This window comes from Rhincodon typus, chromosome 39 (assembly GCF_021869965.1).
Source record: "Rhincodon typus isolate 14 chromosome 39, sRhiTyp1.1, whole genome shotgun sequence".
Taxonomy (NCBI): Eukaryota; Metazoa; Chordata; class Chondrichthyes; order Orectolobiformes; family Rhincodontidae; genus Rhincodon; species Rhincodon typus.
This window is the reverse complement of record NC_063370.1, coordinates 14791861-14863949: the sequence shown is the minus strand read 5'-3', so window position 1 is coordinate 14863949 and position 72089 is coordinate 14791861. Positions and strand designations below refer to the sequence as shown.

The 72089-nt window shown below is 41.4% G+C and overlaps 1 protein-coding gene across 2 annotated transcripts; it reads left to right on the top strand.

The window, feature by feature from the left end:
* The first annotated feature begins 26217 nt into the window (after positions 1-26217).
* Positions 26218-43288, top strand: zgc:154093 (uncharacterized protein LOC777623 homolog). Of its 2 annotated transcripts, none has more exons than XM_020514337.2 (2): positions 26218-26527; positions 40724-43288. In XM_020514337.2, exon 2 carries the CDS (start codon positions 40983-40985, stop codon positions 41721-41723), a length of 741 nt encoding a protein of 246 aa, XP_020369926.1. In that variant the 5' UTR covers positions 26218-26527; positions 40724-40982; the 3' UTR covers positions 41724-43288. The 2 variants fall into 2 exon arrangements, with proteins under 2 accessions (XP_020369926.1, XP_048474262.1); XM_048618305.1 differs by lacking the exon at positions 26218-26527 and adding an exon at positions 38020-38180.
* The last annotated feature ends 28801 nt before the right edge of the window (positions 43289-72089 follow it).

Sequence of the window (72089 nt, the reverse complement as noted above, 5' to 3'; positions counted from 1 at the left end):
CTTCCTATGTGTCAGGTATGACTCCAACCACCAGAGAGTTTGCCCCCATTGATTCCAGTTTTGCTACACTTGGTCGAATGCAGCCTTGATGTCATGGGCTGTCACTCTCACCTCACCTCTGGAATTCAGCTCTTTTGACCATGTTTGAACCAAGACTGTAATGAGGTCAGGAGCTGAGCGGCCCTGGTGGAACCCAAACTGGGCGTCGCTGAGCAGGTTATTTCAGAGCAGGTGCTGCTTGTTAGCACTGTTGATGACACCTTCCATCACTTTACTGATGATCGAGACTAGACTGATGGGGCGGTAATTGGCCAGGTTGGATTTGTCCTACTTTTTGTGTACAGGATGTACCTGGGCAATTTTTCACATTGTCGGATAGGTACCAGTGTTAGAATAGAATAGAATAGAATCCCTACAGTGTGGAAACAGGCCCCTTGGCCCAGCAAGTCCACACCGACCCTCAGATGTAACTGTACTGGAACAGCTTGGCTGGGGGAGCAACAAGTTCTGGAGCACAAGTCTTCAGTACTATTGCCAGAATATTGTCGGGGCCCATAACCTTTGCAGTATCCAGTGTCTCCAATCATTTCTTGATATCACGTGGAGTGAATTGAATTGGCTGAAAACTGGCATCTGTAATGCTGGGGACCACTGGAGGAGGCCGAGATGGATCATCCACTCGGCACTTCTGGCTGAAGATTGCTGTGAATGCTTCAGCCTTATCTTTTGCACTGATGGGCTGGGCTCTTCCATCATTGAAGATGGGAATATTTGTGGAGCCTCTTCCTCCAGTGAGTTGTTTAATTGTCCACCACCATTCACAACTGGATGTGGCAGGACTGCAGAGCTTAGATCTGATCCGTTGGTTGTGGGATCGTTTAACTCTGTCTATCACTTGCTGCTTTCGCTGTTTGGCATGCAAGTAGTCCTGTTTGATGGCTTCACCAGGTTGATGGCTCATTTTCAGGCATGCCCTCTGCACTCTCCATTGAACCAGGGTTTATCCCTGGCTTGATGGTAATGGTTGAGTGGGGCATATGCCGGGCCATGAGGTTACAGATTGTGCTGGAGTACAATTCTGCTGCTGTTGATGGCCCACAGAGCCTCGTGGATGCCCTGTCTTGAGTTGCTAGACCTGTGTGAAGTCTGTCTCATTTAGCACTGTGATAGTACCACACCACATGATGGAAGTTAGTCTTAATGTGAAGGCAGGACTTCGTCTCCACAAGGACTGTGTGATGGTCACTCTTACCGATGCTGTCATGGACAGATGCAACTGCAGCTGGCAGATTAGTAAAGATGGTGTCAAGTATGTTTTTCCCTCTTGTTGGTTCCCTCACCACCTGCCGCAGACCCAGTCTAGCAGCCATGTCCTTTTGGACCCAACCAGCTTGATCAGTAGTACAGCTGCCAAGCCACTCTTGGTGGTGGACACTGAAATCCCCCTCCCACCACCGAGTATATTTTGTGCCCTTGCCATCCTCAGTGCTTCCTCTAAGTGTTGTTCAACATTGAGGAGTACTGATTCATCATCTGAGGGAGAACAGTATGTGGTAATCAGTAGGAGGTTTCCTTGTCCATGTTTAACCTGAAGCCATGAGACATCATGGGGTCCGGAGTCAATGTTGAGGACTCCTAGAGCAACTCCCTCCCAACTGTACACCACTGAGCCACCACCTCTGCTGGGTCTGTCCTGCTGGTGGGACAGGACATATCCAGGGACGGTGATGGTGGTGTCTGGGACATTCCTGCTAATTCTCATGCTAATGTCATGCTAATTCCTGACATGAAAATCAGAGCAATAACCTGGTGGGTGCAGTTTGCCAGCATCTTCTCTGGGACTGTCTATTGGTCAGCACTCCACAGTATCTGAAGGCACCCTCCATCCATGGTGGTTAGCACTGACAAACCACCAGCCTCACCACTTTATAACGACACATCTCAGAGTTACTTATAATACAAGTTAACACTTCCAAACTGCAGTTTGGAGGTTACCAACACCTTTCATTGGAATACTGCTTTTAGACTGCCTTGTGTTCAGGGACAATCACCATCTCATGGATCAGATCAGGGCTCTTAGCTTGCTTCTTGACATTCACTCACTTTGTACTTATTTGAATGCTCACAGCATCCCTGTGTTGCCTTACCCTTTCATGCTTGCCACTTCATTCAGAACTTACAGGCTCGCAATAATTCTGTCTTGTCTTTTAGGGCAGGCAAAAAGCTAGGCAGCTTGTCATGTTTGCCAGCAGTGAACAGACGAAGGAATGGATATGTTGCTGTGCGGCACCATACTACATCAGTGCCACATCAACAGCATGTGACAGCAGCGTATGTGGCAAGCACACTGTTTGTTCTTCAACCAATGTGCCATGTCTCAAGATCTGAGAGAATAGTCATTAGTCCAGTCAAGTGGGTCTATGGTCAGGCAGGTTCTGGGATCTGTGTTGTTAGAGTTTGGGGAATGGATTACATTTAGCCCTCCAGGTCAAGTCCAATCAGTCTGAGGTGACTGGTAAGTTGGTCAAGGAGTTCAATAGAGATCGGTCACGGGTCTGGTCCATCTAACCCTAACCCTATTGCAGGACTTCAAAGTCAGGGGAGTGGGCCATAATCAATCTTGGGAATCTATGCACTGAAACTCATGGGGGTGTTATCAGGAGCCACTGCTGTAATGGTGATATTGGTTCAGTCAAATGTGGGGATAGGATACAGCATGTAGGCATGCAGAGGAAACAGTTACTGTGAAGAGTAGCAACTCGATATGTAATCATAGGAGCTGATATAACACGGGAGGGAACCAGGTACTGTCAGGGGATCATTTATCCTGTGTTTGATGTGGGGTGTCAGTGCATCACTATATTAGGTATTACTGTGCTGTGGGCCTGGGGCTTAGGGGATAAAATGGAGAAGTGAAGCGTTAAATAAAAGGGTTGGTTGGGAATGTGGAGAGGCTTAAACTGGGATGACAGGTAGTGCAAGGTAGAAAGGAAAGTTTCAGGGGGCGCCTCGAATAGCGTGCAGAACCTGCAACTCATTTTCTGGAGCACTAGCTGCATTGCCTTCACCTTCATTCAAATCACAAATGCACAATGAAACAGAAAAAAATGTTGCTCGAACATCCTGAGTAGAGTAAATGATTTTATTTGTCTGAGGGATCAAAGTTCACTTGTGTGTGATGTGAAGTCCTTCAAGGGACAATTGTACTTTACAGGTAAAAGATATCTGTAATAACAATATTTGCATGTGTACCTCATGCAGTGATTAATTATATTGAATGCAAATCCTGAGCACAAGCAATCCAGACCATGATGCTTATCATTACAAATTAATCCTAGTCCTGTCCGTGAAGCAAAGTAATCACAGTTGAGCTATAAATTGTCTCCTGCGGACAGCAATTTACAAACATTCCAAGATGTCATAGTCTGTTCAGGGGTCCATAGCTTCTTTCTCCTCCCATTGAGTAGTAAATATTTTATAATTAGATGCAATACTGCCTTTCTTGGGCCATTTGGGGATGACTGTGGGGAGGGAAGGTGTCATTGATCCTACACATTGAAAATCTCCAACTGTGCTCAACATAGCTTGTGCAGTATACATTTGTATAAGGTGTACTGTGTGAAAGGTCCATGTAGAGACAATCCATTGCCCTCCTAGTCAGAGTCCTCCATGTCCCACTGTATTGAGTACTACAGTAAACTGTCTGTGTGGAGTTTGCACATTCTCCCCGTGTCTGCGTGGGTTTCCTCCGGGTGCTTCGGTTTCCTCCCACAATCCAAAGATGTGCAGGCTAGGTGGATTGGCCAAGCTAAATTGCCCCTAGTGTTCAGGGATGCGCAGGTTGGATGGGTTGAAGGGGGATGGGGATGGCTCTGGGTGGGATGCTCTGAGGGTCGGTGTGGAGTTGTTGGGCCAAAGGGCCTGTTTCCACACTGTAAGGATTCTATGGAAAACTACTGATCAATCATGTTACTAAGGAATTACTTTGAATCTGAAATTTCCCACACAGGATCACTGTAATTGTCACCAATCGATCCAGGCATTGCAGCCTTTTCATTGTTGATGCCAATGCGCTACAAGTCGCCACATAAATTGAGGAATTTAAGTGTCCACAAGATTAGGATCAGCAGCAACCTACAGCGGCTGCTGAACATTCTCAAAATGAAAAACTGGTATAAGAAGGACCCTTCATAATGCAGAGAAATTGTAAGATGCCCACAGGCTTTTGTCTTTGATTGCATGTCCTCCACTTGAAGCACTGTGCAGCCACTAAATGAGGACGCCCACGATACCAAAACAGAACTGTTTCACTTGTTGGATTATTCCAGATTCAGGTTACTATAGACTGTACAAATGCAGCATTGAGAGCTCCATATTGCAATACAACTAACTTCATTGAAAGGAAAGGGTTCCAATTCGGCAATGTCCAGCTCATTCGCGATGCTTGCAACTGCATCTTAGACGTCTGCACCATGTATCCTGGAAGCTGCCATGAAACCTCTATCTTTGATAACTCTCAGATTCCTCCTTCATTGCAAGGGCTGGATGCTTTACTAGGATGGCTGCTGGGAGACAATGGCTACCCTGTTCAATCATGGTTAGTGACTCTATTATGCAATATCCTGACCAAGCATAAATACAAAGCCATTTCTGAAGAAGGGTCCAGACCCGAAATGTCAGCTTTCCTGCTCCTCTGATGCTGCTTGGCCTGCTGTGTTCATACAGCTCTACACCTTGTTATCTCAGATTCTCCAGCATCAGCAGTTCCCACTATCTCTGAATCAATTTTAACCCCACTGCGAAGCCAATTTCTGAAGAAGGGTCCAGACCCGAAACATCAGCTTTCTTTCTCCTCTGATGCTGCGTGGCCTGCTGTGTTCATCCAGCTCTACACCTTGTTATCTCAGATTCTCCAGCATCGACAGTTTCCACTATCTCCATCAATACAAAGTAGCTATTTCTCTACCAGGGACATCAAGGGCCAGTTGATAGGCCTCCTCAATATGAACCTGAGGTTCCCATGCTAAGACAGGTCTGGAGGCTCCTTCCAGTACACTACAGACACAGTGTAATACATAATCCTTGCATGCTATGCTCTGGACAACTGCAGCAGTTGAAAAGGGGATACAATGAATGATGAACTGTGAGAACAACAACATTTTTTTGAGGAGGAATATGGATGTTAATCATGAGGAACATCACGTTAACTGTGACAGAGCACAGCAGCAATGGACGTAATCAGCTAGACAGGAATTCACTTGACAGCCTTTTCTAATGGAACTGAGTTGAGTGAAGTCATCATTCATTGACTGTTGACGTCTTGATGCTGAAGAAGCAAGCAGCTTCTGTTTATTTGCAAATGCTTTTTGGTTTGTTCTTTCTTCAGTTTTCCTCTTGTGCAATAAAAGTACATCACAATGATTCTTACTTTGCCAGGACATGAGTTTTGGCATCACCGCATAAGCAATCTTGATCCTCTCCCACTCTGTCATGGATTCTCTCCTTGTCGTGGATGAGCAGACAAATATCAGCCATCCCACCACCCAATATAGCCCTTTCTGACCTGTTGTGAGCCTGCAATGAAACAAAGAGAGAGTCTGAGTGAGATTAAAGTGGCTGGCCCTACAGTGAGTGTTAGTATAAGAAAGTCAGTGAGGTGGGCCATCATCGAATTTCTCCACTGTCAAATTTCAGAGGTTATCATCGATCAGAAACTAAACTGGACTAGCCATTAACTACTATCATTATAAGACCACAACAGAGCTGGAAACTCTGGAATACTCTCCACTTTTCTGATATGTGCAGCTCCAACAACACTCAAGAATCTTGTCACAATCCAGGAAAAAAACCGCCCTATTCAATATCTTAATTTTCATTCCTTCACTTCTGACACTGAGTGGCAGTTGTGTGTACCATCTACAAGATGCATTGCAGCAACTTGCCAAGCCTCCTTCAACAGCATCTTAAAAACCTGTAACCTCCACCACCCAGAAACACAAGTGTAATAGGCACAAGGGAACAGCACCATCTGCAAGTTCCCCTCCAAACCACACACTATTGTGTTTGGAAATGTATTACCATTTCTTCAGTGTCACTGGGTAAAAATCCTGGAGCTCTTTCCTAACAGAACTATAGATATACTGCTGCAGTTCAAGAAGCCAGGCTCAGCCATTTTCTCAAGGGCATTTAGGGCTGGGCAACAAATTATGGCCTTGCCTGCAACACCTACATCCCATAAAAATAATTTTTAAAATGTCACCCATTGTTCCCTCCCACTTCAGTGAAGCTGTTGCCTTAAAAGGAATTGGCATTATGGATCTTACACAAAGGCATTGTAAGGCAAAAGAAAGGAATAGGATTTAGTATTAATCATGCTCCTACACTTAAGTCTAAAATATTAACATGTACCACAAAACGTGATATAGTACAGGACTCCACTGGAAATGTTGTCTCAGTCACAAAAATACTCATTGACCATTACCTTTTGCCTCCTGCTACTGATCAAGTTTGGATCAAATTTGTATCTTGCCCTTGGATCCAAAGGGCATATGGGAAAATATCAAAAGCATTGCTAAAATCCATGTCACTGTACAGGCAAGTCCAAAAAGTATTCTAACAGGAACCTAGTTTTAGGAGAGCCTATCAGCACTTTTAAATGTCACATGGTAGGAAAACCTGCACATAGTTCTTGCTGTGGACAGGTTTTACGATAAAAGGTTTTACTGGATGAGCAAGTCCTAATACTGGGCTATAAATAGATGATATATTTGCTAATCGTCTTACAGATTAAACACTAAATACATTAAACTGGGATTAGTACATGTATGTTCAGTCACAGTGGGCATTTTCCAGAATGTAGCCAAAAGAAATCTCAGGTGTACCCATTTCTAGATTGTTCCAGAGGAATGAAAGACTTGCCATTGTATAGCATCCTTCAGGACCTCACAAAGTATTTTACAGCCATTTACTTAATTTTTGAAGTGTAGTCGCTGTTGTAGGAGTCTTGTGCCACACTGGTATTCTCTGAGCCAAAAGCTCTGGGTTCAAGTTTGACTGCAGGACTTAGTAGGAATCATTCACAACACAGCTAAATAGGTTGAGAATCAACCTATAAATCATTAAACTATGCCAATGGCCGGCAGTAAGAGTGGGAGAGATTCCTGGTCAGCCTTTGATGAAAAGACTTTGGAGCCTCTGCCATTATTATCCATTACTCCAGAATGCAACCTCATGTATGTAAAAATATATGCTCCCATAGCAATTCTAATTCCTTGACTTGTAGCCAGGGGAGGGCTGACGTGTTGTTGGTTACATTGTTGACTGAATGGTTGGTGTGGATCAGATTGGTGCCAGCTGCATAAGAATTGATCTTGTTCAGGCTGACATGGATTTGGGATGCTGGTTTGAGATCCACGTTGCTCTCCCTCAAACTAAATGTGAAATTCTACCTTATTGTTGCTGCTAACCCTTAGAATCACAGAATTATCATGGTGTGGAAGGACACCATTTGGCCCATCGTGCCTGCACCAGCTCTATTATCTAATCCGGCTCTATTATTTAGTGTCATTCTCCCGCCTTTTCCCCATGTCCTGCACACCATTACTATCCAAAAGAACTTCCAATGCCCTTGTGATTGCCTCAAATGAACCTGCCTCTACCACATTTCCAATAAACACATTCAATACCTGAACAACTTGCTGTGTGAAAAAAAAATTCTTCTCAAAACACCTTGCTGTGTTTGCACATCACTTTAAATCTATGCCCTCTTGTCCTTGTTTCTTTTACAAGCTGAAACAGCTTCACTGGCAGCTACACTGGCACTATCCACCACCTCTTCTTTCGTTACAAATATGACTGAATTGGCGCCACCTCGTACTCCCACGAGGAGCTCAAACAGTTCATCCACTTTATTAACACCTTCCACCCCAACCTTAAGTTCACCTGGACCATCTCTGATACATCTCTCTCCTTCCTCACCTCTCTGTCTCTATCTCTGGTAACCACCTGGAAACCGATATGTATTTCAAGCCCACTGTCTCCCACAGCTACCTAGACTACACCTCCTCTCACCCACCTTCCTGCAAGAATGCTATCCTATTCCCAATTTCTTCACCTCCACCGCATCTGCTCCCAAGATGAGGCGTTCCACTCCCGGACATCCCAGATGTCCTTGTTTTTCAAGGACCGCAATTTACTCCCACAGTGGTCGAAAACGCCCTCGACCGCATCTCTTGCGTTTCCCACACCTCAGCCCTCCAACCCCTCCCCGCAATAACAACAAAGACAGAATTCCCCTTGTGCTCACGTATCACCCCATCAACCTCTGGATTCAATGGATCATTCTCCGCCACTTCCGCCACCTGCAATCTGACCCCACTACCAAGGATATATTTCCCTTCCCACCCTTATCTGCCTTCTGGAGGGAAAGCTCTCTCCGCGACTCCCTCGTCTGCTCCACACTCCCCACTAGCCCCACCACCCCGGCACCTTTCCCTTCAACTGCAGAGGTGCTACACCTGCCCCTACACCTCCCCCCCTTACCCCCATCCCAGGCCCCAAGAAAACCTTCCACATCAAACAGATGTTCACCTGCACATCCGCTAATATGGTATACTGTATCCGCTGTTCCCGATGTCGCCTCCTCTACATCAGGTAAACCACGTGGAGGCTTGGAGACCGCTTTGTGGAGCACCTACGCTCGGTTCGTGACAAACAACAACACCTCTCAGTCGCGAACCACTTCAACTTCCCCTCCCACTTCTTGGACAACATGTCCATCCTGGGCCTCCTCCAGTGCCACAACGATACCACCTGAAGGCTGGAGGAACAGCACCTCATATTCCACCTGGGAATCCTGATGGAGCCCAATGGCCTCAATGTGGACTTTACAATCTTCAAAATCTCCCCATCCCTGACCTCATCCCAAGACCAGCCCCCCCTCTCGTCCCCGCCTCCTTGACCTGTCTGTCTTTTCTCCCACCTATCCGCTCCTCCCACCTCACTGACCAACCCCCACCGCCACTTCCTACCTACACTTACCTCATCTCTACTAGCCTCATCCCCACCTCCTTGACCTGTCCGTCTTCCTTCCCACCTACCTGCCCCTCCCTACTCACTGACCAACCCCCATCCCAACTCCCTACCTACACTCACCTTTACTGGCTTCATCCCCACTTCCTTGACCTGTCCTTCTTCTCTCCACCTATCTGCTCCACTATCCACCTTCTATCATCGCCTCCCCCTCTCTCTATTTACTTCAGAGCCCCCTTCCCCTCCCCCATTGCTGAAGAAGGGTCCAGACCCGAAATGTCAGCTTTCCTGCTCCTCTGATGCTGTCTGGCCTACTGTGTTCATCCAGCTCCACACCTTGTTATCTCAGACTCCAGCATCAGCAGTTCCTACTATCTCTTACCCCATCTACTCTGCCTAGTTCACCCATGATTTTGAAAACCTCAATCAGATTTAGAGAATCCTTAATTACGAGATTGCATATGAATCCTACCTCATCAAATATTACTGGATTAAAATAGCCTGTTTCCAGGTAGGTTTTGCAATGTACTGCTCTAAGAAACATTCTCTGATGCACTCTACAAATTTGTTTTCTATGTCCTCTTGTCTATCTGATTTTTCCAGTAAATATGAAGATTAAAATCACCCAGAACAATTGCAGTGACCTTTTTACAGACCTCCATTATTTTCTGATTTGTACTTTGTCTTACATGAGGCAACTCTTCAGAAGCCTTTAAACAAGTCTCACCTGTGACTTCTTTCCCTTGCTATTCTTTATTTCCATCCAAATTGATTCCACATAATGACCTATTGTACATATATCACACTCTCTGATGCCATCCTTTAATTTCAAAGCTACCCCACCTCCCTTCCTTTTTGCTTATTTTTCCAGGATAACGAATACGCCTGAAAGTTGAGTTCCCCGTCCTGGTTACGCCACAAACACATCTCTCTAATGGCCATCAAATATTTATTTATTTATTTTTGTGCTGTCAATTCATCTATCTTGTTACTCAGATAAAGAACTTTGACTTTTTAATCATTATTACTTATACTGGTTTTAATTTTTGGTACATTCTTCTGCTCCTTCCTGTCACAGAATGAGTTTTGTTCATTATTCTCTGCCCTGCCCTTTGCCCTCTCGTTTCTTTTTGATTTTTTTTTAAACTTCCCTTCAATTGAATCCCTCACAATCTTCTTACTCTCAGGTGAAGGTGTTAGCAACTAAAGCACAGGTCATACAGGTGCAACAAACCACCATCACGCTTTGAAATAAATTATGCTTTGGAGTTATATTTAAAATATATTTATTCAGAATGCTCAGATTACCTTTTCAGTTTTATCCTACTTTTTAAGATGCTGGTTCATGCATTCTTTTTAAATTGTTAATTTGTAATTCTTTAATGCAGTTGTTCAGCTGTTTAAAGTAGAACATTGGATTAGTTGTTAGAATGAGTGAACTGCCATAGTTCAACATTTTCCAATGATCCCTGGAACCCACTATATTTATCCCAACTCAAGCAATTTGCAGCCAAATCTTGCAATTTTGCATGAGTACAGGAGGAGATTTTTGAGCAATTTCAATCATACATTGTAATAATTATCTGAACTGGTTATAATGAATATAATTTTGTCTCCTGTACTTGATTTTCCATTTGGAAGATTTTTCTTCTGATCACCAATCCTAATATAATGAGAGGAATTACTCTGAAGGAATCGTTAATCCCAATAATGCAGGACAGTGGAGCTAAATCACACAATGCACTCTCTGATAGATACGTATACATACTGTGTACACAGTCACACACACACTTGTATACACACACTCTCATATAGACATGTACACAGACACGCACATACTCATGCAGACAATCACAGCAGAAAAACACACTTTTACACAGGCACAAATACATACGGACCTGCAGATACACTCTCCCTCTCACAGACACATACACACACACACACATTCTCTTATGCACAGACACATGCAGATACACACATATGAATACAGGCAGATATAAATAATATGCATCTTGTGACGCCATGTTAAGGACCACCTATCAGTATAAGTCCGTTGGTTAGTTGCACAGTTCCGGGCTCTCCGATTCAGCCTTTTCTCTTAAACACAGCAAGGTCAGTAATGAGTGCCAAATATTCAGAGATTCTTCACTTTACTATCAAAAAATAGAAATGATTGTTTAAAATATCCTAAGTAAAATGTAAAGGCTTGATTCTGGCAGTTTCTAAATATTGTTCTCCTTAAAGTTAAGTTTTTAAACATATTTTGTTGACCTGTACTGTACTTTTGTTTTGAGCATCTTGTGTTCTTTCATTCATTTTGAATTGGGTGCAATATCCAAAATCTGGATCTCTCCAGAGTGTTCTCTCCCTCCTCATTTGCTGGCCTAGCCTCCAATGGGGATAAAACTGCCAAGATGTTCCTGAATCCTAGCCTTGAAATCAAAATGACCTCTACCTGCCTTGCTCCTCTGGCTGCTTTCGGCCTCCCCTCCATCTTCTTTGTAAATGTTGAGGCCTACCTATATCTCTCAAGAAATGCATTTGCATATTATAGCCAAATATAACCACATTCTGAATGGTAAGGGGCTTTGATAAAAGTAAATAGGTAAAAGGGAATGCCAATGAGCAGAAGGCACAAATTGTGATAAAGAATTGGGGAAGGGTAAAAATGAGAATAAAGTTTTATAAAGTCAGTTTCTATGGTATAGATTTCATGACCTGAAACATTAGTGGACACAGATGGGCGTATTTATGCTTTGCACTAGCAAAATCCTGGATGCATAAGCTATTGGGTGTTCTTCTCCATTGGCCACCAATGAGCTAATACCATCCTGATGCTGTACAGGGAGGCATCGCATGTCAATACCAGATCTTTCTTGGGATCATAGTGTTCCAATACATTAGAGGATGATAGTCTTTATTTCATTGAAAGCTAGGCTGACCATTTCCAAGGAGTTGATGCAAAGGTGCCAGGATCAATGTCAGGTTACATATGGACTTTCCATAATAATTTCCCAGCCCAAAAATGACCTAAGCTCCTGGACAGACATGGGAGCTGGGCCACCTTTGATTGCCCTCACTTTATCTACCAATGGGTGTAACCCAGTCTTGTCAATTGTATGTCACTTGGGATCATAGAACCCGCATTTTACCTTTCTTAGGTGTACACTTGCTTTGGAAAAATGCCTAAGGACTATATCCAATTTCTCTTAATGTTCCTTACTAGTTTTCCTTGTTATCAAGACATCTTCTTGGTAAATGGCGAGCTGCAAAATGTTCTTCATCGTCCACTGAAAAATTGAACAAGTTGACAAATGGCAGTCTCATATATTGGTAAAAGCCCTTATGGGTAATAATTGTAGCTGCAAAAAACGGTTTAACATTTGTTTAAAATGCTACTCTCGTCACCACTGAAATAACTCCACAGAAACTGGTATCCTGTCACCAAGTCACCCTTTATTTACATGTGAACAGTCCTTGGCTATAGTACTGCCTTGTACAGAATAAGGCACCAGAGTGTTATTCTGTATGAGGCAGTACTGTAGTATCTCTGACACTCACCCTTTTTGTGTCAGCAAGGGTTCCCTGATTGGACCAGATTAACAGCGCCAATCACGGACCTCATATACTGTGATATGCAGCTGGCTGACCTCGTTACAATCACTGCAAGGAATGAATCTAGTTTGCTCACATTTGAGCAGAGGGCACAAACACAATGGGCCGAAAGATCTCCTTCTGTGTTATTAAATGCTACAAAATAATGACCAGGGGAAGCCTTTCCCCAGTTGTTAATTTGAATCAACTATAAATCCAAAGTTAATATTTTTCCAGCCACCATAATTTCACAAATGTAAAATCTCGCCTGGTCACCAGGTTTGAGAGAAACAGAGTTTACAAGCAATTTGTGGTCTCTTGTGAAAACCCAGTTGCACTAATTTGACAGAACAGAATGCAGGAAGGGTTAATTTTTAATGGTATGTTGATGCAAAATTATGCACAATAGATCAAAACAAACAAACAACTATGAACATGTGAGTAATTTTTAACTTTTTTGTAAATAAGAAAGGGGCCTGGATAAGGTTCATTAAACTTAGATTTTATAGCCTAAAGTCAAACTACAGTTTTCCCACCAACTAAAACACAGAGCAGATGGTTCCAGTAAAGTTTTGATTTCCTCAGATAGGCCTCTCAGGCTGCTATCTGAAATCCTAATCCCACATGAGTAAAGAATTTGTCATTCTCAAGTCATTTGGCAATAGAACAAGTTCAGCATTCTGGCCAAATATGGAGCAGAACAGAACGCCTATATCAAAGCAAATCCATAGGTCACAGGAATGCCTCTATGAAAACAGGTTTAACTCTATCACAGCCACATTTAGAATTATAGAATCCCTACAGTGTGGAAAGAGGCCATTCAGCCCATCAAGACTGCACTTACCCTCCAAAAAACATCCCACCCAGACCCACCACCCCCCAACCTTATCCCTGTAATCCCGCATGTACGATGGCTAATCCACTTAGCCTGCATATCCCTGTACACTTAGGGGCAATTTTAGCATGGCCAATCCACCTAACCTGCACATGGACTGTGGAGGAAATCTCGGCACCCAGAGGAAACCCATGCAGACATGGGGAGAACGTGCAAACTCCACACAGACAGTCACCAAAGCTGGAATTGAATCTGAGTCACTGGCGCTGTGAAGCAGCAGTGCTAACCACTGATCCACGTTTTACCACGTTGGGGTAAAGTGATTCTGGCTTTCATTTTGCCTAACAATTAGTCCATGACTAAATGCACCAAACATCCTGATCAAACTTACTGCAGCATTAAGAAACAATAAGTTGTGTGGCTGTGTGGAAATCAATCTTGTATTGAATCAGACGGTTTGTGTTCAAGTCTCATGGCAAGACTTGAGTATGCAATTCAGGCTGAAGCTCCCAGTGAAGTACAGATGGAGTGCAACGCTGTTGTCAATGCTGTCTCTCAGATGAAATGTTAACATGACACCTCCTTGGGTGATTGCAAGGTTGCATGGTGCTATTTTAAAGAAAAGTAGTATATCCTAATCAACCGCAATCACTAAAATGGGTTAGCTAGTTATGAGTCAGCTGTGGTTTAGAAGCCAGCCATTCCAAGGCATGGCACAAAAATTGAAACCCTGTCTGCCAGCTGTGATAAGGTGGTAAGAGATTCCTGGAGTTAACAAAAAGTGCTGAAAATATTCAGCAAGTCAGGCAGCATCTGTGGAGAGTAACAGAATTAACAGGCAGAATCTTCCCTCAAAAAAGTGGCAGAAGGGGAAAAGAAGGGGGCAGGTTGACATCAGGGAGAACCCACAGGAGTTAGGTTGTGGTTATGAAAGCCATCTCACCTTACCACCAATTGAGACTTATCAGCAACCAATTAATGAGCACTTAATGGTCTCTTCCTGCTGCTGCTGCAATTTACTCAGTTCCTAGCAGGCGAGGGCACTGGCAAACTTCCCAACCAGTAAAACAGAGAGGCCTGCATTTGGGGATGGGGAAGACTCCATCTTCCCCAATCTAGGGTTGATCTACAGCATGGGGTTGGGGCGCAGGTATAAAGGTGGCTGCTGAAAGCCAACAACTACCCTTTCTGCTGAACACACTTGCCTCACTGCAATCTCTGCCCTCCTTGGAAGTGTACCTCCTGTACACAGAGCTCCTGGTTTCTGGATTACTGTGCCACCAGCAGTCGCAGACTAAGATGAGATACTGCAGATCACACTTACTGCCCACCCCTGGATGTCAGCTTCAGGCAGGGCAGGGCATTGCTGTCCAAGGAAGTGATCTCAGTGAGAAAGCTCACTGGGTGACCACTTATGTGTCTGATAGGCACATGATCTGGTGGCAGGGGCATTTTTGCCAGTTATTTACACTTCAAGCAAAAAGTGAAAGATTTCAAATTGGTGACTGACTAGATGAGTATTTCCTGCACTTTTTTGCTTATATTTCAGATTTTAAGCATCAGTGCTGTATTTTGCTTTTGTTTTGAGTTAACCTCAGGGTCTTTGCCAATATTTATCTCTCAATCAACACCATGTAAAACCAATCATCTGGTCATTGTCACTGTGCTGTTTGTGGGCGTTTGCTGTGTGCAAATTGGCTGCTCTATTACAACAGTGTATACACTTGAGAAGTCTTGAATTGGATGTAAAGTACACTAGCTTTGATGGATAAAATTGACTGTGGTCATTATTACGACAGTGCTGTGGCTTTAAGAGGTGTATTTTGTCCTGATTTCTTTTAAGAGAGAGGTTGAACAAGAAGCACTGAGCAGTATGTGGTAACCTAAACAGCTCGTGAGGCCTTGGGTTTTTTTTAACATTGGAACAATAGAAGCAACCTGGGTGGGTGTGGCCAGCTCTCACAGACCAGGATTTCTAGGTATTTTTTAGCTTTCAGATTTTGCAGAAGCTGCTGGATTTCTAGAGAAGTAGAAGGTTTTTCTTCCCCTCTCTTGGTTACAGCTAGAAGCTGGGGTTTGTCTTCCTACTGTGGGTGTTGCATGTGAGAAAATCTGACTTCTGAATTTGCCTTTTTACCAAGAGGTGTGTTTATGAGATGTTACTATATTGGAACAGTTAATTAGTAATAGATACTGTATGTATTATTCTGTTAAGTTTTCCAATAGTTAGTTATTCTTTTTTTTTTGTTGTTGTATTTTAACTATAGTGTTTGTATAAATTGTGTTTTGCTTGACGCTGAGTAGTTTGACGAGTCAAATTGCATGTAGAACACAGCACTTTACATTTGTTTTTAAAATAAGAAAAAGTTAGGATCTGGGCTGCCTTCTTAAAGTATTTTGAGTGGGTCTAGTCTGTTCCATAACAAATTGGGGGCTCTTGTTGGGATCAAAATTTCTAAATCCCGGTTGAGTTTAGGATTATTGGACTGAAAGACAGCGATTGCTAAATGTTAGTGTCTTTTGTTTTGGGTGTTGAATTTGTTTAGTGTAAACAGGGTGTGCCTTGTGTAGGATTGGCTCTTTCAGTTACTCAGAGTTTCCTGGGAGTGGAAGAAATCATGTTAGGAGTTTTACAGAAAGTGAACAAAGCAAAACTTTTGGAATTGGCAGACCGGCTGGAGTTGGGGTTGCCTTTGTCTGTCGAAAAGGAGGGAGTATTTGCAGTAATAGCTCGACATTTGCGATTGCCAGAAATGCCATCGGAATCTTTGGAATTTGATAAAGTTCAGTTGCAAATGAAGCAGCTTGAATTAGAAGCAAAAGAAATGGGATGAATAGCCCTAGCAGAAGAAAAAGAAAAGGAAAGAATAGCCCGAGCAGAAGAAAAGCAGAAAGAGAGAGAGTCTGAACTTCAGAAGCTGGCAATTAGAGAGGAAAGTCAGCTTGAAAGGGCAGAGGTAGAGGTAGAAGGTAGGCATAGTGAGGCGGATAATGATGACAAGCAAACCCATTGTGGCTAAAGGCCTAGTGGGGATCTGTTTAAATATGTTCAAGCGTTGCCTAAGTTCAACGAGAAGGATGTAGAAGCCTTTTTCATTTCATTTGAGAAAGTGGCTAAACAAATGAAATTGCCAGTGCCCATGTGGGTATTTTTGATCTAAACAAAGCTGGTGGGTAGAGGAGGAGGTACTGGGGAGTATGACGAGGTGAAGAAAGATAGCTTAAGTGTGTGTGAACTAGTGCTGGAAGCATTGAGAGAATGTTTCAGGAAACTAAGGAGGGATCCTTGGTCAAATGTACTTGAGTTTGAAATGATCAAACAAAGTAATTTTGATAGGTGGATAACAGCATTGAAAATAGATCAAACGTCTGATGCTCTTAGATGATTATTTTGGAGGAATTCAAAAAATCGTTTCCTGAAGTATTGAGAACTCAGAAGAGCAGTGAGTTACAACCTCAAGATTAGCGCAAATGGCAGATGATTATGAGTTGGTTCATAAATCAAAATTTAGCTTCCGATATCAATTTCAATCTGTGAGGGATAGAAATTGGGGAATAGAGAAATCCTCAAGTAGTAAGGGAAAAGGAGATCACACTAAAGACAATAAAGATAGTTTACTGCAGGGTAAAAAGGAAACCTACGAGGGGGAAAGAGGAGTAAGAAAGCTCAGATGTTTTTACTGCAATAAAGTAGACCTCATGAAGTTGCATTGTTGGTGATTTAGAAAAAGCACTGGGAAGACGGATATGGGAAAACAGGATAAGCCATGAGTTTTGTTGAAGTGGTAAAGGAAAACACAATGGAATTTAAAAAGCTGTACCAGAATGTACAACCTGATCAGGGGTTTGTTGAGAAGTGCTGTATCACTTTAAAGAATTTACTTGTGAGGGTAGGGTTTACTTGTATATGCCAGGAGAAGCAGGTAAAGAAATTAAAAATTTACAAGATACGAGAGCATGTCTATCTTTAATGGTGAGAGATGAAGGGATGTGTATTCAGAAGGAATATTGCCAGAAAAAGTGGTAATATGTGGAATTCATAGTGAGACGTTCCATTATATAAAGTGAGGTTGGAGAGTCCAGTAAAAAGTTGAGAGTGGTGGTAGGAGTACTAAAGAAACTCTTTGTTCCAGGAATACAGTTTGATCTTGGTAATGAGATAGCTGGATCACAGATGGGAGTGAAAAGCCTGTGGAAAATCAGGCAACTGAGGTATTACAGGAGGTATATCCTGGGATTTTTCCTGACTGTGTGGTAACAAAGTCAAGCCACAAGTTAAAGCAGGAGGAGAAATCAAATAATAAAGATAAGGAAGTAGAAGTACAATTATCAGAGACCATGTTTGATCAAATGGTTGAGAAAAATCAAGAACAGGTGGAGAACAAAGGGGATATTTTTACTTCAGAGAAATTAACTGAATTACAACAGAAAGATGAAAAACTGAAGCAGGTATATCAAAAAGCGTACACTGAAGAAGAATCTAAGTGTAAAATGACGTCTTGATGAGGAAATGGAGACCATCACATATTAAGGCAGATGAAAAATGGGCAGAAGTTCATCAAGTTGTATTACCAGTGGGTTACAGAAAGGAGGTGTTGCAGGTAGCCAATGAATTACCGGTGGAAGTCATTTGGGAGTAAGGAAAGCTCAAAACAAGATCCAAAAAAATTTTTTTGGCCTGGCCTGCATAAGGATGTGGTTGAATTTTGCTGGACATGTCATATATGTCAGGTAATTGGAAAACCTCAGGAAGTGATAAAAACAGCACCCTTAATACCCATTCCCGGATTTGAGGAACCTTCTACAAGGGTCTTATTTGATTGCGTAGGACCCCTATCTAAAACAAAAGGTGGGGATCAGTATTTGTTGACCATAATGGATGTGTCCACCAGATTTCCAGAGGCCATTCCATGATGCAGAATCATGGCTAAAATGATTGTAGAAAAGTTTTTCAATTTTTTTTTTACTAGATACAGACAACCCACAGAGATACAATCAGATCAGGGGTCAAATTTTACATCAAAATTATTCAAGGAAGTTTGGATAGGTTAGGAATAAAACAATTCAAATTTGCTGCGTACCATCCAGAAAGCAAGGAGCATTAGAATGGTGGCATCAAATTTTAAAGACCATGTTGAGGGCTTATAGTCAAGACTATCCAGAGGACTGGAATAAAGGAATTCCATTTATAATTTTTGCAATTAGGGATGCACCTAATGAATTAACTAAATTCAGTCCATTTGAATTAGTTTTTGGGCATGAGGTGAGAGGACCACTGAATTGAATTAAGGAGAAGTTGGTGAGTCAGACTTCAGAGGCCACACATTTGGACTACGTGTCAAATTTTAGGGAAAGATTAAATAAAGTGGGTGAGTTGGCTAGACTGCATTTACAAGTAGCACAGCATGTGATGAAACAGGAAGCTGACAAGAAATCAAAAATTCACAATTTTGCTAGCAGAGATGAAGTGTTAGTGTTACTTCAAGTAGTAGGTAAACCTTTAAAAGCAAAGTTTAGTGGGCCTTATCAAATCTAAAGGAAATTGAGTGAGCTGAATGATTTGATAAGAATGCCAGATAGGAAGAAATCCCACAGAGTGTGTCACGTGAATATGCTGTAAAGGTATTTTGATAGAGAAGGAAAGCAAAAGGACAATGAGGACGTTCCCAAAAATTGGGATAAATTACTGAATTACCTTCCAGAGGAAAATCAAAGTTATTACATTCAAATGGGGAGATATGTGGAAATAATTAAGAATGATGTAGACCTACGAAATGCTGTTCCAATTAGGCAATATCATTTTAGACTGAACCCTCTCAAGTTGGGACAGGTTCAAAAAGAGATTGAACGTATGCTCAAAGACAATATAATTGAAGTGAGTTGCAATGACTGGAGCCCACCCTTGGTAATGGTGCCAAAACCAGATGGTACCCAATGATTATGCGTAGACTATCACAAAGTCAATGCAGTTACAAAGTCTGGTTCATATCCTATTCCACATTTGAAAAACTGTATTGAGAAGGTGAGACAAGCAACTTATATTTCTAAGTTGGACTTACTCAGAGGATACTGGCAGGTACCTTTACCCAAAAGAGTAAAGACAATTTTGGTTTTTGTGACACTGAATGGAATTTACCAATTTAAAGTTATGCCATTTGGTATGAAAAATGCGCCAGCCACATTTCAAATACTAAGCAAGAAAGTAATTTCTGAATTACCCAGTTGTGTGGAGTACATCAATAACCTGGTGATTTTTGTCACACATGGAAGGAACATTTGCAGCATCTATTGGAATTGTTTGATTGACTTCAGGAGCCAGGCTTGGTGATAAACCTGGTTAAGAGTGAGCTCACAAAAGCCCAAGTCATGTTCCTGGAACATAGACAGATGGCCCCACGGGATCTGAAAACCAACATTATTGGGGAGTTTCCCATACCATTGACGAAGTGGACAGTAGTACAGTTCCTGGGACTAAGTGGTTTTTATCGGAAGTTCGTACTGAATTTTAGCAATGGGTTGCTCCACTGACTGAAGAAGTGCAGAAAACTTCAGTGGACGGAGGACTGTCAGAAGACATTTGACAGCCTGAAAGCTGTTTTAACCACTGCTCCAGTGTTAGCCATTCAAGGTGACTTTTGATTTGAGTGATGTGGGTGTTGGTGCTGTACTCCTACAAGAAGACAACGAGAAGATAGAAAGACCTACTGGGTACTTTTCCAGAAAATTGAATGATCATCAACTGAAATATTCCATGACTGAGAAGGAAACCTTGAGCTTGGTAATGGCGTTACAACATTTCAACATTCATATTGCCAGTCATGTGTCAGAGACAATTATATATACTGATCATAATCCCTTAAAATTTTTAGAGAAATTTAAGGACAAAAATTCCAAACCATTTAGATGGAGCTTATTATTGCAGCCATTCAATTTGAAAATTATACACTTGGCAGCACGAGAGACTGTAATTGCCGACACATTGTCGCGACTGTGATGAAGGAAGATGGAGGCATTCGGTGGAGGGAAAGAATGGACTGAAGTGGACTGTAGTAGTGAAGTCAATGTAATGTGTAGGTGTTGTGGTGTAGTATTAGTGTAAGACTAAGGGTTTTTAGAAATGAAGTCATCTTTGTACATTGATGGTTCATTCTTTTTCAAAGGGCAGAGATTTTATGATGGCTTTAAGAAGTGTATTTTGTCCTAGTTTCTTTTAAGAGAGAGATTAAACGAGAAGTACCGAGCAGTTTGTGGTAATGTAAACAGCTTGTGAGGCCATGGGTGATTTTTTTTAAAAAGTTGGAACAAAAGAATGAGTGTGGATAGCTCTGACAGGCCAGGATGTCTAGGTTTTTTCTTAGCTTTTAGATTTGGCAGAAGCTGCTGGAGTTTTGAAGAAGTAGAAGCTACTTTTTCCCTTCTTTTTGTTACAGATAGAAGCTGGGGTTTATTTTCCTACTTGTGGGTGCTGCATGTGAGATAATCTGACTTCTGAATTGGCCTTTTTGCCAATGGTGTGTTTATGGGATGTTACGATATAGGAACAGTTAATTAGTAATAGTTACTGTATCTACTATTCTGTTAAGTTTTCCAACAGTTATTCTAAGTTCTTCTTTCTATTGTTGTACTATAACTATAGTGTTTGAATAAATTGTGTTTTGCTTAACGCTGAGTAGTTTGACCAGTTGAATTGCATCTGGAAAAAAAGCACTTTATATTTGCCTTCAAAATAATAAAAAGTTAGAGTCTAGGCTACCTTCTTAAAATATTTTGAGGGAGTCTAGTCTAGTCCATAACACTGTTAGATGAAATCAAAGTGGAAGCCAAGCTAAAAGAAAAATGACGTGGAAAGTAGGAAGGAGACCATCCTGCCTCCCTATCTGTGCATCAAACCATCCCCCAGCTGAAATTTGCTACACCAGCTCTCCAATTGCTGAAACTATCAATAGTGAACGAACATATTTAATGACAGTCCACAATAAGAGAAAGTCTAACTATCGTCCCTTGACATTTAATGGTATTACCATTACTGAGTCCTCTACCATTAATATTATGGGATTACCGTTGATCAGAAACTGAGCTGCAATATCCGTGTAAACACTATTGTTTTTGAATATTAGTTATACAAATATTGCAGTTATATATGGGGGTGGGAAAACATTGTTTGAAGTATCATCCAATCCATCCAAGTCTGTATGATTGCCAGTTAGGGAAGGTAGGCAGGTTGCTGCAATACTGGATTCATGAGACAATCTTTGGTGGGAGTGTAGATAGGTGCTGAATCCAAGTTCTACAAGTACCACCAGGTTCTTAGTGAACCAATGAAGAATACTTCCAAGCCAATTAAGTGCTTTTTGAAAAGTACTCACCCTGGTAATGAGGTAAATATTAAAGCCAATATGTGCATGGCACGATCTTACAAACAGCAAAATGAACATGACCAGATCATTTGATTTAGTGAGACTGGTTGTGAAAATTATTGGTCATCATGTAAGAGAAAATTCTGCTGTTGATAATGGAGACACTGCCGCCAGTAAGCCTATAGGATCTTCTGTGTCCACCTGAGAGACTCAACTGGGCCTCAGCTTAATGTTTTATCTGAAAGAAAGCACTTCCAAAGAGTGGCACACTATCAGCATGCATGTCAGAAATGGCACTTAAACTCATAACTTCTTGACAGAAGTGAAAACTTTTCCACTGAGTCACAGCTGACATCCATTTTCTTACATTTCAGAGTGTTTCAATAATTGAACAGGCAGGAAAGCACATCACAGTTGTTTGTGAAAGCACTTAAAAAAAAGGATCTGAACCTGGGGAATATAATGCTTTCAGATTAGGTGTAATATTTGTGTGGTGTGTGTGGTATTTTTTGAGATGACCATTTCTGGTACCTTGTGATATTCACCTCCTCTAACAGTATGCAGCATTGAGTAAGGGTTGTTTGAACTAACTCATTGCCACCAATCCTCCTTTGTCTTGGGCCTTTCCGGTGATTGGTGTAGAAGATACACCAACTTAGAGTATCCACGGGAGAAGCACAGTTCTTAGATAACAAGGTTTATTGCATGATGGCAATAAGTACAACTGCATTTGGCTAGGCCTAATTAGTAGCATCTTAGTGAGCTAATATGGATACATCTGCTCCCTCTAAAAGCTAGAATTGAACTCCATGTCTCCACCCATAGACTGTATGTCATACCAACAGATCGGGTAGATCAAATGTAAAATGAACAGTAGTTCCTTTGAAAACATTTCTTTATACAAGAGAGTGATCAGGTGTCACAGTCAGAGACAGACAATATTCCAAATTTGCAGACATCAGAAATTTACGCAGAGAACTCTCTGGAAGCACCAACACCACATTTTTAAAAAAGAATTATTATTCCATAGAATGTGGGTGTTGTTGGCAAGGCTAGCATTTGTTGTCCATCCTAACTGCCCTTGAACTGAATGGCTTGTGAGGCTATTTCAGAGGGCTGTTAAGGGCCAACCACATTGCTGTGGGTCAAGTACAGGCCAAATCAAGTAAAGATGACAGATTAAATAGAATTATAGAATAATACCGTACAGAATTGTTTCACTTTCCAGCACTTGGCTTATAGCCTTGAATGTTACAGCATTTCAAGTACTCATCCAAGTACTTTTGAAGATTGTGAGGTTTCCCACCTCAACTACCCTCCAAGGCAGTGCATTCCAGATTCCCAGCACTGTCTGAGTGCAAAAAAAAACTTCCTCAAATCCTGTCTAAACTTTCTGGTTTTCACCTTAAAATTGTGCCCCTTTTTTATGGACCTTTCAAGTAAGGGGAACAGCTGCTTCCTATCCACCATGCCCATGCCTTTTATAATCTTATACATCTCAATTTGATCCCCTCTCAGCCTTCTTGCTCTAAAGAAAAGAACCCAAACTTATAGGTCTCTTCATAGCTAAAATGCTGCATCATGGGCAACATCCTGATGAATCTCTTCTGCACCTCCTTCAGTGCAATCACATTCCTCATATAGTTTAGTGACCTGAACAGCATAGAGTGCTCAACTGTGGCCTAACTAAAGTTTTGTACAGTTCAACATAACCTCCCTGCCCTTATAATGTGCGTCATAACTGATAAAGTTTGGTCCCATATGCCTTCTTAACTACTTTATTAACCTATCCTGCTGCCTCAGGGATCTATAGTAAAGCACCCCACGATACCTTTGTTCCTCCGAGTTTACAGGTGTCATATCCTGCCATTCACTGTGTATTCCCTTGTCTTGTTACTTCTTCTGAACTGCATCACCTCAAATTTATTAGGATTAAATTCCATCTGCCACTGATCTGCCCATCTGACCACTTCATCTATATCTTCCCATAACCTAACGCCTTCCTCACTGTACACCTTGCAGTCAATCCCTCTGACAAAGCCATGCTGCCTATCCCTGATCAAACCTGGCATTTCTAAGTGGAAATTAATTCTCTCGTTCTGAAATTTCTCCAGTTGTTTCCCTACCACTGATGTAAGACTCACTGGTCTGTGACTCCCTGGTTTATCTCTACCAGCCCTTTTCAAAAGTGGAATCATATTAGCTGTTCTCCAGTCCTCTGGCATATCCCCTGTGGCTGGAGATAATTAAAAATTTGGGTCAGAGCCCAGTTAATTTCCTCTGTCGTCTCTCACAGCAGCCTGGGATCCAACTCATCCAAGATAGGGATTTGGCCACTTTTAAACTCACCCAAACTTCCAATATCTCCTCACTCTCTACATAAATCTGGTCAAGAACCTCACAGTATGTTTTTTGCTTTCCTAAAGAACTTTAGTGAAACAGATGGGCTTTTACAAGAACTAATGATAATGGTCATGGTCAACATTACTAAGACTGGCTTTCAATTCCCCATTTTATGTATTGAATTTAAATTCCACCAGCTGCTACTTGAACCCATGTCCCTAGAGCATTAGCCTGATCCTCTGGAATACTGGTCTAGTGACATTATCACTTTGCTAGCATAACCTCCACATGACATTGCAACAGTTCGAGAAGAGGGCTCACCACCACTTTCTCAAAGGTAATAAAACTGGGCTTTGCAAATGATGCTAACATCCCACAAACAAAAAATGTAATGCTGCGAATATACAGCAGCTTCTGAAAAGGTCAATAATTTAGGGAAAATACCCATCCTCAGAACTGTATTTAAATTTCAGTGCTATGGGATTGACTGTCGATGTTTGTGTTAAGAAACAGACAGGATGAATAGTTGAGAGCAGTTCTTTGTGTTGACAGGTTGCTGAGACTGTTAATGGCTAGTTCAAAGTGGGTTGAGGGAGATGAAGTTGGCGATGAAGGAGCATAAATATAACTTCATTCATCCTAACCTTCAGCTGATGGAAGGAGCATTTCATGCAGACAAAAACTGCATGTTGGATAAACAGTCTAGTGCCATGAAGGGGCTGAGAAGGTCTGAGAACAGGTGGAGTTGAACATCATCAACACAGATGTGAAAATTGACCTTGTAATGTTGTCCAGGAGCAGAAGGTTGACGAAGAGAAAGGACCCAAAAGAGTAGACCCTGGAGGAAATCCCAAGCTAACAGTGTTGTGGTGAAAAGAGAAGCATTGCTAGAGAAACTCTGATAATGTTCGGATGTGTATGTATAGAACAGATGAAGACAGTCTCACCAAACTGGACAACAGGAGGGAAAAAAATGTCCAGTCATATCAAAGTCTGTGTTCGATCGAGGAGGTTGGAAAGGGACTGCATTCATTAAACTTCAACATCTTTCCACAATAATGGACCATGACAACTTTTGTAATTCTAATTGAAGATAATATCCTGATTGGTAGTTACTGTATTAATTATTAAAAGTTTTATTAATCAATAGATTTACTGATTGGTGGATTTTCTTATTTTGAGATTTAATACGTCGTGCTGATTGTTTTCAAACAGAGAAGCTATGCATTCTTTAAAAGACAGTGCAGCCACTCAGAATCCACAATATATTTGTTCTTACTTTGTTTTAAGTTGTACATTTACCCATACAGGCACTGCTCTTCTTTCCCTTCTCCCTCTTTACCCTTCTCCGATATATTGAAGGAAAGTCTATGTGTGATTCAAAGAGCAACTTGATAATTCAGAAGAAACAACCATATTCTCCCGCCTCTGCTGGTGACACTTTGAACAGGGTTACCCTCCCTTTGTAGAGTCAGCGAATCATACAGCACGGTAACAGACCCTTCGGACTATGCAGTCCATACTGACCATAATCCCAAACTAAACTAGTCCCACCTGACTGCGCTTGGCCCATATCCTTCCAAACATTTCTTATTCCTGCATTTATCTAACTGTCTTTTAAACATTGTAACTGTATCCACATCTGCCACTTCCTCTGGAAGTTCATTCCATACACACACCATTCTCTGTGTAAAAAAAGTGCCCCCATTCCTTTTTTAAATCTTTCTCCTCTCACCTAAAAAATATGACCCCTCATCTTGATATCCCCCACCCCAGGGAAAAAACACCTACCATTCACCTTATCTATACATGTCCTGATTTTATAAACCGCAATAAAGTCATCCTTCAAGCTCCTACGCTCCAGTGAAAAAAGGTATTACAGGCTATTGAAAATAATAAAACTGGAAGAATGGGGAGACGACTCACACACTGCCTGGTCAAACAGTAATGCTGAGATTTACTCCGAATGTGAGGTAGCATTTTCCAGACCCTCAGGAAGGGACAGCTTGTGGAGAAGCTTAAGCAGTGTTATCATCCTGACGTCAACTTCCTGAGGTTGAAGTACAGGATCGGCATCCATTCCCTCCCACTACTCCTGCCCTCTGCTTTGCCTGCTCCCTGCGCACGCTCTCACACTTCAAGGCTTGTGGCAGAGTGACTCAAATTGTTTCTTGACCTTGGACAGATCTTCCGCCGTGGGCTGCCTGCTAGGAATTTAGTGAGCTCCAGAACACTGCATGCTGGAACACACAGACAGCCTTGCCGTCTGCTTTTCGCTCCCACAACTTTTTCTTCCAATTGCAGTCAAACCAGAAAGGAACAAAACTATTTAGAAACTGAATGCAGACAGATAGAACGACTTCTTCAGGTAAGCCGTTTCAGTGATCTATGCAGATAGTGATTTTCTTTCGTGTTGCTGGACCTTCTCTTTTAAAAAAATGATTGCCTGAATTTAGCTTTTGAGTCCTGTTCACTTGGAGTCTCCCTTCCTGCTGTTTGAGATGCAGACAGTTATAAAAAGTTTCTTGATCACAGTTCCGTCAGTATTTTGGTTTAAGGATTACAATTGTGTCGTTCTAATTGTTGGATGTTGCCTTTATAAAATGAGAAAGAGGCTGCAAAACGGTTTGTACTGGAATGTGAGTTTATAAAGGGGTTAGACGAGCGCCTAGGATCAGAGTGAACGACAGAACGAACATCTATCTCCTTAACTCATTAGATTTAAGGACTGAAAATGAGAGGGGGAAAAAACGGAGAACGTAATAGGGAAATTTAAATTCATTTCAGATTCCGTAAGAAAAATAAATTGAGGAAAGAATGCGTTGAGAAAGATAAACAAAAGATAAAGAAAGTAACACTAAACATTTAATACTTAAACTATTAAAATTTTCCAAGAGCAATTTACCAGCTGCAAATGGGAACTACTCCATAATTTAAATTGTTCACTTTTTTGTACAGAAACATTGAGATACATTGAAGGAAAGAACGATAATTTTGCCTTTATTTAGATACTTCTAAGAAACAGCAATCATTTTCCTGCAGCAGTTTTATTTAATGATTAATATGGAAATGCTGCAATTTACAAAACTCTCGCACGTTGAAACCAGGCTAGGTTTTGTGAGGCTAATGGCAGAGAGTGAAAATCATCTGGCAATTCGCAATCACCAGATATCTTTCTCTCATGAAAGGTTTCTGAGTTATTTACAGTTAAAAACAGAATGCACCCTTAAATTTGCTGCTTTTTTGCTGCAAAATTCTGGACTACTTGGTTTTTTGGCCTGTACTGTGACCATTTCTCAGCACATAACAAGGAGGAAAGCCTTAGACTGCAGCATAACATAGATGGGTTGGTCAAATGGGCAGGCCAGTGGCAAATGGAATTTAATTCTGAAAAGCATGAGGTGATGCATTTGAAGAGAACTAATAAGGCAAGGGAATATTCACTGAATGGTGAGACCTAGGAGGTACAGAGGATCAGAGGGACCTTGGTGTTCATGTCCATAAATCCTTGAAGGCAGCAGGACAAAATGATAATTTTGATAGGAAGGCATATGACACTTGTCTTTACTAGTCAATGTATGAGGAGGTTATGCTGAAGCTGAATAAAATGTTAGTTAGGTCAAGAAGGCATAGATTCAAGGTAAGGGCAGCAAATTTAGAGAGGATTTGAGGAAGTTTACTTCACCTAGAGGATGAGAGATAGCTAGAACTCACTGATTGAAGAGGTGGTAGAGGTGGGAACCCTCATGACATGTAAGTATTTAAATTAACTCTTGAAATGCAATAGCACATAAGGCTACAGAGCAATTGCTGGAAAAATGAGATTAGAGTTGATAGGTGCCTAATGATTGGTGCGGTCACGCTTGACTGAAAGGTGTATTTCCATGTTGTAAAACTCTGTGACCCTATGACTATGGCACAGGTTCAACATAACTGTGAAGTTTATTGAGATTGGCAGCCAGAATGGCATTTTGCTTTTAACCTGGCTGGAGCACCAATATTTTCAAGATCTGCATGAAATGCATTTTCCACTAAACCCAATATAACAGCAATCCAGGCAGAATTGGGATCAAGCCATGCAGGTTTAACTGAAGTCAAATGCATTTATGTATCAACTTTCACATCCTGAGGTGATGCACAGGCAATTAAGCTCTTTTTAAGCATAGACGTTGTTGTTTTGTTTCATTTATTTGTTCATGGGATTTTGCTGGCTAGCTCAACATTTAATGCTCATCCCTAATTGCCTTTGAGAAGGTGGTGGTGATCTGCCTTCATGAAGCACTGCAGTCCATGTGACGCAGGTACACCTACAATGCTGTTAAGAAGGGAGTTCCAGGGCTTTGACCCAGTGACAGTGAAGGAATAGCAATCTATTTCTAATACAGAATCATGCATAGCTAGGACAGAAACTTGCATTTGGGGATGTTCCCATGTATCTGTTCCCCCGGTCCTTCTACGTGCGTTGGAAATCATCATAGAATCCCTACAGTGTGGAAACAGGCCCTTCAGCCCAACAAGTCCACACTGACCCTCACAGCATCCCACCCAGACCCATTCCACATAACTCACCTAATCTACACACCTTTGAACACTATGGGCAATTTAGCATGGCCAATCCACCTAGCCTGCACATCTTTGGGTGTGGGAAGAAACCGGAGTACCCGGAGGAAACCCACGCAGACACAGGGAGAATGAGCATACTCCACACAGACAGTCGCCCGAGGGTGGAATCGAACCCAGATCGCTGGCGCTGTGAGGCAGCAGTGCTTCTCTATTGAACGAGGCCGGGCAAGTTGCTGCAGTGCATTTTTCATATGATACACACTGTCAACACTGTGGACAGAGTGAATGTTTAAAGTTGTTAATGGGGACCCAATCAAGTGAGTTGCTTTGTCCTGGATAGTATTAAGCTTTTTGAGTATTGTTGGTGCTACGCTCATCCAGACAAGTAGTGAGTATTCCATCACACTCTTGACTAGTGCCTTGTAGATAGAGGGCTCGTTTTGGGAGTCAGGGGGTAAATTGCTCGTTGCAGAATTCCCACCCTCTAACCTTATCTTGTAGCCACAGTATTTATGTGGCTGGTGCAGTTCAGTTTCTGGTCAATGATAATAGGGTTTAACTAGTGGTTAAAAAGGTACCTGTTTAAACCATAAAAATGAAAACAGTTCATAATTTAAACATTAACAAATCTCTTAACTAACAATAAGGTATTGATATATTCCTTCAAACTCTATATTTCTGATGAATCCAATGGTCCCTTGGTGCAATGGTAGCAAATCAGGCTTTCATCAGAAGATACAGATTTGTTTTCCTCTGAACCAGTCCTAAATTTGACTTTTAAAAGCTTGGAATCTTTGTCTTCAGCATATTGCCATTAATCAGTATTGACTACATTGATGAAAAAGTGTCCAGGAAGCGTGAAGATGTATCTATGTGCTTATAGCAGAGGACCTGTTTCCACACTGTAGAGATTCTGTGACATATAAAACATCTAATTCTCTTGATAATGTCTTGGTGACATTGCATTAGTCAATGATTGTGTGGTGGATAAAAATTAGTGTCCTCAGTCATAGCAATAAAAACACTTGTTTTCCTCATGAGCAAGAAGTTGAGTGGCTACAGTAGGCTGTGATACATCAGACATGGAGGGGTCCAGGAGGGTAAATCAAGCACATCATGAATATCAAAGGAAATCTCTTTTTCAATTATTCCATCTTCAGAATACAGATGTTATTTCTAATGTAAAAACACTTCCCAAAAATTGCAATAAACAACATGAGATTGGAATTGCCGCAATTTTAATGTGGTATTACAATGTCACAATGCCATTTTATTCATCAATTTAAAAGTTAACTGCTTTACATTAACCAGCACGTCAATACTAATCATTTAACTGTTTGTTGCTATACATCATAACCCCCATGATGTTGAAGGTGGGGGCTTCAGTGATGGTAATACCATTGAATGTCAAGGGAGGATTCTCTCTTGTTGGACATGGTCATTGCCTGGCACTGGTGTGGCACAAATGTTACTTGCCACTTATTTGTTTAAACCTGGATGTTGTCCAGCTCTTGCTGTATATGGACACAGACTGCTTCAGTATCTGAGGAATTGTGAACAATATTGACTTCGGTGAGACAATTTGCAAACATCCTCATGTCTGACCCCATGATGGAGAGAAAGTCATTGAAGCAGCTGAAGATAGTTGTATCCAAGTCACTAATCTGTGGAACTAAGGGCTATTATGGCATGCAGGTAGTGACAAACCTCTGGGTCAGGAGACCTGGGTTCAAGTCTCACCTGTTCCTGTGCAATAATATTTCTGGTCAAGTTGATTAAAATGTATCTACTCTGAGGAATACCTGAAACAATTTCCTGTGACTGAATTAATTGACCTCCAACATCCACAACTATTTCTCAGTGGTGCTAGGAATGACTCTAACCAGTGGAGCATTTTTCCTGATTCCCACTGATTTCAGTTTTGGAGCTCCTTTATGACACATTTGGTCAAATGCTGCCTTGATTCAAGGACACTTGTTTACATGCCTGTCTGGGCTTTAGCGCTTTTACCCATGTTTGAACCAAGGCTGTGTTGAGGTCAGGAGCTGAATGGCCCTGGTAGAACCCAAACTGAGCCTCAGTTAAGTGGGTTGCTGTTGAGTAAGTCAAAAGTTTAGTATGAGCCACTGAGGTTTTCAGGCAAGAAAGGTCTCAGGCCTTATCTTACAGGGTTTCATCATGAGTGTGCTGACCTCTACTGGGTAGAACATTAATCCACCTGCTGCTTTGGGCAATGATGTGCTTGATTTCAGCAGTCTGAGTGGGAGAGGTGCTTAATATTTAATAGGAAAAACATCCAGTAGGAGATGTGCATTGTAGAAGCAACAACACTCTTTATTGAAGCCATAAACATGCTTTCCTGTCCTCGTCCTGGCACAAAGTCAAGACCATAATGCTAAGAAAAGATGATGTACCAGATTCCTCTCCTTCTCCCATTCATAGCCTAATCTTTTTTTATTGAGTGAAAATTCCCCAAAGTAGCATGATATGTACTAGTAACCTGACTTGAGCTTGTGAATATTCATATTTAAAGAAAGTTTCCTCAGTTAATTTTGTTCCTTGATCAGTTTTTAATTACTGAAGAGGTCTTCCCTGCATTACTAACTTTTGTAGGTTGTGGAACTTCACAATTGGTGGAAATCAATTTGATATTTGCATATTCTATTCATAACATAATAAAACATCCCGAAACACTGCTGAGTATCCTTATAAAGCAAAATCTGATAGTGGGCCACATATGGAGATAGTAGGGCAGATTGGTCAACAGTCAGTTTTAAGGAACATCTTAAAAGAGGAAAGAGATGCTGGGAGGTTTCAAGAACTCCAGTACCTAAAGCCCTGACAGGTGATGGCACAGCTGCTAATGTGAAGCAGTGATGGAAGGGCAGCAGATGAGTTACTACCTTTTCAAAGACTTACCTTTTTAGAACATTCAGGCAGATGATAGTTCACTCCCATGATTCCTATTAACGCCTCCCAGTCAATTTACCCAAATTTTGCTTTTGCCGTCCAATCGATCAAAGCTCTCACTTTTTAATAAAAGGCATTTACGGGAAACAGAAGATTAAAACTTATTTTTATCTACCCGGTAAAGTATCCCAAGTGCTTTCCAAGGACACAGAGCAAGCACTTCTATCTCGGCAGAATTAGTTGCATTCACTTTTAAAAATTTGGTATTCTGGTGAAATGTCATTCAGTTCCACTCACATTTACATGTTTGCTAATTATGGTCCATTAAGCCTATTGTGTATTTGGAATCTTTACCAAGAGGCCAGCTGCATAAACCACCCCCTTCTTTAAAAAATCATTTAATCTTGTTTCCAATAAAACGAATGTGTGGCTCCATCTGATTACTGTGCCAGCAAACATTTAGGCCTCTGCCATTCAATACATGACAGTGGTGCAGGATGACTTGTTATAAATTTCTAAAGGAGAAAGCTTTAGACCACTTCCAGAGCCTTCAATTCAGAGGTGAAAGGTGAGTCAAGGTAATCACCTGCTCCATGTGCAGTATGAAATGACATCAGACAGCATGAAATGGTGTAATATGTTAGCACAGATAAAAAACTGGTGAGCTAACAAGAGCCAGAGAGTAGGGAATACGTCATTTTAATGTTGGCAAGCTGGTACAAATAGAATGTCACAGGGATCAGTGCTTCTGACCTCACTTATGTTCAATTACTCGGATGAAAGGACTGAATGTGGATACATTTTATGATGAGACAAAGATAAGTGGAAAATATGTTGTCAAGAATATACAACCTCTCCAAATCCCTCTGTCATTTCTCTAAGTGAGTGGGCAAAATTTGGCAGATGGAGTATAATGTGGGGACATGTTAAATTCTCCACTTTGGCAGAAAAAAAAGAAAGGCAAAGAATATAAAGTCTAATGATCTTCAGCTGCTCCATCATTGACGTTCCCTCCATCAGAAGGACAGAAGTGGGGATGTTCGTTGTTGATTGCACAATGTTTGGCATTATTTGCCACTCCTCAGATACTGAAGCAGTCCATATCCAAATACATCACCTGGCATTATCCAAACTTAGACTGAAAAGTGGCAGGCAACACTCGTGCCACACAAATGACAGGCAATAACCATCTCCATTAGAGAGAATCTAACCATCGCTCCTTGGCATTCAATGGCATTACCATTACTGAATCCCCAATTATCAACATCCTGGGCTTGACCAGAAACTGAACTAGATTAGCCATGTAAATACAGTGGCTACAAGAGCGGGTTAGAGGATAGGAATCTGAAAGTGAGTAAATCACTTCCTGACTCCCCAAAGCCCATCCATTTCTGACAATGTGATGGAATAATCTCCAATTGCCTGGATGGGTGCAGCTCCGACAGCACTCAAAAAGCTTGACAGCATCCAAGACAAAGCGGCCTATTTGATTAGTGCCACATTCACAAATATTCAATCCCATTCCCTCCACTACCGACAGTCAGTAGCAGAAGTTTGTACCATCTGCAAGATGCACTGCTGAAAGTCATTAAGGATTCTTAGAATGGGCAGAACAGATGGAATGTTGGTGTTTATTGCTGAGGAATCAAATATAAAAGAAGTATTGCTGCTATTGTGCCAGTCAGTTAGTTAGACTGCATCTAGTAAATTATATACAGTTTTGATAGCCTTACTTAAGAAAGGATATAATTGTAACAGAAGCAGTTCAGGGAGGTTCATTTGCCTGATTCTAGTATGAAGTGGTTAAATTATGAGGAAACATGATCAACGTGGGCTTATACCATTGGAGTTTAGAAGAATTAAAGGAGACCCTTCTAAAAGAGGATTTGACAGGGTTGATGCCAAAACGATATTTCACTTTGTGAGGAGTCTAGAACTAGGCTTTAAATTTGTGGTTTACTATTTGAGATGAAGGTGAGAAGAACTCTTTTCTCTGAGGGTTGTTAGTTAGCAGTGGAGGATGGATGATTGACTGTATTAAGGCTAAGTGAGATAATTTTTTCATAATGAAAGAGTCAAGGGTTATGGGGCATGGAAGGAAAAATGGAGTTGAGACCAGATCAGATCAGCTGTAATCTTATTGGATGGTGGAGCAGGCTCAAGGGCCAAATGGTCCACTTGTGCCCCTGTTTTGTGTGTTTGTGTATTCTCTGATGCTGCTTATGTACACCACAATACAATAACTACCTCTAGCAGAATCTCATGGGGATCTAAGGTTCCAATAGTATGTAAATCAATAGTGTAATTCATAATATAGTCTTTTCATACCAACTTTTTTTATTCAAAGACAAATTGTGATTGTCCCCAATTTTGTCTGAGTTCAGGTGTGGGAATTGGTGATGAATTACAGCAGAATTACATAAATCACATCCTTAATTGGATTAATTGGGCTTTAAATTCAAAATATGGTCAAGGTGAACTTGAAGTACAGACGGATTTATAAAGAAGGCATCTATCCTCTTAGGTGTCTCTATTCATGTTGCCAGCACTTTTAGAAACTTTGGCTCTTGTTTCTGTAGAGCTGTAAATACATTGCCCACCTTGCTTCTCACTTTATTTTAACTGTATTTGCAGTAATTGGAATGATGTCAGCCAGGTGGATATCATAGAAAATGAGTTCTTTGTTTGGGGCTGTTAACCTGACCCAATCAGGGAGTCCTGCCTGATGGATATAAACAGGAATGTCAGGGTTTCTGTTTGCTCTGGGAGCCAGCTCTGAACTAGCTGGGTCAGAGTCATGTACAATGCATGTGTAAATAAAGGATAACTAATGATGAGATACCAACCTTCGTGGAGTTGTTTCAGTATTAAAATGAAAGTAGTTGGCATCAAACTGTGATATGATATAAAATTGGACAGATATAAAATTCTATAATCCACACTTCTGGCAGAAGCATTAATCTGTTTATTTTAAATTAATTATCAGAACAGTAAAATAAGAGATGGAATCATTTTGTATGAAGATGTAAATCTACTTGCTGTTATTGTTGCACAGTGTGATTCTGCCCAGTAACGTTTAAAATGCTGCCTGAAACTTTAACTCATTCTTTACCAGGGCCTCAGATCTGGATAGTTCTTTAACTATATTAGTCTTCATTTCCTGTCCAAACTTAATTGGAAACCTTCATGTAATTAAATCATGGAATCATGCTACACCATAGAATGAGGTCATTCATTCTGTCCATTCTACGGTGGATCTTTTGAAGAGCAGTCAAGTTAGCCTGAGTTCCTCCTCTTTCCACATATCATTGCAACTTTTATTCATTTGGGTATTTATCCCACTTGCCTTTTGAGAGCTATTATTTAACCTGTATCCACACCTACAAGGTAGTGCTTTGCAAACCTTAACCATAAAGAATCTTTACCTCCTGTTGCATTTGATTTCTTAAGATTGTATACTCTGGTCCCCATTAGCCATTGGAAACAGTTATCTCTATTTTGTAATTATCTAAGTAATCAGATTACTGCATCTAAATTTATCTCATCTTTTGCTCTCTTCAACCTTGTTGATTTCCTGCACAATAGACCTTGACCCTTCACACAGCAGTTCTCAATTGCCAGAGGAAGTGGTAGATGCAGGTATAGTTAGAACATTTGAAAGACGTTTGGACAGGTACATGAATAGGAAAGGTATAGAAGGAAATGGGCCAAATGCAGGCAAATGGGACTAGTTTAGTTTGGGAAACATGGTCAGCATAGACGAGTTGGACCAAAGGGTCTGTTTCCGTGCTGTATTACTCTATGACTCCTTAACAAGACAATGTGTTACACATGAAAACAGCTTGGTTAAAAAGCTCGTTCAAAATCATGAGGGGTCTGAACAGCAATGATCTGTTAATCAGAAGGAATTGAGAACAAGAAGGCAGAGTTTTAAAATAATTGGTAAAAGAAGCAAAAGCGACAAAGGGAAAACTATTTTTCCACACATCAAGTGATTAGAGTCTGGAATATGCTGCCTGTCGGCATGGTGTAGGCAGATTCATGCGAAGAATTGAAAAGGGGATTATACTGTAATCTAAAAAAGAATGTGCATGTTTACAGAGGGAAGGAGGAAAAATAGCAACAAGTGAGTTGCTCATTCTAACAGCCGGTACAGTAATGGCAGGCTAAATGGCCTCCTCCTATGCTGTAACAATTCTGTGATCAAATACAGTGACCAGATTTTGTAACATTTATTTGTTTAATGCCTTTAAAATATTTCAGAAATTTCAAAATTGCTTTGTAACTAATTAAGTTGTTACAGGCAAAGGGCAGCCATTTTTGCAACAGCAATGAGATAAATGACCAAATCCTTCTGGATTGGCGACGTGGTTAGTTTATTAGTTAGACCTTTTCCCCTCACACTTCAGCTTGAACATAATTTTTCACTAACGCTAGTCAGACAGGGAGAAAAACATGGTATTTGGGCCCTCAGTAAATGATCAAACTGTAAAATTTAAGGAATAAGACAAAGAAAAAATGAACCATGGAGAAAGTATGTGAATTAGAGTAAAATAATAAATAAAGATCAGTTAAGATAGTGAACAATGAGCGAGAAAAGTAAGGGATAAAATAAAATATAAGGTTTGAAATTTGGGAAGTATAAACTTTTGAATTTTATTAATCTAAGAAACATTTACCACATGCAGGATTTTTTTTCAAAATCAGTCTGTTCAGAAATGTTATGACACACCTCTGCAGCAGGTGGCACTTGAACCCAGGTCTCTTTATCCACAGGTAGGGACACTACCACTGCACCCACATGCAGGAATGAGTCCTACAGTTTAAAAGAATGCACCTGATGGATTTATTAGTGTTGTATTAACAATTATTAGGGTACTTGCTGTTAGATACCAGACCCTGCTTTCAGAGACAAGTTTAAGAATGGTTAGTGAGGCTTTTGTCACACAGTGATGTGTCCCAAACTCTGAGCCAGGAGGTCTAGTTTCAAGTGCCATCTGCTCCAGAAATATGTCATAGCACATCTGAACAGGTTGATTAAAAAATACCTGATAGCAGTTAGTGTGCAAATCCAGCATCATAGTCATAGAGTCATAGAGTCATATAGCATGGAAACAGACCCTTTGGTCCAACTCGTCCAAGCCGACCAGATTTCCCAAACTTAACCAGTCCCATTTGGCCCATATCCATCTCAACCTTTCCCAGTCATGTCCCTGTCCAAATGTCTTTTAAATGTTGTAATTGTACTCACCCCTACCACTTCCTTTGGCAGCTCATTCCATACCTTCACTGCCCTCTGTGCCCCTCAGGTCCTTTTTTAATCTTTCCCTTCTCATCTTAAACATATCTCCTTAAAATTAATGAGAAGACTAAGGATGAGATAATGTTTGTGCAAGGTAAATCAAACAGCTTATTCTGGAGACTTTCACATTTATCTATAAAACCTCTGGCCGTCTTGCCATTAATATTGGTATATGTCATAAATTACCCGATATTTATCTGGAAAGCTATGGCCCATTCTGTCTTTGATGTGTTTTAGAGATGAGTGTTGGCCAGGACACCAGAAGGACTTGCTTTGATTGAGGCCATGAAATATTTTATGCATACCTGAAAAGTTAGTCAGACTCTGTTTAATGTCTCATCTTACAGACATCTCTGACATGGCAACACTCCCTCAGTTTAAGTGAAGGCTTCTGCTTTGATTGTATCAGCATCACAGACTAGTTCTATATTCCACCGACATATCTGAGTGTGGTTAGCACTAACTCAACCAGGCTGGTTTGTGTGTGGCAGTTTGTTATGGGTCTTGAGCCTTTCCTTTTGTTCTTATTCATTAACGGGGTGTGGGCGTCGCTGACTGGACCAACATTTATTGCCCATCCCTAGTTGCCCTTTCAGAAAGAGGCGGTGAGCTGCAGCCTTGAACTGCTGCAGTCCATTTCTGATACAGAAGCGAGTGTCTCCAAAGCCAAACAACACAGAGTGCCTAAACTTGAAGCTTTTAATTTGTTTGTGCAATCCCCAACCATTTAAAGTTAAATTAATCCAAATTGTTGCATCCTGTAACAAAGGGGTGTTGATTCATATATTGGTTATCTATTGCATCTCCATTGTTCCCAGTGTTTATTGTGAAACAGTTTGTGACCTGGGAGAGGTTAAATGTTCATTATCTCTGCAGACTGTGGGTTTCAATATAATTCCTGGCTCTTGGTATCAATCCAAGGGAATTTCCAGATGAGTTCTGGTGAACTGTTTATACACTAATAATTATTTTAAAATATTTTCTGTAACTGTTTCTTTTCCCCAAGTCTCTCATTTTTCAGAGATAGTAGGAACTGCCGATGCTGGAGAACCTGAGATAACAAGGTGTAGAGCTGGATGAACACAGCAGGCCAAGCAGCATCAGAGGAGCAGAAAAGCTGACGTTTCAGGTCTGGACCCTTCTTGGGAGTTAACAGCCAGCCTGAAAAATGAGATAACGAGGTGTAGCTCTGGATGAACACCCCAGGCAAAGCAGCATCCGAGGAGCAGGAAAGCTGACGTTTCGGGTCTGGACCCTTCTTCAGAATTTCTCCATTAATTACCATTACTCTAATAAAAGTATTTCATAGAAAATGTGTTTAATATTAACTATTTAGTTAATAAACACTCAGGACAAACTATCCATTCATTGCACATTCTTGAAAAGCCCTCATTCATTTCTAAGAAAGGGAAGTAGTAACTAAGCGGAATCCAATCATTTGGAGAACTCTTCTACTCATCTGACCTTCTTTTCTTTGTAACCTGTATTGATGCTGGATCTGTAGAAACTAGCCTTTCCTTTCAAAAATAGATTTATAATTGAATGATGCATGTTGATGAAAATCTGGGCCATTCTCCAGGTTAAGTGAAACCATCACCTTGGATATGCACCATGGGGTATATTTTATGGTGATGTTGAAATGTCTACTTAAGGAAGGCCAACAAAATCCATCACTCTGGGAATGTGGGCCTTCTGCCAACAAACAGTTATCGAAAATCTTTGGGAACCAAAATTCAAGCTATTCACTGCAGTGGGCCTGTAGCCAGGCCATAATGGTTTCCAGGCCAGCTTAAATCTAGTTTTCAACACATTTCTGTCATGTTTCTCTGTTTAGACAGCGCTGATACATAAAAGCACAGATTGTGTTGAATAGGTTTGATAGTTTAGGTCATCTAGATTTTCAGCGTCCGGCTGTGTAAAAATTGGATGTTGCATTTCCTGTATTACCACAGTGATGGCATTTCAAAGTACTTCATTGGTTGTGAAATGTATCCTTGCATTCTTTTCTCCTGCATGGACTCACCAAACATCTGCATAGAAGTGTGTTTTGAAGAAGGCATTTTACACAATGCTGACTCCCTACTGGTAATTTATAGCCTAAACATCATAGTAAGAGTGTTTGGAAATATTATTCATTGCATCCAACTTCCAATAAGGAGAGCTGAGACCCCATATGTCTACTTCTCCTCAGGAAGATTTGTGACTCAATTATTTGTAGCCTCACACCCTATAAATACTTGGGACTTGATTTTCTTAGTAATGTTAATTTCATGTTGTCAAATGAATGGCATAAAGGAGTCTCTAGTGCTACAGTTGTAGTGTCCCTAACTCTGGGCCGGAAACTCCATGTTTAAGCTCTACCTGCTACAATGGATTAAAGAAAAGGCTCAGATAATGTCAATTGGAAAGGCTACACCCTGGAGTTTTCTCCCCCTTCACTCCAAGGATTGGCTTTCAGCAATCATAAAGGTGGATTTATGGATATGTGTTTCATTACTTTCTCTTACCCTGCACTGTTGCTAAAACAGTGTGTGTGGACAGATAGAAAGAGAAGGGAGAATATACTCCAGCCTGCTTGCATAGGCACCCAAATAAAGTGTCAAATATTTGAGTTTGAAGAAGAGTCTTCCAGGCAACACTGACGAACTTCTACTGGTATGGCTGCCAGGTTTGGGTGAAGCAATGTATGCTTTATTTGTGAATGATGGGAAGTCAGTACTTTTTCATCATTTGATAAAATTCTCCTCAGTAATTTGGTGGGATCCTCACAATGGATCAATACCAATGGAATCTTTTCAGGACTAAAATTGGCAACAGTCTTGTTTACTATTTGAATTCCACTGAGTTTTTGACACTTGGTCTGCAGTAGAATGTTTAAATCAAATAAATAATGGGAATTATTGCAGTATTTTACACAAGGAAATAGAATTTACTTCAAGTTCAGCAGAAATGATTTTACAAGCATCCCCTCATAATTTTCAACATTCATATTAATGGGCAAGAGCGGAGGGTTTGAGAAGGTTTGGTACCAAGATCAAGGAGAAAGGAGACATGAATTAATGTGTGTATGTTTTTTCCTACAGTCTTTATTGTTGTGCTAATCCTTTGCTCAGAGAATTAAGGAACAACCCATTGATTTTTTTTCTTTATTATTGGCAGCAATAGTATTTTGTAGAACTTGAATTCACTTTGTGAGAGTGTCTTGAATTTCATCTCTAGAGCTTGCAGGTGTCACTGACACCACTATGACCCTGACGCATGAAATTGAGCTCATTAGTGTCACTATAGTTGACAACGTAGAGACTGGATGTCTCAAGTTTTCTTTACTATTCTTTAGTCATACGGCCTTCCAAAATCTCTCTGGCCTTCTCCAGCTCTGCAAATCTCCTAAATCTGTAAACCTCCTCCAGCTGTGACAATCTTTCCAACCTCTGTAACTTCACCAGGCCTGTAGTCCTCCCAATTCTCCCCAACTTCTCCTAGCTCAACTCCCTTCCTCGTCCCAATACTTCCCTCCAGCTTTATAGCCCTCCCAATGTCTGCTATCATCTCCAACCTGAAGGCATATGATGGAGCACCCAGCTGATTTGGTTCAAGTCCTTTAAATTTGGACATGCCAACAAGTGAATGACCCTCATAACAGCTGGTCATATGCAGATTAAACAATAAAGAAAAACCAATTGAGCTAAAATGTGATTAGATGTCTTAAAAAGGATTAAATATTTCTAATTAATGATGTAAAACTGGTGCAATGATTATTTAATTCTTCATTTGTTTGTGTGTTTTCAGGCTCTGATGCATAAGGAGGTGACAGATGCTGTGTAGTCCTGGCTCTTATCTTTTCAACTGAGGAATCTGAGGTACAACCAAGGCCAATGGCACTGGTGTCAATGTGACAATTATCTTGAACTGTGTTGCCAATACCTAAATGAAACAGGAGTCGTGGGTGAGTGAGATGCTTCACTGAAGAGAAATCAAGAACTGTTTTCTAGTAGTTGGGCTTTTCTATCAATTGAGGACTCATTCAGCCTGAGAAACCCAGTACAATATGCCTGCCAAAACCCCTATGTATCTAAAGACTTTGACCCCAAAGCGGGGCAAGAAGATGAGATTGCGTGATGTTCTGTCAAGTGACATGATCAGTCCACCCTTGGGTGACTTCCGTCACAGTGCCCACATTGGGAAGGATGGTGAAAGTGACATGTTTGGGGACATTTCCTTCTTACAGGGCAAGTATGACGTCCTTCCAAACCTCAACCGGAGGCCAACTTCTCAAAGTACGGGGCAAGGACTGGATGGAGAATACAACTATGAGCGAGGTTTTAACAATGGAGCAGGTGACTATCCTACCCTCCTGAAGAATGCCGTCTCTCTCCCAGCATTCGATGGTGCTCACAAAAGCCAGGACCAGGAGCAAGCTCCTCCAAAGCCTCCTAGGCTCCACCTGGAGGAAGGCACTGGTCAACAGTCACTGTCGGTCAGCTCTACAACAGAATGTTTCCACAATGCTGAAGAAGAGTTTGCCACCCCCACATTCAGCAAAACAGGGTCTTCAGTTTCTTTATTGACGGAGTCGAACACTTCTTCAGAATGCTCAGTCATTGGCATTGAGCAGCTGGATGAGAAGAGAGCCTTAATCTTCAACAGCGAGATGTCCCTCAATAATGAGACCCTTTTCCCTTCTGACTCATACCTGAGTGGATCCGAATCTTCCCTTGGCTTGAACCTCGATTTAGGGCCATCCATATTGGATGATGTCCTCAGAATTATGGATGGATACAAGATCTAGCAAAATTGGTGGAAGGCTGTTGAAGGAATGACAATGACAATAGGGAGTGTCCAAACATGATCATATCACGTTGGCCACTGACAGTTCAGGCAAATGCTTACTCTTGGACTGAGAGAAAACATTTGAAACTGCTCCCGTGGTCTAATCACAGATATATCACTTGCTAAACTGGAACTGCTAAAAGGAATATCACATAAACTTAATTGGACATGAAGGATAACTAGTATTTTATCTTTAACTTCAACAAACTTCCTGGATGATACCAGAATTATATACAACACTGCAAGCCAGAAATGTTAAACTATTTCTTGAAAAACCTGTTAAATTCTTGACCTTGTGACTGTAAAAAAGTTGTTATTCCCTGTAGGATTACATAATAGTTTAGAACTCAGAGATATACATAATATGTTACAATTGAAATAACACTGAAATGAACTAGTTGAATTACTTGAGGTTTTACGACAATCTGATTCCCGAATGGTTCCTATTATTGATACCAGCCCTTTATCCCAGGGTTAAAAAGTTGTATAATGCAAGCAGAAATCGACTCCCAACTCTTCTTTGCCTTTCCTTCTTTGCAATCTCCTCCAGCCCTTATAAACCTCCCAGGTCTCTGGAACCTTTTCCAGCATCAATAAAACTCCCAAATCTCAGTAACACCCTTCAGTCCCAGTAACAATTCCAAATCTGTAACATCTTCAGTCCCCTATAACCTTTCCAAATCTCCCTAGCCATCTCTGGCCCCAACAACCTGGTCAGGGCGTCTCCAATCCGGCCTATCGTGCATTCCCAATTTCCTTTCTTGCACCGTTAGCTGCCTTATTTCAGCTGGCTGAGGGGGTTCCTAGGCTTTCTGTTTAACCTTTTCCATCTCTCTACCTTTTAGTTTAGAAATTTTCTGGTCACTCATTCAAAACTCAAACTGGTACAAAACTGAACAGGCTGTCCCTTCATCCCAAACTGTCTAAAACCCACATAGAACTGTTTGGATAAGTATCAGATTGTCCATTAGTTGATGCCAGGGAAGTGCTGGCTTCTCTTTATCCCTCATTTCACACGCCATATCTTCCCTTGTAAACAACCAACTCCCTGGCTTCTGTAATTACTATAATTGTATTTTCACAGCAAGTTAGATGAGACCAATTAGGTGGAGAGCTTGGTCACCACAATTCTTCTGTCATCTTATCCCCTGTGAGGGTGTCTGTGTAAAGGCGAACACATTCCTCCTGGCAGTCAGGCCAGGCTGATCCAGTCTGTATCATAAAGCCTTTCACTGATTTGGGAATGTGGAGCACTGGAATGTCTCCGGTTATTAAATGGGAGGATATCGTGTGCCTAGTGCTGTTGACCTCTCTTTTTAAATAGTATCCATTAATCAGCGTATGTCCTTGAGTAGGATTTATCACAAAACTGCCATCACTATGCAAGGAATGTATTGCACAAACATGTTCTTAGCAACTAAGGCTTTCTGTGGAATGGAATTTTATCTTTTTTGTTTGCATTTCTAATGTTAAAATACTCAATTGGTTATTCCCATTAAAGCAATTCCCATTTGTCTGACTGTCTCGGAATATGTTCTGATTTACTGAGCTGTGAGTTATCCATCTCTTCTGCTCACTATCCTTTGTTGAACTGGAAAAGTGCCTAGGTTACCTGACGGTCACAAGATTAGATGGTATAATATTCTGGGTCTTGGGTTACTGAAGAACATTATAGTGTATGCCAAGGTAAGGAAAATATTCACTTTATTTAAGAAACATCTTATTGTGGTTTCATCTTTCCACAAGACCACAAGAGAGAGCAGATCATATGACTGCATCACTTCCTAAGATGAAATACTTCATGACTCATTAGCAAATCAGGACTGAACTTTCCCACAATTTGCGGAGTTTCTGGGAATGCTAGCAACTTTTCTCATACAATTTTACCCTCTCACCTCATTAGGTATGCACTCTGATACCGCTGTACTGTACTGTTCGTGTTCAATCTTGCAGTGAAGGGCATACTTACCAGTGTCAGGACCTTACTGTGTTTGCACCACTGGTGCCATAGATGCCAACTGGGACAGTCTGTGTCAGTGGTCCAGAGGAACACATAGCAGTGGTGCAGGAAGGTTAATAACCTTACATGCACCTCTATTTGCTACCTCACCTTCAGTCTAACTCTGCCATTACACACACTTCGCCACTCTCAATATTGCATGCACTGTCTTCCCTCAATAGCTGTCAACCTCCTTCCAAAGCTACTACCTCTTCCTACCCTCTGTCCCTCTTGACTGAACTAAGGACTTCTCCCCTTAGACTTACAGGCATAGCCATTTGCTTGAAGCACAAACAGTGTGTTTGTCACGTAAGTTGCTGGCACATGTCATAGGTATGACATTGGCATAGCACAGTGTCACACAGCAACTGTCAACTGCCTTGTCTGTGCATTGCAGGTATTTATTAACAAGCTAACACAGTGTGGAGCTGGAGGAACACAGCAGGCCAGGAAGCATCAGAGGAACAGGAAAGCTGACATTTCAGGTCGGGACCCTTCTTCAGAAATTGTCGGGGTGGGGAGGCGCGGGTAGGGGGCTCTGAAATAAATAGAGAGAGGAGGGGTCGGGCTGGGGAAGGTAGGTGGTTTGGTGATAGTGAGCGCAGGTAGGTAATGGTGGGGGTTGGTCAGTGAGGTGGGAGGAGCAGATAGGTGGGAGAGAAGACGGACAGGTCAAGGAGGCGGGGATGAGGGGGAGGGTTGGTCATGGGATGAGTTCAGGGGTGGGGAAATTTTGAAGCTAGTAAAGTCCACATTGAGACCCTCCCTCTCATCCCCACCTCCTTGACCAGTCTGTCTTCTCTCCCAACTATCCACTCCTCCTACCTCACTGACCAACCTCCACCACTACCTACCTGCACTCACTATCACCACCCCACCTACCTTCCCCAGCCCCACCCCTCCTCTCTCTATTTATTTCAGAGCCCCCTACCCCTCCCCCATTTCTGAAGAAGGGTCCTGACCTGAAACGTCAGCTTTCCTGTTCCTCTGATGCTTCCTGGCTTGCTGTCTTCCTCCAGCTCCACACTGTGTTATCTCTAGCATTGGCAGTTCTTACTATCTTTTATTAACAAGCTTCCTGGTTTTCTGTCAGCGCTAAAAGGCAAAGCATGCAGAGATAACCATGAACACCTAAGAAAGTGCAAAGTGAGTGTGCATGCTAAGAATGCAAGTTAAGAGTCCTGAGATGAATCCTGTGCCAATGCATGAGAAGGATGTGTGTTCTTGAACATAAAGCAACCTGCAGAAGCACTGCAAAGTGCAGTTTGGAATTGCTGATTTGTATTATAAATTAATCCGTGATGTGCCATGATTATGCGGTGAGGCTGGTGCTTCAAGCATTTGATGCCCATGGAGTCTGGCCTGAGATATTGAGGATGTTGGCCAAAAGAGAGAGACCCAGAGAAGATGCCAGTGTGGTGCAGCCACACTGACTCTGACTTTCAAGTTGGGAATTAGAGTCGTCTATACTCTCAATAGTACCTGAGAAAAATACCAATTTACATAGAATTTAGGTGAGATTAGCTAATGATTAATTTTTTGGAAATTAGTCATTGCTGGAATTTACCTGTGAGATTCTCATTTCGATAGCCCACTTGGCAACCCAAGGGCATGAGTGGTCTATTGGCGTTGGAAATATACCACATCTGTTTGTAGGACAAGCATTATCTGTAGTTTGTTTATATGCTGTGGTGTTGTAGGTCTAGCCAGAGGCAAATTCATCAGGGAATGAATTAAATGAGTAATTGTTAAACATTATCCCACCTCTGTTGGTTATCAGGCTAAACACTTAAAGCACACTCATTAACAAGTCTAAGGGCAGAATTATGATGCTGAGTAAGTGGGCAACTGTGCACAATGTCCCAGTTGTCATGTGTCAGATCTTTGCCTAACCAATAAGCTGCAACTAAACTATCAGACTTAATTGTAGAGTAAAGAATTTATTTAATAGAAGCTACAATGTGGGCTACCCTCTGTTGCATTAAAGGCTTGAGCATAAATTTGAATCCAGCTGGAGTTCAGATTGCATAGGGGAAACTAGATGTGTGGGTGGCATCATGTTCAAGAGCTGCTGGAAATATTCTGCATTCCACCCCTGACAATAAGGTTCATGTTTGTTAAGATTGCTTAAAATCTCCAATGTACTTTGCCATTTGTTGGTCGGTCCCTGTTTTCCACACAATGGCATCAATGGAATTGAGATTAACATTGTTGAGGGGATTAGTATTAGGGGGCAGCTACTGGGAAACATGCATAAGCAACAAATGTTTATCTGTGGTATGTCTAGACTGGATTTGTTGCCAGTTGCAGACATAATGGGCCAAATGGCCTCCTTCTGTGCATGTCTGTGAGGCTCTGAGTATTGAACTAATGACTACCAGTAATCTTATCTCAGATTCTGCATTCAAACCTCGTCATCAGGGAACTACCTTATTGAAACCTTGACTACCATATGTGTCGGTTGCCAGGGCCTACAAACCTGACATACACACGGGCCCCCAACATGCCTTATTCATCAAAGTGCCTGATTGTGAATGTACACACTTTATCAGTAAGGCGTTCTGTGGGTCAGGGCTTTTATTCTGATTATCCCATTCAATATCATCTACAAGCATTAACTGGAATAACACTATGAGCTCTCACATCACCATCAAAACTCTGTATCTCAAATGTAACTTGCTGATCCTCTGGAAATGGGATTGCATTGTGCCATCTGTTAAAATAAACTGATGGCTCTAGCAAGTGATCATCTAAGCCTATGCTTCGTGCTGTCATCACATCCATGCCTAATCTCAATTAGGATTTTAATTTAAACTCAAGATATTTCCTAACCTGAAGATCATAACATTTAATGAAACCTGAAGTCAAGCTGTGTCTCTGGTAACCTGACAAAAGGTCTTATTATCACTGACAGTAAACACTCCTTCAACACTTGCAAATAAAACAAACAGTTCATTTCATTTTTGTAAATATATGAAACCATTACACCTGATTGGACACCATCTGAAGCTTTTTCCAGGTTCTAACTCTTGTTTAGAGCTAAGTATTTCCCTTTTAATGTATGTCTGCCAAGTTTAAACCAGCCAATTCCACAAATGTTTAGTCTTGGGTTTTGTGTGATTTAGATTACCATCCCACAGGAGAAGGGGCTGCCGAAGATTGTAATTATTCTCCCTATAGCCTGCTTATTTTTTAATAAATCTTCACTATGCTGTAAATGCCCAGATATTTTAAGGATCTGGGATTTCTTTCTCCAGAAAATACAGTACCCCATTTGAGGAAATATATGATACTGGGGCTATTTCAGTTGTAACAGAAAAATTAAAACTAATTTTACAATTTTATTAGCAGTCATTAATAAACAATACACTTCAGATGGATAAGTTCACTGTCATGCCAAAAACTGTCAAAAGATGCAGACTCAATGGACTGAATGGCCTAATTCCATTGCTATATCTTATGATCATATGTAATATTGATTCTAATATAATTCAGCTTGATGTTATTTATAACTATTCAAGAATATCTAGAAGATCTAGGATTACATAAGAATAGTTTAGAATAAAATATCTAACAATGTCTAAAAGTAAGGATATCCATCAACATTTAAAGTTTTACCTCACCTGGTGGGAGAAAATATCATTTGTGAAATGTTACTTGAGGGTCCCTCATACTTTGAAATTTCAGTGAAAGGTTCTTATTTTTCATATTATTTTGACCCCCTGCTGCTTTGCAAATGTGGGTGTTAACCCTCTGTATCTATTCCTCCCACTTTCATACAATACTGTCATCGAACATCGTTTCTTAATTCATTTGTGAAGATCTCTTTACGAAGGCGGAAATGAGCAGTATTTCTTTCTCTCAGAGGATTGTTAGTCTGTGGAATTCTCCTCTGCAGACAGCAGTGGATGCTGTGTCATTGCATATATTCAAGACTGAGTTTGACAGATTTAAGAGAGTCACGAGTGACGGGGACATAATAACATAAGAACCAGGAGCAGGTCTGGCCCTTCAAGCCCACTGCACCATTCAATAAGATCATGGCTGATCTTTTCATGGCCTCAGCTCCACTTACCCATCCTCTCACCATAACCCTTAATTCATTCACTGTTCAAAAAATGATCTATCTTAACTTTAAAAGCATCTGCTGGGTCCCTGTTGTCCACGGTGCTCATAATGTCTTCATAGAATTCCAGAAAATTAGTTAACCATGACCTGCCTTTCATGAACCCATGCTGTGTCTGTCCAATGGGACAGTTTCTATCTAGATGTCTTGCTATTTCTTCCTTGACGATCGATTCAAACATTTTCCCCACAACAGAAGTTAAGCTAACCGGCCTATAATTCCCCATCTTTTGTCTACCTCCTTTTTAAAACAGTGGCATCACATTTGCTATTTTCCAATCTGCCCCGGAGCCCAGCAAATTTTGGACAATTACCATGAGCGCATTTGCTATTTCTCCTACCGTCTCCTTCAGCACCCTGGGATGCATTCCATCGGAGGGGAGACTTGTCTTACCTTTAGCTTGTCGGTTCCATTATATACTGTCCAAGAAAGCTATCGCAGATACATTCAATGAAGTCCTCCTCAAGGGTGCCTTGACTGACCTGGTTTGTCCAATCGACATGTAGATTAAAATCCCCCATGATAATTGCCGTACCATTTTGACAGACATTTGTTATTTCTTTGTTTATTGCCTGCCCTAATATGATGTTATTTGGTGGCCTTCAAGACTACGCCTATCAGTGACATTTTCTTCTTAGAATTTCTAATTTCCACCAAATGCTTTCAACCTTATTTTCCATTGAACCTATACCGTCTCTCATTACCGCCCTGATGTCATTCTTAAATATCAGAGCTACACCACCTCCCTTACCATCCTGTCTGTCCTTCCAAATAGTCTGATACTCCTGGATATTTAATTCCCAGTTGTGACCATCCTGCGACCATGTCTCTGTAATGGCTACTAAATCATATTCATTCGCCATGATTTGTGCCGTTGACTCATCTACCTTGCTTCAAATGCTATGAGCATTCAGGTAAAGTGCCTTTATGCTAGTTTTCATACCTTCTGTTTGAATTCTAACATCTCCATTAATAATATCTCCAGAGTTTTCCTTCCTTTTAACTGCTTTCATAGTCCTCAATGTGGTTAAACCCTCCTGCACACATTAAGCTGCTGCTTTCTTTTCTATTTACCATTATACTTCCCTTCTTCTTCTCCTTCCCTTCCCCCCAGTTCACTAGTTTAAAGTCATTGTGACCACCTTATTTATCCTTTTCACAAGAACACTGGTTCCAGATCGGTTCAAGTGGACAAACAGAAAAGTGAAGTTAAGGCCACAATCAGATCAGCCACAGTCAATGGCTGGCCTACTCCTGCTCCTGTTTTTGTGGCGATTTCATGTTGGTTCTCTCATACAGTGGCCTGTTCGGCCGAGTGTCTTCACCAGAGCGTGGGAACAGAGCCATCAAGGTTCAAAATGGCAGATTGGGTGTCAGATCAATGATGGACAACAATCGATGTCACAGTCTACTCACTTGGCATGTTTCTCGGTGTACGTGTTACTGCTCTTCACATTGTGCTCATCAACAGCAAACTCTTCAGAAGTGGCTCCACCATAATTTACTTTACAAACTCTTGCAGAGCCAGAACCTAGCTATCCAGTGCAATGGAACAAATGTTTGAGGCCACTTTCCTTCAGCAATGCTGTTTGTGGAATTAACACTGTCCAGGCCACTAGGGAGAACTTGCCTGCTGTTTTTTGAAAGGAATTTGAGAGGTCATTTTCCACACAGCATTGGTCAAGCATCTCCTTTGTACAACAGCATCTCAAATCGTGTTTCATTGGTGTATCAATCTGGATTACAATCCCAAGTCTCTGCAGTGGGTCTTGAGCCAACTCAGAGATAACAGTGCTACCCTTGTGTTTTTCTTTAGTTCTCAGGATGTCAGCATCCCTGGCCAAGGCCAGGATTTATTTTTCAATTTAGTTTTCTCCAGAGATATACTTTATTCAGAAAGTTTGTAACAGTACGTTATGAAACATTTTGATTTGAAAATGACAGGAAGTGCAATCAAATTTAACTCCATTCTCCATACAGCACATTCCACTATTCAGTGTCTCAATACAATTGCAATATTCTTAACATTTGCATTTACATTCCATGTCAGCCATATAGCCCGAGGGCAAATTATTTCAATTAAAAATTATAAAAAGGGCAACAAAATACAATGTTTCTTTGCACAACATATTTCACTTTGAGACTCCTCAATTCAATTTCAGCAGTCTTGATGTTCACATTGTAGATTCCTTGTCAGGCATACAGTTCTTCTATGCAATTCCCAGTCCTTTGGTCAATGATGGCTGAAAAGCTTGTAGATGGTGATCCTTCCCCATTGCACCTCTGCAGCGGTTGCCTCAAATTTTAGTGTGTCCCTCAGCACATAGTCCTGGACCTTGAAATGCATCAGTCTGTAACAAAGACAGCTCTTCGACTTGGAAGTCAAACAAGTTTCAGGTACAGCAAAGAGCGTCTTTCAGCGAGTTAAATGTCCTTGAGTTGCAGTTGATATTTATTTCCGTGTGCATCCCTGGGAACAGCTTGTAGAGCACAGAGTCACAGAGCCGCTTGAGATGAACCTTGACAAAAACCACTGAATCTCTTTCCAGACATTTTCCGCATGGTCGCATTCTACAGAAAGGTGGATAATGGTCTCTTCCCCATTACGGTCATTTATTGCTCATCTTTAATTGCCTTTGAGAAAGTGGTGATGAGATGCCTCCTTGAACCCCGCAGTCCATGTTGAGTAAGCACTGTGCAGTTAGGGAGAGCGATCCAGGATTATGATCCAGTGACACTGAAGGAACCATTCCTGGAATTGAAGCCCAGAGGCCAAATTTTTAGTTTTCTGATGTTCATGCTGATAGGAAGACATTTAAAATAAGTCAGCTCCAGTTATCACTGTGATTGGATATCCCATCCTCAAATGTGTATGTAGTAATAATATGGTTCTTTTTTTGTTTGTACAAGAATACTTGTGTATTAAGCACTATTTACATTCCATGTTAACATCAAAATATAATTCATATTTATGTAGTCATTGTAGGAGATCATGAAGGTAGGTTGCAGGGACCTGAGATGTAGATACTAAGTTGAATTGGCATATATTAAAATTGTGGTCTGTTAATGAAGCGTCTTGGAGGCTAGGGAGGTAGAGAAAGTGAGAAGTTTGGTTTGGAGGTTGGGCGTTGAATCTCTGAGAGTGAGGCCAACCAACTGAAAGACACAAATTGTGAGGTGGAAGGAGAGCCACAAGTAATGAAGCCACAGAGAGATGGGAGTCAGGGAGGTGGAGATTCAGGGATGATCAGGCAGGAGGAGGTGACAGTGACAGAGACCATAACGTATACATGTTGATTCTGTTCAATGAACAGGCAGCCCTTGTATAGTTCGGTAAAATTATAGCTTTTTTAAAAAAAAAATTTTCTTGGTTTTTTTTGTTCTATTCAATCAAGTAATTTTTCACTCCAGTGAAAGAGAGGAAATTTTTTTTGTGGTGCTTAGGGAGTTTGTAGCTCACCACTTCCACCCCTTCCCACAGACCAGGCATCAGATTGCTGGTTATTTCTCCTCCTTTCATAGAGTCATAGAGTTGTACAGCACAGAAACAGACCCTTCGGTCCAACTCATCCATGCTAACCAGATATCTTAAACTGATCTAGTCCCATTTGCCAACATTTGGCCTATATCCTTCTAAACACTTCCTATTCATGTATCCAAATGATGTGTTTTAAATGTTGTAATTGTACTCGCCTCCACTACTTCCTCTGACAGCTCGTTCCATACTCGCATTAAAACATGCCCCTCATATCCCTTTTAAATCTTTTCCCTTTCACCTTAAATAATGCCTGTAGTTTTGGACTTGCTTACTCTGGGAAAAAGACCTTGGCTATTCACCCTACTGTGCCCCTCATGATTTTATAAACCTCTATAAGGTCACCCCTCAGCCTCAGAAGCTCCAGGGAAAAAAGCCCCAGATGATTCACCTCTCTCTATACCTCAAACCCTCTAATCCTGGCAACATCCTTGTAAATCTTCTCTGAACTCTTGCAAGTTGAACAACATCTCTGCTATAGCAGGGAGACCAGAATTGAACATAGTATTCTAAAAGTAGTCTAACCAATGTCCTCTACAGCTGCAATATGACATCCTAACTGCTGTACTCAAAACACTGACCAATAAAGGCAAGCATGTCAAACGCCCTCTTCACCAGCCTATCTACCTGTGACTCCATTTTCAAGGAACTATGCACCTGCACCCCTAGGTCCCTTTGTTCGGCAACATTCCCAGGCCCCTATCATTAACTGTATAAGTCCTGTCCTGATTTGCCTTACCAAAAAGTAACACCTCACATTTATCTAAATTAAACTCTATCTGCCACTCATTGGCCCATTGGCCCATCTGATCAAGGTCCCGTTCACTCTGAGATAAGCTTCTTCACTGTCCACTACACCATCAATTTTGGTGTCATCTGCAAACTTACTAAACATTCCTACGTTGTTCACCTCCAAATCATTTACGTAAACGACAAAAAGCGATGGACCAGCACCGATCCTTATGGCACACCACTAGTAACAGGCCTCCAGTCCGAGAAACAACCCTCCACCACTACCCTCTGTCTTGTACCTCTAAGTCAATTTTGTATCCATTTGACTAGCTCCCCTTGGCTTCTATGTGATCAGAGGCTGAAGTACTTGCAATGAGTTCTGAGACAATTCCTGTATCTTCCATTCTCAAGAATTTTGTTTTGAAAGGTAACAAATGGGATGAAACCAAATCTTTAAACAGCAAAGTCTCCCAATCAAATTGTCACCATGTTGTGGAGGTGCCAGTGTTGGACTGGGGTAAGCAAAGTCAGAAGTCACATGACATCAGGTCACAGTCCAACAGGTTTATTTGAAATCACAAGCTTTCGGAGCGCTGCTCCTTCGTCAAGTTCACCTGACAAATGAGCAGCACTCAGAAAGCTTGTGATTTCAAATAACCTTGTTGGACTGTAACCTTGGTATTGTGTGACTTCTGACTTTGTCACCATGTTGTCAGTGGTAAGAGTTAACTTCTCTGCTTGATTGCAAATGTTGCAGCAAATATTCAACAACTTTACATAGTTTATCTTCAGATCAATGATACATAAACCCCGCATTAATATCTACTTTTTTCCAATTCCTTTGGTTGTTTTCTCAGCTTTTTCTTGTTCTATCTTCAGGGGCCTTTTCAAATGGCTGTAATATAACTGTAGAAAAATAAAAGTAAAAAGGTTTACTTTCACAGACGTATAAAGCTTCAGCCTACTTATACCAAGATTTTTTTAAAAAGCTGGGTTTTCCTCAGTTTGAGACATCCAGACCATAACCTCTAGGCTGAGGCTTACCTTTTCGGAATCAAACATTTTCATGCCTTTTTCAATTCTATATGTATTTTGTAAATCATATATAAAATGTTTATTTTCACTCAGTAATAAAGCTTTATAACATAGGCTACATGTTATAATGGAGAAAATGTTGTAACATTTCACTTTTCTCAGCACAAAAGTTGGCAACATTTTAGACTAAACACCAATTATAAACTCAATTGCTAATTGTCTTCTCACTTCTTCTGACAGTCTTCTGGATATGGATTTATATGGACCTCCAGAACCTCATTCAAAAGACTATTGCTCATTCCTTCTGCACTGGTCCTTGTCTGACTATTCAGGGGAGTACGACCATCACACTTGGACCTCCCCAACATCCACACTTTCCAGAAAGAGGGAGTTCATGAGCCCCTAATTGTTGGCTGCTCCCTAAGACAGCAGCTTTAAGGACAATTGTAGTGCTGCAGCCACCATCTCGGACAAGACCATTTTCCTCAGGGACCAATAACACAAATGGGCTTTCTGGTGCTCAAGGGGTCAAACTGTCCACTCCTTCTCCTAACTTGCATGTTCATATGTTTGGTGAAAGGAGGGAGGAACTTAAAATACTCACTATCTCCAGGGAAAAGGTACTGGAAAACTATTTGACTTGAAGGCCCGAAAATCCCCTGAACCAGACAGCATGAATCGCAGAGTCTTCAAAGAAGTGGCTGCAGAGATAGTAGAGGCATATGAACAAAATAGGCCACTCAGCCCTTCAAACCTGCCCTGCCAATCAATAAGATCATGGCTGATCTGATTAAATCTCAACTTTACATTCCTGTATATTCCCAAGAATCTTGTCTCCCCTTGGTAATCAATAATTTACCTACCTCTGTCTTAACAAAATTTAAAGAATCCTAGTGGCTCAGTGGTTAGCAGTGCTGCCTCACAGTACCAGGGATCTGGGTTTAATTCCAGCCTTGGGCGACTGTGTGTGGAGTTTGCATTTTCTCCCCATGTCTACATGGGTTTCTTCCACATGCGCCAGTCCAAAGATATGCAGGCTAGCTGAATTGGCCATGCTAAATTACCCCCATTGTGTTCAGGGATGTGCAGGCTAGGTGGGTTAGCCATGGGCAATGCTGTGATGGGATGGGGGGCTGTATCTGGGTGGGATGCTGTTCAGAGGGTTGGTGCAGACGTGATGGGCTGAATGGCGTCCGTAGGGATTCTACGATCTACTACTTTTTGAGGAAGGGAATTCTAAAGACTCTTAACCCTCTGAGTGAAAAAGAAAGTTTCCTCATCTGTTTTAAATGGGCAACTCTTTATTTTTAAAATATGGGCCTGGTTCTAGGCAGAATGAAAGGAGTCTGAGATGGTGGCTGCAGCACTACAATTGTCCTTATAGCTGCTGTCTTAGGGAGCAGCCAACAATTAGGGGCTCATGAACTCCCTCTTTCTGGAAAGTGTGGATGTTGGGGAGGTCCAAGTGTGATGGTCGTACTCCCCTGAATAGTCAGACAAGGACCAGTGCCGAAGGAATGAGCAACCTACAGGCCATTTAGCCTAACATCTGTTTGATTAAAATTATTAGGATTCATTATTAAAGGCATAGTAGCCTGGCAATTAGAAAATCACAATGCAATTGGACAGAGTCAACATGGTTTCATGAAAGACAAATTGTGTTTAACTAATTTATTTGAGTTTTTTTTTAAAGTGATAAACAAAGTGGATAAAGAGGAACCTGTAGCTGTGCTGCACATTTAAGACAGATGAGGAGGAACTATTTTCTCTCAGAGGGCAGTGAATTTGTAGAATTCTTTACCACTAAGGCCTGTCAAGGTTGAGTTTTCAAATATATTCAAGGTCAAAAAATTTGCAGATGATGTACAATGGGGGAAATATTTGAACCATTCAATTTGGCAGGAAGAATAGAGAAGGAGTATATTGTTTAAATGCAGAGAGATAGCACAACCCAGTGGGTCTGGGTGTCAGGTACATGAATTACAAAATATTATCATACAGATACAAGCAAGTGATTGGGAATGTAGTTATCATTACAAGGGGAATTGAATCAAAATGTAGGGACATTTTACTCCATTTGCACAGAGTTTTGGAAAGACAGTCTTGGTCTTCGAATCATAGAGTTCAGGAGGGGCCCTTCTGTCGTGATTGTAATGAGGTCAGCCAGCTGGACCTCATAGCATTTGAGTTCTGTGACTGGTGCTGTTAATTTGGTCCAATCATGGAGCTGTGGCTGACAAAAAAAGGTTGAGTGTCAGGGTTGCTGACTCTTTGGTGCTTGACTCTGTATGCGACAGCACTATAGTCAAGGACTCTCCATGTGTAAATAAAGGGTACTTGGTGACAGGATACCAGCCTCTGAAGAGTTTTCATCTTCAGCCCATCTAGTCTGTACCACCAAAAGCATACCTACACTAGTCCCACTTTCCTGCACCTGACCCATAGACTCAGCCGTTATGACACTTCAAGCGTTCATCCATGTACATTTTAAAAGTCATTTGGTTTCCTGCCTCAACTGTCCTCCCAGGCAGTGCATTCCAGACCCCCTTTATCCTGTGGGTGAAATTTTTTTCCTCAAATCCTCCTTAAATCTTCTACCTTTCATTTTAAAATTACACCCCCATCTTATTGATACTTCAAGCAAGGGTAACAGCTGCTTTCTATTCATCCCGTCCATGCTCTCATAATCTTATACACCTCTATCAGGAACCCCGCCCCCCCAAACCTTCTCTGCTCTGAAGAAAACAATCTGAGCTTATCCAACTTCTCTTCACAGCTGAAGTTCTCTTTCCCAGGCAACATCCTGGTGAATTTCCTCCAATGCAATCACATCCTTCCTGTAGTGTGATGACCAGAACTGCGCACAGTACTCCAGCTGTAGCCTAACCAAAGTCCTGTTCAGCTCCAACATGACTTCCCTGCTTTTATAATCCTTGCTATGGCTGATAAAGGCAAGTGTCCCGTATGCCTTCTTAATTAACCCTATTAAACTATATTGCCACCTTTAGGGATCTGTGGACAAGCACCCCAATATCCCTCTGCTCCTGTGAGCTTCCTAGTGTTTTGCCATTCATTAGTACTCCCTTGTCTGTTCCGTCTTCCAAAGTGCATTCACCTCAAGTTTAAATTCCATCTGCCACTGATCTGCCCATCTGACCAATCCATTTATGTCTTCATGTGACCTAATACCTCTGTGTCATTGACCATCACCTGACCACTCTTTGTGTCATCCATAAGGTTACTTATCATCTCTTTCACATTCTCATCTATATCATTGATGAATATCACAAACAGTAAGTGACTCAGCACTGATCCCTGTGGTATGCCACTGCACACCGAGCTCCAGTCACACAAACAGATTTCTACCTCCACTGTCTGTCTCCTGTAACTAAGCCAATTTTGGATCTATGTTGCCAAGTTGCCCTGGATCGCATGAGCTTTTACCTTCTTTATCAGTTCGCCATGTGGGACCTTGTTGAAATCCATATAAACTACATCAATTGCCCTACCCTCATCCAAACACTTGGTTACTGCCTCGAAAAATTCCACCAGATTTGTTAGGCATGTCCTCCATATGACAAATTCATGCTGAGTATCCCTCACTGAATTGAGATTAATGTTCTCCTTCATTATTTTCTCCAATAGCTTCCTTACCACTGAGATTACATTTACTAGTCTACAGTTCCCTGATCTATCTCTACCACACTTCTTGAAAAGTGGAACCACATTAGCTGTCCTCCAGTCCTTTGGCACCTCCCCTGTGGCCAGAGGTGATTTAAAATTTTGGGACAGTGCCCCTGTGATATCCCTACTCTCTGGCCCATCTCCCACAACAGCCTGGAATACAACTCATCTGGACCTGGGGATTTGTCCACTTTTAAATCCACCAAAAACTCCAATACTTCCTCACCTTTTATATCAATCTGCTCAAGAACTTCTCAAATCCTATGCTCACATCCTCCTTCTCCCGAGTAGAGATAGATGTGAAATTCTCACTTAACACTCTACCAATGACCACCAGCTACCTGTTCCCCCTTGTTCTCTAACAGGGTCTACTCTTTCTCTGAATATTCTCTTCCCCTTGATGTACATGTAGAATATCTTGGGATTCTCCCCAATCTTGCCTGCCAGCATTTTCACATACCCCGTCTTTGATCTCCTAATTGCTTTCTTGAGTGCCGCCCATGCACTTCCTAGATTCATCAAGGCCTCCACTATTTTGCTTCCTTTGTACCTGTTTAAACATCTCCCTTTTTCTTTTTATCCAGTCCTGCATATTCCTAGACATTGAGGGTTCTCTGGGCTTGTTGCCCCTACATTTCACCCTAAAGGGAACATGTTGGGTCTGTACTCCCTTCAGTATTCTTTTTAAGACCTCCACCCACAAATAACTGTTCTGCTGTAGATTTATCCTTACGCAACAGTTCCCAGTCTATTTTGGCCAGATCCTGCCTTAAATTAATAAAATCTGCCTTACTCTAATCTAAAGTTCTTCTTTTTTGCAGACCATCTTTCTCCTTTTCCATAACAAATTTGAAATATATCATGTTGCAGTTGCTATCACTAAAACACTCCCCCACTGTCACCTCAAACATTTGTCCAGTTCGTTTCCCAGAATTAGGTCCAGCACTTCATTGTCCCTTGTTGGACCATTAATGCGTTAATATAAAAAGCTCTCCTGTGTACATTTCAAGAAATTTGCCCCCTTTAAACCCTTTATCCAATGATTATCCCAATTAATATTGAAGTCATTAAAATCCCCTAATATAACACCTTATTGTTATTTTTATATGCTTTAATGAATTGACTACATATCTGTTCCTTGATTGCCTGCTGACTGCTGGCCTATAATAAAATCCTAACAGTGAGATTGCACCCTTTTTATTTCTAACTTCTACCCACAAAGCTTCCTTTGACAACGCCTCCAAGATATCATTCCTCCTTACTGCAGTAACTGACTCCCTAACTAATAATGCAACACCACCTCCACTTTTACACTCTTCCCTGTCCTTCCCATACTGTGGAATGTTAAGTTGCCAGTCATATCCCTCTGTGATGACAACAACATCACAGTTCCATGTACCAATCCACACTTATGTCTTACCTTTCATATCCCTACCATTAAAGTAGAGGCCATCCAGCTTTGCCTTCCTGCCTTGAGACACTGCATGCCTGAACTCGCTCTTTCTTAGTTCCGCTTCTAAGTTATGCTGTATTGCTATTGGACTAACGCCCTGTGACCCCTGCCCGACAGAAACTCCTCTCTACAGAACTAGCAAATCCTCCCACTCAGAGGATTGTAGAGGTCCCATTGACCCCAAAAATGGTCACAGTGATCCAGGAATCTAAAATCCTCTCTCCTCCCACCAACTTTTGAGCCATGCATTTTCTAATCTATTCTCCTATTTCTCTGCTCACAAACCTGTAATCCTGAGGTTACAACCTTCAAGGTCCTGCTTCTTAATCTACTGCCTAACTCCCTGGAGTCTTGAGGCAATGTCTCTTCCCTGGTTCTATCTATATCATTAGCACCAATGTACACCATGACCCCCTTCAAGATGTCCCTCAGCCATTCAGTGACATCTCTGAACGTGACACAAGGGAAGCAAGAGACCAACCTGGAGTCATGTCTGCGGCCTCAGAAAAGCTTGACTGTTAACCTCACTAATGAATCCCCTATCACTATTGCTCCTGCTTTCTCCTTCATTCCCCCCTATACAGTCAGGCTGCTTGTGATGCCAGAATTCTTGAAGTACCAGCACTTTCCTCAGCTTTCAGACTGAAAACCGATTTGTGAGCAGGAGACTCCTGCACTACCTGCTTATTTCTCTTTAACTGTCTGGTGATCACTCATTCCCTCCTTTCCTTCATTCCTTTATTTATCTTCTTATTTGAAAAAATTTTTATAATTATATGAGAAGCAGTTCAGAGAATGTTCGCTCAGCTCATTCCTGGAACAAAGGGATTTTCTTATGAAGAAAGACTAAACAGTTTGCTTGTAGCCATTGGAGTTTAGAAAAATCAGAGGTGACCTTATTATAGCATCCAAGATCCTGCGGATTGTTTAACAAAGTGGGCACCAAGAGGGTATTTGCTCTTGTGGAAGAGACTGGAACAGGAGGACAAAGTTTAAGAATAAGAGGTCCTCCTCTTCAGACAGAAATAAAGAGATTATTTTCTCTGGGAGGGTGGTATGCCTGTGGAATTTTATTTCCCAGATAGCAATGGAGGCCGTGTCACTGAATTTGTTCAAGGCTGAGTGAGATACATTTTTGAGTGACTCAAGAATCAAGGGCTATGGGAGGAAGGCAGGCAACTGGACTTGAAACCATGGCTAGATCAGCAAACATCTTGTCAAAATATTGAACAGAATTGAAGGGCTGAATGGACATTGGTCAGGTGCTCTGGGATGCAAGTGTCCCATTCAGCTTCAGACATTTTACTGGAATTAGTGTTAATGGAAAGGGATTGCTGGTTCAACACTCATTTTAAAAACAATGCATCTAAAAATGGCCAAAGCTCCAGGGTAAACCTGTTTCCAAACAAAGTGTGAGCTTTTGTACTAAACAGGGATCTCCTTCCCCTGGCCACTGACAAGATATTGACCTCGCTCCTAACTTCTATAATAAGCTAATATTGCTGTAGCTTTGGGATCTTTCTGTTCTTGCTGAGTGCAAAGGTATCACTGAGGTCTGCTGCCATCTGTCTGACCCCCGATTTAATCCTGACCTCTTTTGAGTAGTGGTTTTACATTTTTCTCCCCATCCTGTTGCTTTTATTATTAGGTGAATCCCATCTTTCCCTGGTATTCGGAAATATTCCAGTAAGGAAATCCAACGGAAAGAATCATTGTGAGGTCATTATGTTTTTTAGATGATGAGATTTGGGCTTTTAAAGTGATACAATAACATGCTCTAATTCACTTGCAAGGCTGTTATTTTACTTGATTGAATCTAAAGGTTTTTATTGCAAGGGGCTGGAGTTCAGGAATAAAGACTTCTTGTTGTGATTGAGTGGGGCTTAGGTGAGACCAGGCCTGGATATTGTATGCTTAGCTTTGGTCTCTATTTTTAAGGAAGTGTGATATAAAGTGTATGATTTATATATATTTCAATATTGTTTACTCTGGAGCCTTGAGCTTGTGAGTTTTGGTCTGTGTGTCTGAGGGAGTTTAAATGCTTATGAATAAATAGCCATGGTGATTTATTTTAAAAACAGTTTGAGAGGGAAAGTTCCTGTATGTATGGGGTTTTGTTTTCATTAGAAGAGTTTTACAAGTGAACAAAGTAAACAGTTGTACATTGGGCTTTCAGTATAGAGGCACAGAAATTTTTTGATTATGGAAAACATCTTTAGCTTGTGAGAAAGCTTTTCTCTTTCAGTTTGACAGTTTTGTAGAGGTCTTGACTAAAGCTGGATGTGTAAAACAGTTGCATCTTGATGAAAGTAGGTGGTTTACAATGTTAAGAAATGTTACCTCAGTGTAAGCAGTTTAGTTTGAAAGTTCCAGAGCATTCATGTTTAGTTACAAGCCTGAAGGAGTTATTTGAAGCTGAGAAAGTCTAAGCTCAGTTGTATGAAGCCTCCAGGAAGAGGCTATCTGATTCTCCTGACAGGTGGAATGAAACAAAGTTATTTTAAGCCATATTGATGTGATAGAGAAGAGAATTCTCTCTGGTGTATCGTAAAGGAGTGCTTTTGGGATTAATGGAATTCTATTTTACCATATAAGGGGAGGTGATGGCTTAGCGGCATTATCGCTGGACTGTTAATCCAGAGACCCAGATAACATTCTGGGGACCCAGGTTCAAATCCCACCACAGCAGATGGTGGAATTTGAATTCAATAAAAATATCTGGAATTAAGAATCTAGTGATGACCATGAATCCACTGTCGATTGTTGGAAAAACCCATCTGGTTCACTTTAGGGAAGTAAACTGCCATCCTTACCTGGTCTGGCCTACATGTGACTCCAGACCCACAGCAATGTGGTTGACTCTAAACTGCCCTCTGAGCAATTAGGGATGGCAATAAATGCTGCCTAGCCAGCAACACCCTCATTCCATTAATGAATTTTTAAAAATGTTTTAAAATCTTTATACTTTTGTTATGAATAAATAGTTTGGCTTATTCCATGTTAGTTCTGAAAAATGGTCACGAGACTCAAAACATTAACTCTGTTTTCTCTCCATAGATGCTGCCAGGCCTGCTTAGTTTTTTCTAGCAATTTCTGTTTGTGTTTTTGCTTTATTTTATGTTATCTTCATTTCTTTTGCATAATAAATATCATTAAGAGTAACTCTGTAGCATTGTGTTTCAGTGAGAAACCACCTTGTTAAAATAAAAAAATCTATTAAGCCAGATTTCAGTAATAACATCAACGAGGATGGTAACAGAAGAATATACTTGTAAAGACAGTGTAGCAATATGCTCGATATTCTCTGGAGTTTAGAAGAATGAGAGGCGATCTCATGGAAACATACAAAATTATGAAGGGGCTTAAATGTGTTGACACTGAGAAGTTGTTTTCCTGCTAGGGAATCTGGAACATAGGGACAATCATTCAGGGCTGAGGCGAGGATAAATCTCTTCATTGAAAGGGTTATGGATCTTTGGAATTTGGTTTCAATCAACTGATGGCAAGTGGGAAGTGGTAGAGGGTTGGGTATAAAGGGGACCTTTTGATATTCAGTGGCTCTGCAGCGTTGGAGGTGTCCAGTAACAATGCTCCAGGTAGACATGATGGACATGAGTCTTTTTCTGTTCAAAATCTGCATATGCGGGTGGCTCCGTCAGGTTGTATGTTATGTGTGGACCATTAAAATTCCTCATTCTCCCTAGAATTCAGGCCTCCTGCTTGAATCAAAGTTGGGAGAGCAGAGCTGTGATTGTAACATGGGAGCCAGACGTTGCACAGACATTTCCTTGATAGAAGCAGAGTTTATAACCACAACAAATGGTGAAAATGCTCAGCAGGTCAGGCATCTGCTGTGGAGAGACAGTGATAAAATTAGCATTTCAGACCTCATTCGACTGCGGTATAGTCTCCAATGCTGATGTATCCAGTGCGGATGTAGTGAAGGTGAATCGCCCCAGGGGTGATAGATGGCACCTGAGGACTGGTAACTTTGATGTTAGTTGGGTGTGGTACGGAGGTTGTGGTGCTAAGCCAACTCAGAACTTGTACGTTGATGGACTTCTCTTTAAGCTCTACCTTTTCATTTTCTCTTATTCTTAAACTATAAAAATGGTGCCGAATTATGGAGACATACGAAAGCGTTTCACTGTATTTTACCGTGCTTCAGTGTAAAATACATGTGACAATAAATCATTAATTTCATCAGCTCTTCAAGAAGTTTTAGATCTGATGGTCTTTGAGCAAGATTAAAGACAAGTTGTCAGGCAGAGTGGGTGGTGGATAGATATGTGGCTACAGAGCAGAGGACCAGACTGATCTCCCTATCCTTGGCCTCCTGCATGGTTTGATAAAGCTTCAGTAAAGCTTAAGGAACATTTCTCCTTTAATCAGCCCTTCCAAGCTCAGTATCAAGTTCAACAAGAACAGCGGGATAGAAACCACGTACGGCCAACAAGTAGCTGGTGTAAATATGGATTAGGAATCAGTGTAGGCTTGGTTGGCTGAGGCCCTGTTTCTGTGCTGTATTGTGTTGTAATTGAAGATCATTAGGCAAAGCTCCGATTTGTCTTGCACAACAGAATGCTTCAAGAGTCTGTTTGCATTTTTGCAGGTTAGCATTTACAGGTTTTTCTGATCTTTTAGAACATAGAACATAGAACTGTACAGCACAGTACAGGCCCTTCGGCCCACAATGTTGTGCCGACCTATTATCCTACTAAGATCAATCTACCCTGCATACCCTATATTTTACTATCCTCCATGTGCCTATCCAAGAGTCGTTTAAAAGTCTCTAAATTATCTGACTTCACTACCACTGCTGGCAGCGCATTCCACACGCCCACCACTCTCTGTGTGAAGAACCTACCTCTGACATCTCCCCTATACCTTCCTCCAATCACCTTAAAATTATTCCCCCTCGTAATAGTCATTTCCGTGCTGGGAAAAAGTCTCTGACAATCCACTTTATCTATGCCTCTCATCATCTTGTAAACCTCTATCAAGTCACCTCTCATCCTTCTTCGCTCCAATGAAAAAAGCCCTAGCTCCCTCAACCTTTCCTCATAAATTCTGTATTTACTGTTTATTCTGTTGCCTGTACACTGTATCTATTAACATTTACTATCCATTACTGCAACTGTCAAACAGGCACGGACATAATTTTTTAAAAACTTTCATGGATGTCACAGGATAACAGTTTTAAGGGAATATGGAAACAAGGCTGGGGAACAGGGTCAAAGATACAGATCGGAAATGATCTAATTGAACAGTTGAAGGCATTTGAATGGCCTCCTCCTGTCCTTTCAGTTCTGATACACTCACACATCTGATGTTTGTTGGAAATTTTCTGGATTCCTCAAAGGATTTCCTGAGGTTAATTCATGTTTCCTTTCCAAATAAAATTAGACTCTGGCTCCCTTTGTTTGCATTGAAAACAGGAAGCAAAAAAAAGTTGGCCAGTGCTACAATGTATTTCAATTACTTAGAAATGTTTAACTTCTGATGATTAATGTAGCTTTCATCTCAAAACTTCTATGATTCCAAAGCTTTATTTAAAATATGCTTCAAGATTTGAGATATCATGAATAATACCCAAACAGCCTGATTCAAAACAACAGATGAAAAAGCTCAGCTTAATTCTATAACTTGCTAGATTTACTCTTTGTCACTGTGTGGTACAATAAGTAAAAATTAATTTCAACCTATATTCTCGCTTGCCTGTCCAGGAGGAGAGAGAAAGGGTGTGCATTTGTATAACACCCTTCATGACTACTGGATGTCTCAAAGTACTTTATAGCCAATGGAATACTTTTTTGTAAGTGTAGCCACTGCCACAATGTCGGTACCTCACAGCCAATTTGTGCATAGAAAGCTCCCACTATCAGCAATGTGGATAATTATCAAATAAACTCCTTCCATGATGATGATGGAGGAATAAAGATTGATTAGGACACCAAGCGGAACCACACTGCTTTTCTTTGAAATAATGGCACAGCATCTTTACAACCATTTGGAGCCTCGGTTTAACATCCCAGCTGAGAAACAGTGCCTCTGACATTGCAGCACTCCCTCAGTACCGCACGGGAATGTTAGCCTGGATTTTGGTGCTCAAGCCTTGGAGCTGAAGCCTTATGACCCAGAACGCAAAGTGCTACCAACAGAGACTCGAAGCAGTGAAGGAAGACTTGTATTGATATCGCGCTGTTTTGTGAATGATGGATGAGGAGAAAGATTAAAGTTGTGAAGGATATCTGGGCTAGATGTTGGGTTAAAGTAGAAACAGCACAGATTACTGAGACGTAATATCACGAGACAAGTGATCCAGATGACCAGGTCTGTGCTTTTAGAACATGGCCTCAAAACCTATTAGCTGGTGGATTTTGAGATCAATAAATAAATCTGGAATTGAAAGCTAGTGTCAGTAAAGGTGACTGTGAAACAATGATCGATTGTTGTAAAAATCCATCTGATTGATTGACTAATGTCCTTTGACAGGTAATTTGCCCTACACGACTCCAGACCCACAGCAATGCAGTTGAGTCTCAACTGCCCTCTGAAATGGCCTCATAATCTGCTCAAGCATAATGTGGACCAAGCAGCCTTTCAGTCTTTGGAAGGCTAACACACTCCAGGCTTTGCTGGGATACATCCTTGTGATTTTGCAAAAAAAAGAGAATTGCCAAGACAGCAGAAAGAATTATTTGTTCAAGTTTTAAATATGAAAATTGGTCAGAAAAGTAGGAGGAGAAGTGATCAAGTGTTAAGAGACAAACCTAAGCAGAAAATCCCAAGAGAATAGCTTTGCCCTCCAGTTCTGTGTTTTCTGGTGTCACTGAAACACTGCCCCTTGTGTATAGAAAGTCATGATGTGGAGGTGCTGGTGTTGGACTGTGGTGGACAAAGTCAGAAGTCTCACAACACCAAGTTATAGTCCAACAGATTTATTTGAAATCACAAGCTTTCGGAGTGCTTCTCTTTTGTCAGGTGAAGTGAATGCTCTGAAAGCTTATGATTTCAAATAAACCTACTGGACTATAACCTGGTGCCGTGTGACTTCTGACTTTATAGAAGGTCAGATAGAGGTTAACCACTTTGTATTGAGCCAGAGTTGTTTGAGTGTTTCATTAGCAAAATCTATGGCTTCCCCAAAGGTACCAAGGCATAACTTTGCATAGCAGATTTGAATGGATAAGATACTTCAACTTATTTCATTTAATTCATCTAGACTACCAATAGTAAAGTTTTCTAACTATTTTTAAAATGCATTCTCTCACAGGATGTGGGCAGCGCTGGCAAGTTCAGCATTTATTGCCCAACACTAACTGCCCTTGAACTGAGCAGATTATGAGGCCATTTCAGAGGTAAGTTAAGACTCAACTGCATTGCTGTTGGTCTGGAATGGTGTGTAGGGCAAATTCCCAGACAAAGGACCTCACAGCACCAGGGACTTGGGTTCAATTCCAACCTCAGGTGAGTGTCCGTGTGGTGATTGCACATTCTTCCCATGTCTATATGTGTTTACTCTGGCTTCCACAGTCCAAGTTAGGTGGATTGGCCATGGGAAATGCAGAGTTACAGGGATAGGGTAGGGAGATTGTGGTGTGGGTGGTTTTCTCTTCTTCAGGGGGAAATTGTGGACTCAATGGACTGAATGACCTGCTTCCACATTGTAGGGATTCAATGATCAATGAATCAATCAGATACAACAATTTACAACAATCGAACATAGTTTCACAGTCACCTTTAGTGAGACTAGCTTTCAATTCCAGATTTATTGATTGATCTTAAATTCCACCAGCTATTAGAGTTTGAGGGTGTGTCCTAAAAGCCCTGACCTGGTCACCTGGATCACTTATCTAGTGCTGTTACCTTCCCACTATTGTCTCCCGGCAATTTATGCTGTTTCTACTATAGCCCAACACCTGGCCCAGACATCCTTCACAACTTTAATTTTTCTCCTCATCCATCAGTATGTTTCCCTAGACAGAGTGTGGACAGTTAGTGACTCTGTAGATATAGTAATGAGGAGCTCCAACTGCAGAGCCAATCTGATGGTAGCAACATGCAGCTGCAGATGTGACCAAATGTCAGGAAAGTCCCACCACAAACAAAAGCAGTGGATTGTAGTCAAGTAAAGAGATAGCAACATGATGAACTAACTATACTTGAGAAAGCATTTGCATTTATCTAGCACTCTCTGTGACCTCAGGATATCCCAAAGCAGCCAATGAAATGCTTTTCAGTTGTGGTCACTATTGCAATGCAGTGGTGATGTTCATTCAAAGATTCCAAATTGCTGTAGCAACTTACCCTTTTCTATGCATGTTGCAGCTTTGGGCTATAGATAGTGACGGGAGGGGCTCCAATGTCCTCTCCATTCCATGGCTGAACAGCAATCTCTCCCACTTTTACTGCCTGCCTTGGGATGTGGTGGCATCTGATTAAACTGAAGGCATCGAGGGAATTATAGAGTCATAGAGCTGTACAGCATGGAAACAGACCCTTCGGTTCAACTCGTCTATGCTGACCAGATAGCCTAAATTAATCTAGTCCCATTTGCCAGCATTGGTTAATTATCTGAAAAATTGAAAGGACATAAATATGGGACTGGGTGAGTTACTCTTCCAGAGAATTGGTATAGACCCACCAGGTGAATGGCATTTTCCTGGCTATAATAATTCTACGATCCAACGAATGGTGAAACTAGCTCAAGTTGACTGAATGGTCTCACAGCCATACAGTATTCAATGCTACTATAAAACCAGCAACTCCACAATTTGGAGGGATTGCATTTGCTGACATCTCCTGGTCAACGTGTGTAAATGGATCTTCTTTGTGGGTCTCACTGCCCTTCTGTAAAGGGACCAAAGGGTGGTCTGAACGTTCACTGGTTGTTTTGAATTATAATTTAGAATTAATCTGAGCTGGAGTTGAGGAGGAAGGTAAGACGTGGAGAAATTAGCAGAACTCCTGCCCTGAAGTAGATCACTTTATATTTCCTGTTCTTTCAGATTTTCAGCATTTGTAACAAGAGATTACTGCCTCCCACAGGATAGCAGGGTAACTCACAGCCTACCCTACAAGATTGGAGGGTTACTGCTAGTGCCCCCTACAGGATCGGAGGGTAAATTATATCACCACCAACAAGATGGGAGGATTGCAACCCCTAAAGTATAAGAAGGTCACCCACAGCCCATCCCACAGGATAGTGTGATTTGACCACAACACCCCCTAGAGGGAAGATTCAGGCTGCTCTTGCTTGACTGAGCAGATTTTTTGAACACTTTTCTTCCTTTTTTTCCAATCACTTCTCACCCATATCCATGTCTCTTCTAATGCTCCATGTCACTCCAAAGATTTCCAGTTTCCTTGTGCTAACTGTGCCCTCTTCACCACGGACATCCAATCTCTCTAGTCTTCATCCACCACTTTCATGAACAGAGGCCAAAGCAGCCCCCAGCCCTCACAGCAGACCCTTCTCGCTCAACTAGTTCTCACATTGATCAACCTCTCCTTCAATTCCACTCAAATCCTCCACATAAATCCTGTTGCTATGGGTGTCCGTTGGGTCCCAGTTCTGGCTGCCTTTGTGTGTCTCATTTTAGTTTGACTCCTTCTTTCGCCTCTTTTTCAGGAACACTGAAAACTATATTGATGCCACTTCCTACTCTTGTCCCAAACAGAAAAATCACATTAATTTTAGTTTTGATTTCCATATTTCCCTTAACTTTACGAAGTTTATATCCAACATTTTCCTTCCCTTCCTCCACATCTGTATCTCTCTGGTGGCAGGCATGGATCGATGTTTACTGTAAGTCCACTGACACCCACAGCAACCCTGACTACACCTTCCTGGAAAGATTGTATTCCATTTTATCCAGTTTCTCTGTGTGTCTTCATTTTTCCTTGACTGAAATCCCCTAATGCTGGTGGGTAGTGTTATAGAACAGAGGGACCTACAGGTTCGGGTACATAATTCTTTGAAGTTTGTGTCACATATAGACAGAGTGGTTAAAAAGGCATATAGCATGCTTGCCTTCATTATTCAGTCCTTTGAGTATAAGAAATGGGAAATTATGTTCAGGTTGTACAGGACATTGGTGGGGCCTCTTCTGGAGTGCTGTGTCCAGTTCTGGTCATCCAGTTATAGGAAAGATATTATTAAGCTGGAGAGGGTTCAGAAGAGATTTACCAGGATGTTGCAGGATGTGGTAGGTTTGAGTTATGGACAAAGGATGGATAGGCTGGGGCTTTTTCACCGGAGTGTAGGAGGTTGAGAGATGACCTTATAGAGGTTTAAAAAATCATGAAAGGTATAGATGGGGTCAATGGTAGGTGTCTATTCCCTAAAATGGGGGATTCGAGACTAGAGGGCACATTTTTAAGGTTTAGACAAGAGAGATTTAAAAAAGACATGAGGGGCAAATTGTTTACACAGAGGGTGGTTTGCATGTGGAATAAACTTCCTGAGAATGAGTATATAAATAGGAAAGGTTTGGAGGGATATGGGCCAGGAGCAGGCAGGTGGGACTAATCTGCTTTGGGATTATGTTCAGCATGGACTGGTTGGACTAAAGGGTCTGTTTCTAAGCTATATGACTCCATGATTCTGTGACAGGGACCTCAGCTTTCACCACCTCATTTGCCACACTTCCTCTCTCAGTCCTTCCTCTTCCTTATTAAGCCATCCTCATCTCCTACTCTTGAGTCTCCATCTTCAACTGACTATCTTCTACCAGTTCCAATTATGTCAAAAGTCACATGACACCAAGTTATAGTCCAACAGATTTATTTGAAAGCACGATCTTTTGGAGCACTTCTCCTTTGTCTAGAAGGAGCACGCTTTGAAAGCTTGTGATTTGAAATACATCTGTTGGACTATAACTTGGTGTCATGTGACTTTTGACTTTGTCCACCCCAGTCCAACACTGGCATCTCCACATCACAGTTCCAATGATGCCATACCAAACATATCCTCCCCTCCCCTTTCAACATTCTGAAAGGACCGTTCCTTCCATGGTCTACTCCTCAGTCAGCTCAACATCTTTTCCTGAAACCTTCCCATGTCAGTGTTGGAGATTCAACACCCAACCTGTCCAAGGCCCCATACACTCCTGCCTTGTGAAGCAGTGATTTATTTGTACTCCTTTCAGCCTAGTTTAGTGTACTCGCTACTCACACTGGGGTGGGAGGAACACCTCTGCTAAGTGTGCAAGAATGATCCTGAGGTTCCAATCGCCTGCAATATAAATTCTCCACTGTGTACCTAGTCTTTGGCCTTAGCCTTCTGCACTGTTCCAGTGAAGCTGACCTCAAACTCCACAAATGGCACTTCAGCATTGCCTATTTTCTCATGTTTTCTTTGATTTGAAGCTGTTAGTGATGATTCTGCTGTTTCCCAAATTTGCAACCTCTGGATCCATCTTTGTTCTTTTACTTTCTCATCGCATTTTGTCTTGCATCACCAACCATTTTATCATTTGATCAATCATCCCTTCCACTACTATCATGGAGCTTCCCTTTTGCTCTTTCCTTATCCCCCTTTTCCATAAGACCATAAGATATTGGAGCAGAATTATGTTATTCGGCCCATCGAATTGCACACCATTTGATCATGGCTTATGTTTTCTGCCTCAGTTAAAGATTGTTGAATCTTCAATTTTTTTCATTATTCATTCCTGGGACATGATTTATTAAGCCAGGATTTGTTGTTGCCTTTGAGAAGCTGGTGGTAAGCTGCCTTCTTGAAGCACTGCAGTCCATTTGGTGTAGGGACACCCACAATGCTGTTAGGGATAGAATTCCAGGATTTTAACGCAGTGGCACTGAAGGAATGGTGGCATATTTCCACGTCAGGATGGTGAATGTCTTGGAGGGGAACTAGTAAGGGTGTATTCCCACATATCTGCTATCCTTGACTTCTAGATGGAAGTGGTTGTGGGTTTAGAAGGTGCTGATTAAGAAACCTTGGTGAATTTCCCACAGCACCTAGTAGATGGTACATACTGCTGCTACAGTGTCAGTGGTGAAGGGGGTGAATATTGAAGGTGGTGGGTGTGGTGCCAATTGATCAGGCTACTTTGTTCTGGATGGTTTTGAATTTACTTGAGTGTTCTAATGCAAGGTCACTAACCTGAAACATTAACTGTTTCTCTCTTTGCTACCAGACCTGCTGAGCATTTCCAGTATTTCTAAGTTTTGGGGTAGATTTGTAGCTCAGGTTGTGGGTGTTGTGCTTGGTTGGCTCGCCGAGCTGTTTCATTGTTGTTCCGCAGATGTTTCATTACCCTGCTGGGTAACATCATCAGTGCAGCCTCCGATGAAACACTGTTGTATTTACCCACCAGTCATTTAAACTCCGGTATCCGTTGAGCTGGATTACTTCACTTCCAGTTTTCCTTTACAATGAAGTGTATACAGGGTCTAGCTCTATTTGCTGCTTGGCCTGCTGTGTTCATCCAGCCCTGCACCTTGCTGTCTCGGATTCTCCAGCATCTGCAGTTCGTACTATCTCTGATTCAATTTCAGCCACACCTAGAGGTTTGGGGGAAGAGTGTATAACTGCAGCCCCACCTATAGGACTGGAGGAATACCCACAGCCCACTTTACACTCATCTACTGGATGGTAGGGTTGCTCACTTTCCCCCCACCCCAGCTACCGGATGATAATTATCCACAGCTCCACCTACAGGAGAGGAGGTTTATTACAACAGCCCTATCTCAAGGACTGGAGGATTACTGACTTCATATTTTGTTTTAGATTATATTTGCAGCATGTGCAGCATTTTATCAAGGCTAAGAATAATTTAAGAACTTGGGCATAGCGCTTCATGAACACCTAATACCCTGTTGTCAATGTTGACAGTGGCTTCATTTGTTCCCACTTGCCTAGGCTGATGTTGCTCTCTTTGCCCTCAGTGCTACCTTGCTGCTTTTACTATGACTGCTTCCCCAAAGCCTCACCCCCACACTACCCTCTACCCACAGTAGCTGTATTTTCTGTGGTGGATCATTCCATTCCCCCACCCCCAATCCTGCACTGTTAGTTTTCCCTCTGCTTCTCCTTTTCTATTGCTGTTGTAAGCCATTGATATCTTGAAATATCCTGTTTGCACAGATCCTGTGCCATATCAGCTCCAGCTGCACTTCCCCCAGAGTGGCCGCAAATTTGAGTAATTACAACTGACCTTGGTAGTTCCCCTCATCTAACACACCTGCTCCAGCTCTGCACTGTCAGATCTGAGCACTCCCCATTAGCCAATAGTTCAGTTGGTTCCATATTTCCCTCTCTCATAGATTCTGTAACTTGTGCTGATCTGATTTAAACTTTTATTCAACCAATATGAGTTGATGTCAAATAGTGCTTATGGCTGAGTCCATCAGGCCATTGTACAGACTTTCAGCGAATTCAGCTGTGTACCAGTTGCTTCACCCAAAGGATTGAAGGAGTACCCACAGCCTCAGCCACAGGACTGGAGGAGTACCTATAGTTCACCTATAGCATTGGGGAGTAACCTACAGTCACAGTGCAAGAACTGCACTGCAGCAGACCACTGGATGTAGGAGATAGGGAGTGAAAGCCCAGAGCCAATTCCTTTCACGGTACCAAAATGTCCTTATTTTTATCCATTCGTGGAAACGTGGCCATCACTGGTTGGATCAGCACTCCTTAGCTGCCCTTAAAAAGGTGGTGACAAGCTGCTTTCTTGAATTAATGCAGTTTGTGTGTATTATTCTAGTACTAGTGAGCTTGAAGGCTTG

Bases quoted from the DNA above. Each gene is read 5' to 3' on its own strand.
- zgc:154093 (XM_020514337.2), top strand. From the start codon at position 40,983: ATGCCTGCCAAAACCCCTATGTATCTAAAGACTTTGACCCCAAAGCGG.